Source organism: Uloborus diversus, chromosome 8 (genome assembly GCF_026930045.1).
Source record: "Uloborus diversus isolate 005 chromosome 8, Udiv.v.3.1, whole genome shotgun sequence".
NCBI lineage: Eukaryota > Metazoa > Arthropoda > Arachnida > Araneae > Uloboridae > Uloborus > Uloborus diversus.
This window is the reverse complement of record NC_072738.1, coordinates 21,082,477-21,154,565: the sequence shown is the minus strand read 5'-3', so window position 1 is coordinate 21,154,565 and position 72,089 is coordinate 21,082,477.

Sequence of the window (72,089 nt, the reverse complement as noted above, 5' to 3'; positions counted from 1 at the left end):
TTCAGTTCAGTAAAATATCATTTAAGATTAATCTCTAGAAAGATAACTTAATTCATAAATTCAACAAAACTGTTTCGGAAAATGATTACTGTAATGAATGTCATTTCTACACCTAATTCGTTTTTTAACTTGTCTTAATTAAATATTTTTCATTTACAGAATAAAATAACCAAACATTAATCAGGCAAAAGCAGCTAAAGATTGGGTACCAATTTTTCCGCAACGAGGTTTTTTTTTTATAAAAATTAATTTTGGAACCAAAATGTCGGATACGTCAGTTCCCCTTATATAGTGGACTTAGATTGGAGGATATTAGAGGATGATTACAGTACGGAACTATGACTTGGCGGTTTTGGATGTGTGACGGTCTCTAGAAATGATCTTTAGTGTATCACGTTTAGTTTTTAATTATTCACGGGGTTCAAAGTGACCAAGCCATAAAATATCACTTTTAATACGCAGAACAGAAGAGATTTTTTTTTTTTTTGGTAAGCATCAGTTACTTACACTACATAAAATACACCACCAGCTCAGTCATTCCATCAGAGGACTGCAGTTTTGTGCATTTTAGCACTCATCAGCCCGGAATAGGATGTAACTGAGCTGGAGGCGAAAAACCTCTTAATGGAGCCAAGAGAGTCAAACAAACTGGTAGCTCATGTAGAATTAGCACACCGGACGAGTGACCGCAGCAATGGTGCGGTTCAACTTAAAGATTGAAGGCAAAGCTATGCAGTAAGTAACCGCCCTAAGCAAGGGCTAAGATAAAAATACATTAAATACACCGCCAGCTCAGTCATTCTATCATTACTTACGTTACGTACACAATACTAAAAATAATACTTTTTTACTTCCTTTCACAGTCGCGAAAACATTTTCCCTCAAATTGTGACCCAAATTTCCATTTTACACATCCGCGAATAAATGTTGTTGTTGTTATTGTTTTTTTTTTTTTTTTTTTTTTTTTTTTTTTTTTTTTTTTTTTGTTATCCCCACGTGCATATGCACCTTAGAACGAACTGACAGTCGAAATGATCATTTTGACGATCTCCGAGTTTATTATCACGAGTTTTCTCGTGACATCTGCAGGTGCGCATGTAAATACGTACGTATGTGTGTGCGTATGTTATGTACGTACGTATGCACGCATCTAGTATAACGCAAAATCGATATGCCGTAGAAGCTAGAAACTTCGTATGTAAAATATGATTGAAGTCTAGTTGTGCATATCTTTTTTTGGTAGCATTCGAATGTTCCAAAAGGGGGTCTTTTACACCTTTGTGGAGGAAAATCAGTGATTCTTCAATGCAGGATGTTATAATTTGGCGGACCTTTGGCATTAGATCGCCAAGCTTTTGGTCAGCGTCTGATTTCCCTTTATTCCAATTTATATGTGACAAAAAAAACTTGGAAAATTTCACTGATATCCAAAATATCATCTCCAGATACTTTGCTCTAACTTCGACAAATATCTATCTATGCAGAATTAAAACTTTATTCACAACATGGCAAAAGGTTTTTGAGTAATTTTTTTTTAAATGTTTCAAAAAAAAAAAAAAAAAAACATTATTTCCAATCCCTGAAATACCCTAAAATCATTTATTTTTGCGAGCTGTATTTTTTTTTTTTTTTTTTTTTTTTTTTTTTACTTCTATCTATCCAGGATTGAAAATTTGTCCACAACACGGCAAAAGGCTGATTATAGGTTGACAAAAGTTGATTATAAATTTTTAAAAATAATGTATGAAAAACATTACTTTCAGTCCCTCTAATACCGTAAAATCATTTATTTCCGCGAGCTGTAATTTTCGTGGAAATAAAAATATCTGCGATTTTACGAGATGAAAATTTAGCAATTTTATATGATCAGAACAGAAAGTCGAAAGAAAAAAATTGAACGACCAGTTGCTGCAACTTGAGCACGTAACTTTCGGTGTTAAAACTAGTGACAATTAATAAGGTACAAATTTAACGCTTGTTCTATTTTTTTTTTTTTTTTTGTAATCTTTTGTTTAACAAAATATAATGAAATAATAAATAACGGCCTTCACGCAAATCTAACCTTTTTTTATTATTATTATTATTACATCAGGATGCACCTAATTGAATTTCAGATTTTTTTACCTTCAGAAACAAGTAAGCCAAGCCTTTGTAATCGTGTTACAAAAGCTTGAATTTTGCAACACATTAACACATTATAATTTTCGTCTATTTTCAAAGATTAATGGCAGCCTTCTAAGAATTATTTCCGAGCAGATTTTCTTCTTAGATTTGTTATTCATAGAGCACGCTCATCGCCGCGACTTTCTACAAAAGAATTTAACTTCAAGCCTCTTTTTTTTTTTTTTTTTAATTCTTTTCCAAAATTACTTCACTCTTGGCAAGAAAGTGAGAAAGAGAAAAAGGATAATAAATGATACCGCATCAATTTCCCTTTTCCCTCCATTAGAGCCATTAGAAGCTTCTAACCATGTCTTACAAAAAATTTGCAATTTATTTCTTTTGCGCAGTTTTATAGGCGTGGTGTAACAAAAGTTCAGGTGCATGAGGTTTGAAACTGCAATTCAAGTATATTGCTCTTTTAATGGCATGGTTTTATGCAGAAAACGTTCACCCCAAGATATTTATTCAGTATTTCTAAAACGCTGCACTAGATATTTGAAATCATCCTGATAAAATCAACAAAAGGTGCGAAGGGTTTTTTTCTCTCGTTTTGTTATTATTGATTAGTGTGCGATAGAAAATATACCTTAAAGTAGACGATAATTTTCTTTTAGACTTTTTTAAATTATCTTAAACATGATAAAAATAGTTGTATCATTGAATAACTTTTATACAGGTGTTTCAATATCCCAAACTCTTTTTATTGTCAGTATTTCTTATGGCTTTAGAAGCAAACTTGAAAACATATATTAATTGCATTGTAGAAACAGTTAAACTTAACATGTCTCATTGACGTAACGTTTTGCGTTTTGTTTTACACCCCAACTTTTAATCTTATGACATTATGAAGAAAATTTTAAGTTGATTTCAAGGAAGTGAAAATTTTGATTCGGTAGTGAATTCATTTTTTCTAGAAATGGAATAATAACAAACAAAAGTATTACAGTCGATCTTGGCTTATAACGAGCGTAAAGGGCCCGCGATGATTCTCACTATAACCGAGTGCTCATAAAAAACGAGTTTGTGATAAATATAAAAAACATTCACTACACTGTAAAAAAATTCCGAAACGTTACTGGGTATTTCCGTGTTACGTTTCGGGATTTTAATGGTTTTTATCCACTTCCTGGAAAAATCAAGTATCCTTATCAAAAAGTTTCCTGAAATGCTACAAGTCGCACGAATGCAGACTTTTCACTGTTGTGAAAAATATTTTTACCTCCCAATGCAAAATAAAGGTTACTTCAAAAATTTATAAAAAATACAAAAATTGCTCTATCTTTAAAGTTTTTTCATTTATCATATTTAAAATTAAATTTCCTACAAAAAATATTTGTGTGGTGCGATTAGTTCGGGGTCTGTGAGGTAAAAAATACTAAAAAGTGCAAAAAAACACATAAAACATTGAATAACTTTTTTTCTAATTAAAATATCAAAAATCGAAGCCCGAGGTGCTCATTTTCGGCAAAAACTGCACCCGTGTACCAAATTTCATCTTTCTAGGCCTTATCGTTTTCCCAGAATGCGCGTCACAAACACACACACACACACACACACACATACACAAACATCTTGTTTTATTATATGTATAGATTCTTAAGTTTACTGTAATTTTCCAGACACACGACTGGCTTTTAACGGAAAGATTTCTGAATTTCTCATGAGGGCTTCCAGCATAACTTCAGGAAGGTTACTGAATTTCAGCGGAAAATATTCCTGGATTTTGCAAGATATGTTACTTTCAGAAATTGGGCACATCAGCTGCCCATTATTTTCCAAAAACATTTTTGAATCGTTTTTACAGTGTAGTTGCCTTTTTTCTTCTTCTTTCTAATCTTAAAATATTTTTACAATTAAAACTTTCTCAATCAAAAGAAAAACTTAATTTTTCTAATACAAGATACATAAGAAATGGAGGATTAGCCATTTTCCTTTCTATTTCAGACAAACTTAAGTTTCAAAACTTTGTGGATTCAATCCCGGAGATAAGTATTAACGTACGAATAAAAACTCCCTGGCTTTTGAATCCAAGAATTACTGTAAAAGGTGTTCCCGCCGAAATGTCTGAGGAGGATTTCAAGAACATTGTTTCCTCCAACATAAATGCTGCACAAAATTTTTCCATTATTGCTCTTCTTAAACATTTTTCAAAAACCAGAAGAAATTATACACTGTAAAAACGATTCAGAAACGTTCCTGGAAAATAATAGGCAGCTGATGTGCCCACTTTCTGCCAGTAACATATCTCGCAAAAACCAGGAAAGTTTTCCGCTAAAACTCAGTAACCTTCCTGAAAAATCCAGAAATCTTCCCGTTTAAAGCCTTCGTGTCACTGGAAGTTAAAAGTCATCTCTGGTAGGGATAATATTACAGCTTGGCACCTTCTTGATTTATCAAGACAGTGCCAAAAGCAGTACTGAAAGCATGGCCAAAGCTAAGCTAGAATTGCAAGTAAGTATCAAGCATCTCAATTGCTTGCAAGTCTGGCAAAGCTACGAAGTCCATACTGGCAAAGCTACGAAGTCCATACTTATTCGCTCCCTTTGGGAGTTTAAACAGCATGGACGAGCCGTAAACGAACTGAAGCCGATACACCTTATAAATACTCTCAATTAATCTTTAAACTGGGAGCGAAAATATTTTTTACAACTGAGAGAAGTCTGCATTTGTGCAACTTGTAGCAATTCAGGAAACTTTTTGTGAATGATACTTGATATTTCCAGGAAGGGGATAAAAACCATTGAAATCCCGAAAAGTGACACGGAAATAGTTAGTAATGTTTCTGAATTTTTTTACAGTGTATATTAAGCTATGAACATTCTTTCTTTTAAAAAATGATAACTTTGGACAAACTTAATAATGGTTTTGAAAATTACAAAATTAAAGAGACCTTTAAGTTAGGGGGATGCTCCTTTTGCCAAAAATTCGGGCATACTGAAAAAATTTGTACTTCAGAAATTCCAGCTTGTGGTTTCTGTGGGTATAATCACGAAACGTATTCTTGTAATAACTCTTCCCCAAATTGTATTAACTGCATTAGATCTGGTTTATGTACTTCTCCTGACTCGGCTTTTGCAAGCTATTGTCCTTCTTTTTGCAACAATCTCAATTTGTTTAAAAATTCTATTTCCTATGATGAACAATACAATTAAAGTTATTCAGATTAAACGAAACCGTTCTCGCGCTGCTCTTTTAAACCTTCAGAAATACTTTACGGATTTCCCTTTTGATATTACGCTAGGTCAGGATCCCTATTTTTCTAAAAATTCTCTTCAGTTCAAACATAATTGGAATCTCTTCTCAAATTCTAATAATAAAACTGTCATTTTAATTCCCAACCTAAATTTAGTTAATACTGTTGTCAAGTCAACAAATCATTTCATTGCTGTCTCAATTAATTCATTTATTGGGGATATCATTTTTATCTTTGTCTATATTTGTCCTTCTGATGATGAGAACCTTGCTCTTTTTCATCTGGATAAATTTCTCTATGATCACAAAAATTAAAAAAAAAATTTTTGGAGATGATTTTAATGGTTGTTGGCCATTGTTTTAGATCAACCTCTACTGAAACTATCCAAGTTCTTGCAGGCGTGCCTTCCTGTTTTTGTACCTTCACTATCAAAATATTTTCTTTCAATTCTCCAAAAATTCTAAGCAAATTCTGCTCGACACTGTTTAGGATGATCCAAATAACTTTAAAATAAAAACTTTTTTTTTTCACAGTTACAAAATCTCTTTCTCCGCCTTTATTTTGATCATTCCTTAAAATTAAACTTGAATGACGATCATTATTATATTTATACGGATGGTTCAAGGACAGATGATGGTACTGCCTGCTCCTTCATTGTTTGTTATAAAAATGACGTTTTTTTTTTCTAATTAATTTACTCTCAAGTCAGAAAATTCTATTTTTCAAGCCGAACTCACCGCTGTAAAGCAAGTTTCTATTAGGATTTGTAAGTTCTGCTCTTCTATCACTTCTCCTTTTTTCTCTCATATTATTTCTGACAGCCTTTCATCCATTCTTGCCTTAATGAATTATTCCCCTTCTTCCCCTCTTGTTTTTAGTACTCAAGTTAACCTCCTTAAAATAGAAAATTTCACCACGGTTTCTTGGATCAAAGGTCATAGTAATAATCTGGGTAATGATTCAGTCGACTTTTTATCCAAACAGGCCACTTCCTTTCCTACTAACTTTCATGTTCCAATTCCAATTAAAGTTCTTAAAACTATCATCAACAATAACTCTCTTGCTGATTGGCAAATATATTGGAATAATTCAGAAAACGCAAGATGGACTTTTGAAATCCTCCCGAATGTTTTTTTCAGCAGGGTGTTAAACACCAATTTCAATCAATTTCTTACCAATCACGGATTAACTCATTCTTACTTTTTTTAAAAGAACACTCCTCAACTCTCCAGATTGCATCTGTGGAGAAATTGGAGACCACAAACATTTTCTTTTCTATTGTAGGTTTACTCAAGCTTTCCATCTTAACTTTTAGATTTTCCCCCACTATTACCGGCTCAAACTGGAAAACCTACTCTTTTACTGATAAAAATCCTTCTCAATTTTATTTACAAGCACAAATCTTTATTTTTCCCCCTCACTAAAATAAAGAAAAATAAATATTTAGGGTCTGAGAATTTAAAAAATTTTGTGAACAGGGATCGTTATTTTTGTTTTTCTCTTAAACTCTTACTTTAATGAAATTCAAAAAAAAAAAAAAAAAACCTGAGTTATGTTTTTCACTAATTTACTAAAGCCAATAATCTACTGATTATGACCATATTACCAATTGTGACATTCTACTGATCATAAATTTGTTACTGCACCAGTATATTTTTAATTATTCTTATTTTTAATCAAGACTGTTTTTGAAAAATATGTTGTTTCTAAAATGTTAAATATCTTTTAATCATTTTGTAATTAATTCTCCTTATCATTCATGTTTTTGAATGTAACATCATTTTCTCTTCAAAATTGTGCTTTAAAAAAATCATTTATATGTTTTTCTTTAAATTGCAATCGACCGTAATTATGTACACGAAACGTTGATTTTGATGTTGTTAGTGGACTTTGTTAAAAAGTCAGCTGTATTTCCGGATTTCTTAGTTGGATGGCGTTCCGTTTGTCAGTTGTAAAACATCAGTTGTATTATTTGTAATAGGTTGCTTGTTATTATTTTGTGATGTATAGGATAAGCAAGAACGCACCTCTTACTACTCGCCGCTTTCTGGCTGGATCTACCTATTGCAAATGACACAAATGATGTCTCCACCTTAAGGTCATCTGCCATCGCTCCGTGGTCAAGATTTAACTGCATTTTGTGCAAGCTCTGTATATGTTTAATTAACCAATCGTTATGCTTCAAATTGCACTGTAGAGCACCTCAAAACCCAATGCCAACCAACCATTTTCAAAAATGTAAAAAGCAATTTCTTCCACTAACAACTTCAATTCTCTTTGAACGCTTCCGAAGAAAAATGCCATTTTTAGTGCAACACTATTCAGTTACAAAATAACAGTTTGTGTTTTAACAAAGCAATTTATTCCAAAGGGTTCATCCGCTGCAAACTGCTTGCGAGGAAGTTTATCTTCCTCTTACATTCCACAGAGCATAATGCCTCCATTCTGCCATTGCCACCAATTTGCCAAACGTCCTGCTCAATTGGATCTAATGTTGCCACACTCTGTCGTTGATCTGTGTAAATACCCACTGAAAGAATTATCGCATTGTCTCCTCTAAACTGGCTTACATACGCAAATAACTGACAAGAAAGAACAGGGCGACGGGAGGGATGGTATGGAATGTGCAAGTGTCGACAGACGAACGTCCACCGTTTTATTTAGGGGGTGCTATTCGGGATAAAAGTAGGAAAAGAATGTCACCAATAAGAGAGTGCTGATTCGATGACAACAGTAAAGAGACTTACCAAGTTTGTTTGGTTTTTTTTTTTTTTTTTTTTTGCATTTTAACGAACGCTTCTGAACCGTTTGGAGCCTTTTTCATTAATTGCGTAAGGATGATTTTGGAAATTTTTTAACCCCCCTCCACCAAGGGTATTTAAGATTTTTCAAACCCCATTTCCGTAAGATTCCATTTCGTTTTTAAAATAATAAAATGTTGTCAGAAAAGGATCAGTTACACTAAAACTCCCAGTTTGACGTAAATCAAAAATTGTTATTGTTCAAATATATTACATGATGCAATACTATTTAAAAATAAACATGCCATACATTTCATTTATAATTCAGATTCTATCATCGCATTTTTAAATTCTCCTAAAGAAAATAATATATTTATGTTAACCACATTTTGCTACAAGTAAACCTGTTTTCTTTCTATTTCTTAACGCTTAATAATAAATCAACGCCTTATAATCTCACACACATATTGTGCATAATGGATTACTGGGAGTATACGCTCAGAAAAACTGATGGGAACAACACTGGTGAAACGCAATATACTTTCCAAAAATTTGTTGAAGAAACAGGATAGTACACAGAAGGTTTTTCCTTGCATCAATTATTAAGTATGTTTGAAGTTATTAAAATATAAACATCTAGTAGTATGAAATAGTACATTTAAAATTATTTAATTTTAACACATTCATTACAAGGCGATTGTTAGGAATTAAGAACTTATTATATAAAAAAAAAACTCTTTTACCGTAACTATAAAAACAGATAATTCTATAATTTCGATCACCATTCATGAAGCATCCCACTGCAATTTTCTGTAATAGAAATTAATAACGCGTAAATAGATACTTGTTGTAAAAGTAAAATTCACATTTATTTCTTTTTTAAAGAAGCAGCGATTGTACTTGCTTTTTTCTTTTTGTGAAATCTTTTGAAAACTTCTTTACAAGGTGTTTTTTTTTTTTTTTTTTTTTTTTTTTTGTGGCCTCGATAGTCTTTTTTTTTTTTTTTGGTCATCTTTAATTTATTTTTTTCCTCGCCCATTCCTTTTATCAATTGACATCTTTTTCGTTTGCGCGTGCGTGTATGTGTGTGTTTCACTATTTACTCTGTATTTTTAATTTTCGTTGTTTCTGCTTTATTTCTGTAATGCGTATATTGTTTCCAAAGAGTTTTAACACAAAAACCAAGGTCGTGGGATCATGTGTTTGTCATTACATACTCAACTAAATTAAAAAGATTCGAGTAACTAAAAAAATATTTAAGTCTGAATCAGGTGATAGGTTAAACAAATCATGAAGACTCCTTACACCGTCTGAAGTCGAAGTGGCAAACTTCTTGATTGCTCAAGAAAATAAACAGAAAAAAGAAAAATAATCCAGATTGGGGCCTAAATAGACAGAACACTAAAGCCAATGCGTGTGACTTCGGAAACACCCTCTCACGAAGATAAGACGGACATCTTGTGTAGTGAGTGACCCTGAGAAAAGAAAAACTGTTCCTCAGTTCGGGTTTTGCCCAGCACGTGCAACACTCCCGAACGCGTGGATTTGGAGAGTTTCAATTAATAGCATCGATGGGAGCGTCGAACACCGAACTGAAACCGGATTATCGCCATCCGCTGCGAGAGGAGCGTTACTGCTCTTGAAACGGCGACGCAGCCGGTAGCAGTAGAAATACTGAGGGGGCTACGGGGGAAGAAACTGCATTTTATGATAAAACTCGTGGTACCCGCAGGGCTTTGCCCGTAATAGAAAATTAAAAAGTTTTTTGGTTCGCCTGTATATTTACAAATAATGTATGGTGAATTTTCTCGCCAATTGGCTTGTGCCCATTTTACGGTTCCACGTTATGATAATTTCGTAATTTGCTCGTTCATTTTATGATAATTTTGTTCTTAAAATTGGAATAGAGGAAGAATCACATCGAATTTTCCGAAAAATATCTTCGAGGTGCACACCCCCAGACTACAAACTAACTTTGTGCCAAATTTCATGAAAATTTGCCGAACGGTCTAGGCACTATGCGCGTCACAGAGATCCTGACAGACAGAGATCCGGAAAGAGAGAGATCCTGACAGACAGAGAGACTTTCAGTTTTATTATTAGTAAGATTATGAAACTTGGCATGTTTGTAGACATTGCATAAACAAAAATTTTAGGAAGGAGAGAAATTTCCTGCAAAACCTCCCTTGCGGCCATTTTGGGTCCAGAACCAAAAACGGCGATTCTTTTTAAATTTTCGATATCATAATTTTTTAAATCATTGTTTGTTTCATTCCATAGATGTTTATCATATTTTTTACCATTTAAAGCTCCATTTACTGTCTAATTTCAGAAACAACTTCACAAAAAAACACGTTCCAAAGCACGTTTTCAAGAAAGATCTTGAAGAGAAAAAGCCGAACATGGAAATTCAATTTTAGAAACATCGAAACAATTGTTCTCATTGGAGACGAATAAGCAGAAAACGAAAAATATCTGGAGCTACACTTCCTGCTCAGTGTATAATAGTACACTAATATGATTGAAGTCGTTAGGTTTCTAAAAGCCTGAGCAGAAAGCTAAACATCGAAACCAGCAGTTCTCAACTGCTAGTCAGTGGACCAGTACCAATTCCAGGGAAATCTTTGATCGGGCTTTAATAGGATAAAAGCAATGTCTTTACAATACTCGAAAACCACCCGTCAAGGCATGACGGGGAAAATTGCTTCTACATTTGAACGAATCAATTGCCTGCTCGATGATATTTTGATAGTTGAAATTTTAACACTAACTCCAGTGGATTAACCCTAAAATGCAGTAGATAGCGTTCATTGTTGACCTTTTTACGTCTTTTCATTCTCCTAAAATGAAAGCTTTGCAAGTAAAACACTTAGGATACCGGATCCAGTTCAGCCGTGTCAAAATAAAGCACTTCCATGCATGTCAAATATTACCAAAAAATATTAACCAATCATCATGCAGTGGTGCGAATTTTATTGTTGATGACGTCAGCGTTACTCGATCATTCGCTATCATATATATGTGGATACACACGAATAGTGTGAAAACGAAAATAATGGAAGTAGGTAGCGTTTCATAGAGTCTCTTAAGACAAAATTTTGACCCAAAAATGTTTGCCATCGTGTCCTCATTATTGAGATTTCTTATATAATTAAAAACTGAGCGTTATGTATCTATGTTATGTATCTCTGTTCGAGTTATTTCGTCCGAACGCCCGTGAACTGACCATCGAGCCAGGTATCGATAGATTCGTAATTTTCCTGTCCTTATGTTTAGCTATTTAACGTAAGCCTTCGATAATAATTAGCGTAAATATCAATTAAAAATTATTAACTATGATACTTAGATTTCGGTATAAGATCGATCTTTTCCGAAGGTTTTCCTTCATTCAAGTTATTATTCATTTCTTCATTTAACTTTCCGTAACAATGCTTTTATTAAAATTTCAGCTTGAAGAAAATCATTGAGATAAAAGATGTTGCTTTTTTTTTCTCAAATATGAACAAATAAAATTCTGGCTTTTGTTTTGAGGCTTTTCCTGTAATCGGAGGATTCAAAATGTTTCCTTTTTGGGTTTTTTCCGCAGTCTGCTTCAAAATTTTACTGATTTTATTTTTCTTTCTTGTTCAAGCCTGATTGTTGAACACATGTCACTTGACATAACTTTTATTTTCGAGGAAGACAAAGTCGGACGAAGCAGCTAGTAAGTTCATAACGTCTGCAGAACTTTTAAAAAAGGGCCAAATTTAAAGACTGATGCTTTTAAAAAGATGATTCTTTTTTTTCTCGAATATGAACAAATAAAATTCTGGCTTTTGTTTTGAGGCTTTTCCTGTAATCGAAGGATCAAAATGTTTCCTTTTTGGTTATTTTTCCGCAGTCTGTCTCAAAATTTTACTGATTTTATTTTTATTTCCTGTTCAAGCCTGATTGTTGAACACATGTCACTTGACATAACTTTTATTTTCGAGGAAGACAAAGTCGGAGGAAGCAGCTAGTAAGTTCATAAAGTCTGCAGAACTTTTAAGAAAAGGGCCAAATTTAAAGTCTTGGTGAAAAATTAACCTCGCAATTTCACCGTCTACGTCCATTTACAAATCGTGTGAAAGATATCCTCCATTACTCACTGACACTCGATAAATTTGGCGACTTATCTTATATTTTTGGCAAACTTTGAGACCTCATATTTCGATATTCGATAACGAGGATACGAAGGCAATGAATTTATGCGGCCAGAAACATGTTTTACAATGCTCTTCTGATTTGTACTTTTTTTAATATATAACCGTGTGGTTTTCTGCTAGATTGTAATTTGTCCAAGCCTGAAAGCAATCTTGAAAAAAAAAATCTGATTAAAAAGTTAAAAAAAGTAATAAAAATTTGTACAAAGTTTTTACCCTGATGCCATACGTATAGGATCAAGAATCCATTATTTTGTCTTTACTGGTTCGCCGCAATAGTATGTGAATACATTTGTTTCTTTCAAACCTTTTTTTTTTTTTTTTTTTTGCTTTCTTTCAACCATAGACTGAATTGGGGTTGTTTTCGAAGTTTTAAAATTATTTTTTTCCCGACGAAGCATGATTAAAAATAATAGGATTTAACCATTTTTTAAATAATTTGACAAATGTTAATATTTAAAAAAAATATTTTATTCGTAGAGTAGATTCAATTTCTTTTTTCTTTTACGTTTCTGCATATGACATCACAAGTAATGAAATGTCACTTACTGATGCCATTATCGCAGAGCGCAATATTTAATTCTCTTCTTTACTACTATGTACTGGCAACGATATGGTTGTTAGCAAGCGTAGAGTGCAATATATAACTCGCCTATGAATTATCATAACCAGGAAACGCGGTAGACCGCAAGCGCAAACATTTAGCGCGCCAGTGTAGCGTACACCAAAGTGCATCACTTGTGACGTCATAAAGACCACACATTCTTTAAAAAATCGGACATTTTAAAAAACTAAACATTTTGAAAATATAAAATATTTTCCCCGCTCCATGTTATTTTGTTTGCTCAATCTATCAACTTCAGTGACTAAAATAGTACTTTTGAGTGATGGAGATAACCCTATTTAGAAGTTATGTTTCCTAATATACCGGAAGTTTTCTCAAAGGTGTTTTCCTTTTATTTTTAAGTAAAATATTTGACTGATACTTACTAAACTTAAATATTAACTACGATTAAGTGATAGGGAAAATGTTGGCACAAACCAATTTTCTTTTTAACGTCTTGTAGATTTTTGTTTAAAAGAAATAAGAATAAACAAAACACCTGTCACAGAAATGTTGCCACCAATTTAACAGAAACGTTGAACCGCTTAATTTCTTTCCTAATTCTACAGAGCTTTGACCGAACAGTCGACACTAACAGAAAGTGACATTTTAAGCGTCCTTGTAGCAGAGAACGTGGGTAGTTTCGAGCGACATGTTCTCATAAAACAAGAAAGATTTCTCCGTTTGTTTATACTTTTCCCAAGTTAAATAATCAGTCATTTCAACCAGGGTCAAACATTTAAAATCTTGCTTCATTTGGTTACAGTTCCGTAACTTTTTTTCCTCTTTTCTTTACTCTCCTCCGTCGATTGCTGTTTATTCAGGTTTTTTTTTCCTTCCTGTCATCCAGAATCTGGCATTTCACCTTGTGTTGGCACCGACTTGGCGTTTTTTCTGGCGCCAATGTTCTGTAATCGTTCTGAGGGCTGATGCGGAAGTTACAGTTGAAGAGCAGGATGAAGAAAATGCACACACACACAATAAAGGCGAGGGGTTTTTTTTTCTTTTCTTTTTAACTGTAATAAAAAGGCCCTCCCCCCATTTCGCAGACATGAAATCCCCCCCCCCTCTGTTTTTCAGCTTCAATCATACCTTTTGATACATTAAAGGGGAGGGGGGACTTGAAATGTCGGCGAAACTGGGGATAAACCAGGGGGGGGCGATACGCCCTCCCGCCTATGCGTCCTCAAACCTAAACCCCTTTTTTATTTAAAAAAAGTTTTTTTAATTTATTTATATTTTTAAGTATTTTGGTGCAATTTCCTTTTTTTTTTTCATCCTCACAAAACTGCGACTTTCCTTCGCTTTTTTTTTTTTCCTTCTTTCTTCTCCTTTTGTTTCCTTTCTTTTTTCCTTCTTTCTTCTCTTTTTCTTTTCTTTCTTTTCTCTTTCTTTTCTTTCTTTCTTTCTTTTTTTTTTGCGCCCTTTGGAGGCTAAGGTTGACGCCCTCTTGCAGGACCCTGGGATTTACCAATAAAAACTATTGATGTTTGCTAATTTGACACAAGGAAACGGAAAAGCTCTCAGTTACTGTAGAATTCCGCAGCTTCCTAGTGTAAAAATCTGAGCTGTGGAGCAGGTGGCCCATAAAGGGGGGGGGGCCTATTTGGGAGGGAGAACATTCTAAATTAACCGAATGGAACTCAAAATGTTGCCGAATGATGCCAATTTTGCAAAATGGAACTATAAATTCCGCCGATTGATGATACTTTTTGCCAAATATAACTCCAAATTTTGCCGAAAATGATGATAATTTTGCCGAATAGAACACTAAATTACGCCGAATGATGATAATTTTGCCGAATAAAACTCCAAATTACACCGAATGACTATAATTTTGCCTAATAGAACTACAAATTTTGCCGAATGATGATAATTTTGCCTAATAGGCCTCCAAATTTTGCCGAAAGATGATAATTTGCTTAATAGAATTCCAAATTTTGCCCCTTCGTCTAAGAAAATTTGCTGAACTAGGGCATTTTTGGATGGTCACAGTGACCTTCGGTAACCTCCCGACGGGGCGCACCTGCTGCGGAGTCGGAGAGAGTATGACCGAATCTGACTGCGACTTGTGAAATTTTAAGCCTCCACATCCGACTCTGACTGCGCAGCCCTGGAAAAAACACAAGATGTCCATAACGTCATGCTATTATAACGAAAATTCATTTGAATGATGAACAGGAAAGAGACTACTTCAGTTTAAACACAATGGAGTTGTTTCCTTCAGTCAAAAGTACTACTTTTAGTCACTGAAATTGGTAGAATACGCAAAAAAAAAAAAAAAAAAAAAAAAAAAAAAAAAAAAAAAAAGAAAATAATAATGATAAAATGGAGCGAGAAAAAACTTCATTTTCTCAACGCTAAATTTTTAACAAATTTTTTAAAATGTTCGATTCTAAAAATAAGGCGTGGTCTTCATGACGTCACAGATTATATGTTGTATACTTTGGCGTATCTGTCTATTGCGTTTCCACGTTATGACAATTAAGAAGCGAATTAAATATTGCGCTCTATGCTTGCTATCGACCGTATCGTTGGAAATACATGTGAGTCAAGATGCGAATTAAATATTGAGCTCTGTGAATGGCAACAGTGAATGACATTTCATCATTTGTGATGTCATCGGCAGAAGCGTAAACAATAAAAGCGTACCGATTAAAATATTTTTTTTTTTTAATGTTAAACTTAGTCAAATTATTTAAAAAATTATCAGATCCTATGTTTTTTAAGCTTGCTGTTTCAGAGAAAAAATACTTTTGAAATTTTGTTAACGACCCATTCCTTTTATATTGTTCTTTACCTTATAAAGCTTGTTTCTCATCATTAATTCACTTCTAATAAATTTTTCGATAAGCACACGGTCTACACTCTAGTGACAGAGTGTCCATGGACCCTTGGGGCTGGGGGTCCGCGGCTAGCTCCTTAAAAATATTAAAATAAGTAACTGAAATCGTAGGGTGAGTGGCCATATTTTAGTTCAAAAAGAAAAAAACACTCAGGAGGACTAAAGAAGCACTTTTTTTTTTAAATTAAGATATCATTCTTATTCACATAGAGGTTCAGTGAGTCCCCCCCCCCCTCCCTTGGTTCCAATTTTTATTGCTAATCCTAATATGGTAGTTTATAGACTTAAAAGGACTGCTATATAAGGACGGACGTTATGGTCTGAACACATCATCAAACGAATTTATATGTTTCTGCATTGCTATTTAAAACCTTAATACATCATGTTTATACACTCAAATGAAAATGATCCAATTAGGCTAATTATTATTTCGTTCACAATCCCTAATTAGTTCGTTTTTCTGGTAAAATTGAAATAGAAATAATTTGATAATTTTTAATTCCCATTTATTTATTTTTGAATTATTTTTTACTACTCCAGGCCAAAATATGATGTAAAGTTCCAAAAACTATTCAATTCTAAAAATATGTAGAACATAAACAAATAAGGCGTTTAGAGCTAAAGTGGATTAAGTCGTTGTGGACTTGATCCACGTTAGCTGTGAATGCCTAGTTAGAAGATTAAAGAACAACTGGCGTAAGCAACTAGCGTAAAGCAGTGGCGTATCTAGCATGGGTGACACCCGGGGCGGTAATTTGTGGTGTCATCCCCTTCCCCCTACAAAAAAAGGTTTTATTGTTCAATGTAAACATAAAAACATTAAATTCATACAATTTTTAGAAACAACTACATTTGTATTGTAAGGAATTTTAAGTGGGCTGATGTAAAAAATACAATATATATATATATATATATATATATATATATACTAGCTGACCCAGCCACGCGTTGCTGTGGCGAAGTAGTTGGATTAAAATATTCTTTTGCTCAATATTTTGATAGAATCTAATTGATATTTTTAGTAACGCTTAAAATCTGTACCTCAGTGCCAAAGTGAAGTAAGTCCAAAAATTGCGATTTTCTGTTAATTAGTGCATTGTATGTAGAAGTCTCTTCCGCATCGAGCCATGTGAACGTATTTCTTTAACCATTTTTAATTTTTTATCAGGGTTAAAAGAGCGCTTGTAACATCCTTTGAAGAGCCAGAAAATTTTTTTCCCCTTTCCTGTAAAATTATCATAATGTGACTTACGTCCTTCTGGCTCTGAGGTACAGAAATATTATAGCCAATTTTAAAACATATGAGATTGATAATGGGAGTGTTAGGCTGAATTAAGTACTTATTGATTTTTGTAAGTACTAACTAAATTTTCAATGGCAAAAGCACTATACCTACGCTTAGTAAATTTTGCAAGTATGACTTCAATCAAAAATAAAAGCAAAAATACTTGAAAGTGATAGTAAATATCGAAACTGATAGTAAAATATCGGAACGTATAAATTAAGCATAAACTAACATATGCTTTTAAAATGTACACTACATTTTATTCATCTCAGATTTCTCTATAGTTTCTAATCAATAACTTCTTTACAAAATACATTAACTAAATAAGAAACATATAAAAATTAAATTTTATAAATGCGGTAGTTAACATTGACTTCGATCTATTCTTTCTATTATTTGAAAACTGAAAATTATCTACTCACTAAGTTGTGCGCAATATTCTTGTTCAACCTGTCTTTTGCTAACCGAATAGGTATGATAACTTTCCCACTCGTGAGTAGGCGATAGATCGTTTCCCATGAGAGAAACATGTATGTTTCAAGTCCAAACCGAAAGTAGACATTGTTTGTTCTTGAGGTCAATTTATGGTCTGTTCAAAAGCTAAACAAATCGGAAATTGAAGCCTTCCAAATGTGTTTGAAAATTATGACGCTATTAATGGATTACATGGCAACACAAAAATTTCTCCTTTGAACCTTTCCGTCAAAATTGTTGAAATTTTGAACGAAACGTGTACCGTTGCATAATCTAGGTGGGTTTAAACTGTGAAGAAGAATAATTGGTTAACCAATTTTCAACCGGAAATCGTATAGTGGCATTCCTGGTACATCTAAGAAATTTAGAAATTCAGTTGGAATGTTTACGGCTTTGTTTTCATCGACAACTGTATAGTCTCGTTCAGCGTCAACGGTCAGCACAATCTAATTTTGATTTTTTTTTCAGCTGTCAGTAATGACTCATTATTTACAATCATTGTAGCTAAGACAGCGTCATTGCACTGTTTTTTTTCGTTGTAAACCAGTGTTAACTAAGTCGATGACCAATCCATTAGGTGATATTACACCATAATGAATAAACAACAAATTTGAAATTGAAATGCATTAATCTTCAATCAGCACTAAAGCGTCATTATACATCTTTGGTGTAAAATCTAGATTTGGATGTCGGTGTGTTTAATTAACTCTATGGAGTACATCTTCAAGCATAAAATTTATATTATTTCCCCACTGAAATGATGAGTAAGTTAGATATTACGTCGTCAAAATTATCTTAAACAGTTGACGAATACTGTTTCTCATTATGCAAAACCCGCATTAGAAAATGCAACTCTCAATGATTGTGTGCTACCAATAATTACAATTCGCGCAATGCATCGTGATATGTATTATACACTCGACAATTAACGGTCCGCTAATATTCCCGTCTGTCCGGGAAAGTTTAACCGAAAACAAATGCAAAAACAACATTCACTTTGTTCTGTATGCACAGTTTTGTTTTGGATGGAGTTTTGGTCCTAACGTATTGGCTTTAATTTTTATATAAGGCCGAGATTGGTGAATGTTGTGTTCTTTGTTTGCGTCGCTTCCATGATTTTTTGATTTTATTCAACACTGTAACAAAAAATAAGAATTGTCCTGAAAAATAATGGGCAGCGAATACGCCCAATTTTTGCCAGTAACGTATCTTGCAAAAATATAGGAACGTATCTCACTAAAAGTGAGAAACCTTCCTAAAATATCCTGAAGTCTTTCTAAAGAATTCCGAAACCTCTTCGATTCGAGACAATCATTTCTCTGAAATCTTTAGAGAGAATCGAAGGAAGATTAAAAGTAATAGCTTGTCACATTTTTTGACTCACCAAGAAAGTACCAAATGCGTTATTCCTACCATAGCCACTGCTAAGATGAACTTGCAAGCATGCGCAAAGTATTCCTTTTGCTTGTTACTCTTGGAAAGTTACGGAATCCAGAGACTCACTTTCACCCATTGGGAGTTACGTCAATCTGAATGGACCACGACGACGGTAGTGAAGTCAGTTCTATAAAATTTATTAACCTTCCTGAAATTATCCTGGAATCTTTTTCAATGAATTCAGTATTATCCTAGGCTTCAAGCCAGTGGTGTCACTGGACAGTCAGGAAAAACTTACGTAAGTTGAACACAAAGCTTCACACTACGCTACTTTTCCTAAAGCTCCAACAATAATGCCGCAAGCATGGCGAAAGGTAAGACCGACTTGCAAGCAAGTGCCGTAAGTCTAACTCGCCTAGATTCCTACAAAACTGCATTATCCAAAGGGTATTTCACTCTCTCTGGGAGCTTTCAGGCAGTTCGAACGGAACGTAATTGACCTAAGCCGATATACTTAATAAATACGCTCAGTTAATCTTTAAACTGGGAGCTAAAATATTTTTCGCAACAGTGAGAAGTGAGCATTCATGACGTTTGTAGCAATTCAGGAACCTTTTGGAAGCAGATAGTTGATTTCCAAATAAAATTGTTAATGACCTGTGAAATCCCAACATATTTCACGGAAATAATCAGTGACATTTCGGATTTGTTTACAATGCATGTAAAATAGCGTGGAACATTGGTAAATAATTTGATCTCTGAGAATCGGGTCAAACACATATGTTTTAGACAATGTAAAAAAAAATCAGGGTTGTTTTTGATGGTTCAAGTGCTCTTCGTAGAAAATATGTTCGGTAAAATGTACTCGTTGACCGTTTTCAAGATGTACTGCAAGATGCTGTACAGAAGGGTCTCTTTCGCATATGGAGAAACTAAATTATGCCAGATAGCTTCGTTGCTGTTCATTTATCCACCCAACGCATTATTCCGTCCATATCTCGTACCTCCAATGCGACCTAATAAGGATAAGAAATAACGTATTTAGCGGATTGTAAGGAGGTGGAAAATTTGACATTTATATGAGCCTCATACGTTTTTTAAAAACAGTGGTGAGTATGGAACTACCCGCTGCTTGTCAATTTCAACTTGATTTGTAGAATTTGACATTTACATTGAAAAGTGTGGCCTCAGTACTCCTCCTTTCTACGGCGATATTGCTGATAACCATCAATACCCGTAACATAGTGTCATTTGTAAATTTTAATTAACTTAAGAATAAAACTTTTGAGGATGAATAAACAAACAGCGCCATCTATTAAGAATTTATCAAACCAAACAACCAATACACACTATTAATGTATCAAAAACATTTTATTTGCAATTAAAAATTATAAAAACCATCCTATCTTTTAAGTTGGACCAAAATACAGATACGTATGAAATTTGATAAAAATCGGTTCAGTAGTTTCGGAGTTTACCCCGAACAAACATCGTGACACGAGATTTTTATATATATATATATATATATATATATATATATATATATATATATATATATATATATATATATATATATATATATATATATATATATATATATATATATATATATATATATATATATATATATATATATATGCACGTTTTTTATATATTGCCCTGGACGCAAATGTGCAGAACGTCGAGAGTCGGGAGGTCAAAAAAGTAAAGGGGTGAATAAATTGATGGCTTCTTATTTATTTTAAACACATCAGAAGCACAGGGAAAGATAATGGGGTTTCAGATTTTTGCTATAAGAGGGAGTCACTACTAGGTCTAACTCTGAGTATTGGAAATATGAATCTAATCCAGAGTATAGTATCTGCTCCATGATCTGGGGTGGGCGAATGGAGAAGAGGCTCCAAGGGGTTTCCCCCGGCAAAATTTTCAAATGTGTTGTCTTAAAAACGCATTTTAGCTTCATATTTCACAAAAACTTGCAATACCACTTTGGGTGTCAAACCCCCAGACCGGTGGTATGGCACCGGGGGCGGACCGCTCGCCGTAGCGGCGCCACTGCGTAAACTTATATGAAAGGAATAAGAACTATAGTGGACCCTTGTTTTACGCGGAGGTTACGTTCCACGGAAATGCCACTTAAATCGAAACCGAGTAAATTGAGACCTAATAGTAGTGTTAAAATAGGGCTTAGGTTCCGTAGATTAAAAAAAAAAATACTTCATTCTAGTGATGACTAATTGTATAATAAGTTCAATGTGTACTTATATCGATTTTTATGCTCAACATGCATAAAGAAACATAAATTAATTTTTTGTTCTGTTCATAAAGAGGAGCTGGCTATGATAGTCTTTTGGCAGTTATTAAGAATTTTTCTCTGTGATTCTTTGCAGAGCATAATGCATCTATGACCACTTGCATCATTTCCATGATAGAATCTTCCTTCAGTAACAAATCAAAAAAATCATTTCTGTTGTCTAGGTATGGCTCAAAATTTTTAATGTGAACATTTTGGTTTTGTGTCACCGACGTCGGTATCTTCGTTTTTTTTTTTTTTTTTTTGGTCTCCTTTTGTCACTCCTAAAATAGTGAGTTCTAAACTGAGTGAGTTTGAAAACTTAACTTCTGGAAAGAGCTCGGGAACCAATCGTATAAAATGTCTCCAGTGGCCACAGCTCTATTATTAGCACGCCAAAATGCAGTTTATTACGTGTAATCTGCAATCTTTTGGAGTTTGGATTTTGAAAGAGAGGAAAATTTTATACGTTTGCATAGCTGCATCTGCATAACACCGAAACTCATCCGCGTAAAATGAGGGTCTACTGGGCTTCAAATGGGGATTTGAGGGGGGAGGGGTCACAAAGTTCGTATCGTCCTGGTTTTGAGAGACTCTAGTCTAGTCTAGTCGTAAGAGCCACACAAATGCCGGGCCCGACGAATTTAAGAAAGTTACATGTTTTATGCAGGATTTATTAACTTACGGAAGAATTTTAAATGTATAAGCCAATATGAGATTTAAAAAAAAAGTGGTAGCTTCTGAAATTTCCTATTAAATCTGATATGTTAAAAGCGAACTAAACGAGCTTATTATAATTAGAAGGAAAATCAAACTTGTTAGTTTGTCTGCACAAAATAACTCTGGAGGAAGGTTGATTTACGTGTGACAGAAGAACTTCCAGGATAGGGATGTGTCGTTCATGAACGAGCGGGTCTAAAAGAACGAATCCTTAAAATGTACGGGTCGGAACGATCGCCTATAAAATGAAGGACCGTTCTTTTGAACGATGAACAGGTTGGAACATTGTATTGATGCCCTTGTGATAAAATCGGTTTTTTTTTTTTTTTTTTTTTTTTTTTTTTTTTTTTTTTTTTTTTTTTTTTTTTACTGATACAGCGCTACATTACAGCAGTTTCATTTAGTGCCGTTTGATAAATTAATATTTAAGTGTTATTACAAAACATTTCGTGCAAAATTATTTATGGGTGGAAGGGGTGGGGAGAATTAAGAAAAGTTACTTGATTGGTTAAGCACAGGGCATGTGGAAGGGTCGTGGATTCGATACTGACATGTCGAAGATGTTTCCGTGTATGGGGGACTGATCTGTCACGGTCACAAGGTTCTCCAAGCTACCATCTCTAAACAATAGCTTGGGGTTGTTAGATTTTAATCTGTTGTTTTCATTGGATTAATATCAATGAGTGCAATTAGCTGCCAATACTTCAGATTTAGCATTTTACCTCATTTGAAGTTCGTGCAACCTTGGAATTTAAAAAAAGTTCTAGCTAGGTTTTTGCCGGATGCAGAAAGTACTACTGTATAATTTAACTGTTCTTGGACTTTTGGAAAAGAATAGAATTCGTGACGAGGGGGAACGAACTTCCTATGATTTGGACAGGAAACCGTTCTTTTGGCAGAAGTCGAGTGAAACTATTCTTTTAAAAAAATGATTGATTACCTGATGTCCTTTTGAGATATTTGCCGCAATGCAAAGAGGGACACACTGTTAATATATAAGCATACAAAATCTGAAAGGAGGAATGAAATAATCAGGAACAAATCGGTGCGACCTGGGACCCTTCACCCCTTCAGTTCCTGGTCGCTCCACGATCCACGCAACCCATAAGGGTGTCCTTGGAAATGTGGGCGTCTCTCTGCATCTAAGACTGTGAAAGTTCCATATAATCTTAAAAGTATATAAGTAATCTAAGGAAAAGGAAAAAAAATCTGTCTCTCCGCAAATTAGTGTGTAGAGGAGGAAATCTTTAGAGGAAAACAAATAAAATATGGCGGCGTTTTTCACAATTGTAGCATTACAGAAATACTTCTTGGAAAAATAAAATGAGAAAGATACAGAAAAAAAATCTGAGAATAGAAAAGAAAAACTGTTACCTCGAAGAAGCTGCTAAAGGCCCGAGGCTTTTGTGCAATTAATGGTTGACCAGAGGAATTGCATTTTCCTTCTTAGTTCCGCAAATTTTTTCATGTGTTATTCATTTATATTCTGTACTACATGGAATAAAATATGTCGTATGTAAGGAAGACGAAACACTTAGATTGTACTCCTCACCAAACAAAACTGTCCAATCAGTACGAAGGAGAGGGACCATGTATGTAAGAGAGCGTCTTGAGGTGGGGGTTTTAACTTTAAAACTTCAATCGCGTTTTTCTCCCTGATGCAATTTTTGCCAATTTTTTGCATCCAAACTCTTATAAATTAAGAACTGATAAAGATAAAGTAATGAAATTTGGAGCATATCTTTTCCAAACAGTTTAATTTGATTTTTATTCGGCGAATTAGAGAAAAAAAAACATTACCGCAAAAAATATGTTTAAAAAAAGTATCTTCAAATTTTTCTTCAAGTTTTTTTCCTTTTTTTCTTTTATTTCTTTTTTTTAAATTGAATTAATATTTTTTAAATCACGGGATAAAAAGTAAACCTTATATGTCTGTGCATAATTTTTTGGAAAAGAAAATTGAAATTTGACCAAGAATATTTTTTCAAAAAAATTGATTAAATTTTTTAAAAATTAATTTTTTTTTAATATTTAAGTTCCGTTTTTGCTTGTTAAATAGATGGTGAATCAGTGCAAAAAATTTCAAAACTCTAAATTGTTTAATTTTTTTTTTTTTCAAAATGTGTCCCGAACCTCCTTAAACGAGTTAAAAACACTATTGCAGTTGTCCCCAAACTTTTTAGCCTACTTTCCCAGTAAAAGTCAGAAAAAGAAGAAAAAAGCATGAAAGAAGGCTTAATGCATCTTAAAAATATCGTGAAAAACAAAAAAAAGTCAAAAATAAATAAAATAATTAAATGAATATTGAAAAATTAAAAATTGGAAAGTAGGGTATTGAGATGGGGAAAAATGTCTGTCGGTCTGTCTGTCTGTCTGTCGGTCTGTCTGTCTGTCTGTCTGTCGGTCTGTCTGTCGGTCTGTCTGTCTGTCCCCCCCTAATAACTTTTGAATGAATAGTCCGATTCGAACAAACTTTTTTTTGTTCGAAAGATCTCGGCGAGGACACCTCATTCCCATATTTCACTTTTTGATTTGAACTATTTTTTGTTCAATTTTGAACAGTTCAAAAAAACTTAACATTAGCGCCTACGGGGAACTTCAAAGCAATTCCGAACTGTGAGGCGAATTTGCTTCAAACAAACTTTGTAGGAAAAAGCTTTTGATAAAAAACTTGTATATAAGATATCTTTTTGATTTGAACAATTTTCCGTTCAATTTTGAACAGTTCAAATCCCTTAACATTAGCGCCTACGGGGAAACTGAAAGTCAATGTAGATTCCGTACTTGAAGGCGGATTTACTTCAAACAAACTTTGTTGGAAATAGCTCTTGACGACCAACTCCCGACTCCGACTCCGAGAATTTAGGGGGACCTGACACTGACTCTGACTCCTGTTCCCGACAATTAATCGGACTCCGACTCCCCGACTTCGACTCTGACTTCGTAGCTTTGGCAAACATTTATACACGGAGGACAAATGACTGACTCCGATTCTTGGATATTTGACTCCGACTCTTTTATCCCAAAATGAGATTGACTCCGACTCCGACTCCGCTGCTGTGGTTTTAACTGTGAAATAATTATTGTTGATATGATTTGTTTTTATTTTCACGCTAAAGTTTTAATTTAGGTATTTAGTTTTCGGTGAATAAACTCGTAAAATATGCGCAGACGATTTTTTTTTTTTTTGACAATGAAAATTATTTCTTTAAGTTGACATTTTATTGTTTTTTTTTTATTTTGGTTAGTGCATTAATTCGTTTAAAAAATTATTTTCGGCAACAGGGGAAAAAGAAACGATTTTTTTTATATGATGTATTTATTTTAATGAACTTATTATTATTTTTTCGTTTTGAAAGCTGTTAAAAAAATTTTTTTAATGGAAAGAAGTGTATTAGCTGCTTTGTTTAAAAGGTGCTGCTATTTTATTTGTTCGTTTTTTTGAAGAAAAGTAAGGAATATTTTATTCCTAGAAATCAGCTTAAAATATTAAAAAAATATATGTTTGAAAAAATTTGCGATTTTAGCTATTTTTGAGAATATTGATCAGGTACTAGAAAGTAGTATGGGTATACGGGAAAGTAGGCTCGTCTAGTTCTAGACGGAACTTCTTGTTTGATTCGCAGTACCCACTGAAGAACTAGAATTTTCTCACGGTACGCTAACCTATCTCTGTGATATTATTCATATCGATTTCGCGGACATTCCGTGGTCCCCTCGCCTCTCTCTGAGGCACCCCAGAGGACCACAGCACCTACTATGGGAACCCCTACACTATTGCTTTGCTCTTCCGGTCTTTGTTTACTAAGGACACAAAATTCTTTTAGAGACCTCATTGTGAACAATAAATCATTATACAACAACGAAGCCATCTTTGATTTTATAATATTTTAGCATATGAGGCAGTGAGAAGCAAAGGGATGTAAGTGAACTTTTTCAAGTTTTGAGTAAAACTAGTTTAAACATCCGGTCCTAGGTAGGTTTTCATTACAAAGTTTTTTTTTTACATCATGCTATACAGCACCAACTACCAGGGCTATTAGTTCTATCTCTTCACTTTTCGCTCCAGGGGTTTCCCTTTCTACCTTTATTTCAGGTTTACCCAGTTGGATGGTACCCTAAAGACAGCTCTGATTTTTTTGATCTAGAGCAGCTGCCGAGCAATCTTTGGTCCAGCACCCCCAGATGTATCGATTCGATTGGAAGACTTTGTGACCACGAGCATATTTAACATCCCCCATTTACCATTAATGAAGATGGTGGAAATTCGACCGGCTAGGATCGGAACCCAAAACCCTCCGGTCACAAGTCTCGGCCAAAATGGCCTACGATCTCTTGCCTCAAAACACAAGACAGGTTCATCAATCATTTGCACAGGTTGGCTCCAAATTTTTACAATGTAAAAACGATTCAGAAACGTTCCTGGAAAATAATAGGCAGCTGATATGCCCAATTTCTTCCAGTAACATATCTTGGAAAAACCAGGAACGTTTTCCGCTAAAAGTCAGTAACCTTTCTGGAGAAGTGCGAAATCTCCCCTGTTAAAGCCACTCATGTCTCTAGAACCTTCTAGAAAAAATAAGTAGGTTTTGAGTTATTGCTGACTTAACTTCCTGGAGTACCAAAAAGACTCCATAATAATCAGAGCGACCACGGCTATGCAAGAAAGAACCAAGCATATCTCTTGCCAACAATTCCTACCTTGCAAAGCTGTAGCTATCCATTGACTTTTTCGCTCTTTATTGGGAGTTTAATCAATCTGGACAGGCCGAAAGCAACCTTTGGCCACTTAATAAACACGTTCATTCAATTCTTAAACTGGTTGCTAAAAATATTTTCTACAACAGTGAAAAGCAACTTGTAGTGATTCAGGAAACTTTTTTGTGAAGATACTTGTTTTTACGGGGAAATAGATGAAAACGTGTGAAATGTCGAGACGTTCCACGGAAATAACCAGTAACGTTTCGGAATTTTTTTACAGTGTAATTTTGACACTTACATCTCTTTGCTTCTTATTGCCTCATATAAAATTTTGTTTGCATTTTCTTTGCACACTTACAAGTTTCCATATACTTAATGAACTATAACTTCTTAGCTTATTTTAAACTCACATTTAGACAATTATTTTACAGCGTCTTGTCTTCTGGATACCTTGTAGACTGCTCTCAGAGTCATTAAATTTGCAAAAAACCAAAATAACATCAAAAACCTCTTTTCCTTCTAAACATTTAAACCTTATAATGGCGATGCAATCTAAAATCATGTGCCAGACGATTTATAGAACTACCATCTGACTCGTACTTTATTTCTTATTATAAAAGAACATTATTGCGGAGAATGTTTTCGGATAATTCCTTCCCAAAGATAAGAACTTCGAAAGACATAAAGCCCATCCTTGCTGCTATATCGGTTTATAACTAGCATTTTTATCGGTTTATTTCCTACGTTTAGTGAATTAAAGGGCAGCTTAAATTTATATTCCTTCTCTCTCAGAACATGACTTGAGAATGCAGGGTAATGTTGATTGCCAGATAAGGATGATGTATTAGCCGGACTCTGGGGGCAGAAGTCTGGAATGGGAAAGGATTTCGGCGGTAGCAACGACTTTTTTCGAAGACAGAACATATTGGCTTGTGGTTTTTGCAGAACAGGACTTGTTTGTTGATTGGAACAGGATGCTGAGCTGACAGGGTGTTGCTTAGTACAAGCATGAAATTAAATGACAGAACAATTGCTCTAATCAGGTTACACGCATCAACTTATTGATTGTTGCACTTATTTTTGAGCCCACTGTCACACAATATTTATTAACCTCAACCCATATTTATGCGGTTCTTATTACCAAATTTGTAACCATCACATTTTAGCAGGCCTTAAAATCAGTGTCCTAAAAAGAGAAAAAACTTTTGCTTTGGATAATTCTTAGACTAAGCAAAGGACAGCTTTAAATGTCCTCCTCTTTGAATGCAAGGATGTAACCAAAGTTTTTTTTTTTTTTTTTTGGCAGGAATGTGTGCTGTAATCAGGTTACACGCATCAATTTATTAATTGTTGCACTTATTTTTGTGCTCACTGTCACACAATATTTGTTAACCTCAATCCATACTTATGCGGTTCTTATTACCAAATTGGTAACCATCACATTTCAGTAGGCCTTAAAATCAGTGTCCTAAAAAAGAAAAACCTTTTGCTTTGAATAACTCTTAGACTACGCAAAGGACAGCTTTAAAAGTCCTCCTCTTTGAATGCAAGGATATAACCAAAGTTTTTATTTTTTTGGCAGGAATGTTTACTGTAATTAGGTTACACGCATCAAACTTATTGATTGTTGCACTTATTTTTGTGCACACTGTTACACAATATGTATTAACCTCAACCCATATTTATCTGGTTCTTTTAAAAAAATTTGTTATTATCACGTTTCAGCAGGACTTAAAATCAATGTCCTAAAAAGGGAAAAACTTTTGCTTTGAATAACTCTTAGACTACGCAAAGGACAGCTTCAAAAGTCCTCCTCTTTGAATGCAAGGATGTAACCAAAGTTTTTTATTTTTTGGCAAAAAATGTTTGCTGCAATCAAGTTACACGCATCAAACCTATTGATTATTGCACTTATTTTTGCGCTTACTGCCACAATTACGCAATATGTTTTTAACCTCAACCCATATTTATGTGGTTCTGGTTGCCTTAATCAGGTTACACAGATCAAACTTACTGATTATTGCACTTATTTTTGCGCTCACTGCCACAATCACGATTTTTTTTTTTTTTTTACCTCAACCCATATTTATCTGGTTCTGGTTGCCTTAATCGGGTTACACGCATCAAACGTATTGATTGTTGCACTTATTTTTGCGCTCACTTCCACAATCACTCAATATTTTTTAACCTCAGCCCATATTTATCTGGTTCTTAAAACTAAATTGTACCATTCACGCTTTAGCAGGATTTCAAATCAGTGGCGTAAAAAGGAAAAACGCTTTTGCTTTGAATAGCTCTTAAACTACGCAAAAGACAACTAGGAAAAAACTATCATTTTTGAATGCAAGGAAATAATCAAAGTTTTTCTTTTTCTTTTCTTTCTTTTTTTTTGTGTGTGTGTGTGTGTGTGTGTGTGTGTGTGAGAATGTATGCATTAACAACATATATATCAGGAATGAATTGATGTCGCTAGTACCAGAAGGAATTTAAACACTGTTCCAGTATGCTTTTTTGGGGAAATATTGGGGTAAAAAAATGAGCAATTTTTTGAAAATTCCATGATCCGCAAGAATTTTGATTTTAAACTTGTATTGCATCCCCCAAACAATTGATGACCTAGTGGACGAAAGTCCATTGCTGAACGAGTTAATTTAAAAGCTTGGCAGTGGCTAAAACTATGAAAAGTACACAAATATTAAATAGAATGGAAGAGGTGTGGCAAGGGTGTTCCAAAGTGTTTCCCCAGTTTTTTAAGGTGTTCCGAAAACTGTTACGGGAACAGTAGCTTAAAATTTACGAAGTTACTTTGATGATTTTCATATAAATAAAAACTATTACTATTATTAAAAGTGCTTTTCAAATGAAAAACAGAAAATTATAATTTCTTAAAATGATTAAAAGTGACAACACTTGAGGATTGTAATTGTATAAAAATCACTACGCATTTATTTTTGAGGGTTTACTGACAGCATGCGTTTTAATTTACAGTTGGACATTATTCAACGTGTTATAAGAATTGATGAGAATGCCAGAAAACTCTTTACTGATTCATTTTTTCTTTAGGATTTTATTCTCATCGCGCAAAAAACAACACATTTTCTGTAATTCTCTGTTCTTGGCTCAGCTTCACAAAAGTGATCCACGTGGTAAAAAACAAACACAACTCTCAAAATTCCCACCTCCGTTTCTGCTGTAGAACCAAAGAAGTTTAAAAACATTTCAGCTGGTAAACTTCGTTTTCAACCTCCAAAACAAAAGCACCAGTGATTGACGTTCAACATCAGTCGGCACCAAATTGAAAGAACAATTTAAAGTTAATCTGTCCAAATAATGACTTCATTTCTTATGATATTAAGCGGACAAACCTGAAGCAAAAAGAAAAAATGTCTCAGGCGCGGTTCTTACTCGGCATTCGTCCCGACCGCTCAAAATCATTACATAAAGTCATAAATCATATTCTTGAGACATGCTTTATTTCATTGCTGACATTTGGTGTGTCTCTTCATTGTCTGGTAACTTTTTTTCCTTCTATCGTTGCCTTCCGTTTACTTTGTAGTTAGTTGGATATCATTGAAGCGTTACTGATTTCAACTGTAGATATTGTAGAGTCTGACAGGGAGAGGCCCTTGTTTAGGGTGACATATGAGAGCAGGCTGCTGCAGTGTTAAAAAGCTTCTGAGTTTCACGGTTCGTGGAAACGATATCATGTAATTATGTTCCCGGCAATTGTCCACAGTAGCTCCAAAATAACGCTTTGGATGGGAAAATTCGTTTTCAGTTAAGACTATCTTCAGTACATTTCGGGAACATTTTCCAGTTATTAAAATACAAACTAAAAGAATTCGCTTCATAAGTTCCAACTTTCCAAAGTCAGGTGTGCCCACCTTGGGGGAGGAGGGGCGTATCATGGCGTAGACTGCGCCATAGAAACTTTTAGGGGAGGTGTTTTGAGGGAGGCTCGTGCTTTGGGGGGAGTCTTCGTGATATTAAGGGCGGCTCTCCAGCGAAAGTATTGCACGCTCGCTCGTTAAAAGTAAAATAACTGCTCCGGTGGAATTTTGGACCAAGAGCGCCATGTAGAGCAAGTATATATTAACTATTTATGACAAGTAGAAGAAAACTGGTACTTAAATGAAATGGCAATACAGTGAAACCTGTTTAAGTTGACCACTTGCGGTGCACTACTTTAGAGGTCAACTTAAACAGGTAGTCAACTTACAAAGGTTGATTTGTATTATAAGGGTTAATTCCGAGCCGGAAAAAAACGGTCAACTTAGGTGGTCAACTTACAACTGTGGTCAACTTCACAGGTTTTACTGTAGTAAGTTAAAGTAAATGGCACCTTAGTGATCACCATACCTATCAAACTTCTTTGGCGTATTCAGGATTAAATGCCACGGCAACTAATACCAAGTGAGTCACTTCTTCACAATTTTGGCATGATTCTCACGCTACCAACCCCTGGACTTTCGAACCCACGGATTCTAGGACCACATACTCAGCTTGTACAGTCATAGAAAAAAAAAACGAAACACTTTTAATTATTCTGCCATTATACATGATAAAAAGGAAAAAAAGATGTCATCTGACATGGTTTAAAGTCTTCTTTAAAACTACGTAGGTAAAACTTTGATAAGGGACCATATACAAAGTAAAATTAGCACTAAGTCTTGATTTTCAAATGGGAACCCCTATTTTTTGCTACATAATTATGTTTAGGCTGCAAAATGCAGCCCGGGTACGAAATTTCATTGCATTCCGTACATTAGAACAGAAGTTATTAACGAAAAATGATTTAGGGACCGTCACCATATTTAAAACGCTACTTTCAAGGTCACGGCTTATCAAGTAGCGGAATGTAAACTAAGAAAAGATCGAGGTTATCCAGCTCAATTCATTATTTTTTTAAGTTCACCTTTTTTTTTCCGTAACTCGATACTTCTTGGCCGATAATGTTGCGCCGAGGCGATTTAGGGTCGAAATCTCTTTTTTTTTTTTTTTGAAAAAAAGTAAAATATTTACTGATTTTCGTCTGTCTGGATTAACCTTAGAAAGACGGATGGGAACTGGCGGGTCCGTCGTATAGATCGTTGTGTAATAAATAACATAATGACTAATTGAAAGTAATGGAATTTTTTGACTTTTCATAATATGAATCTATTTGATTGCTTATTTAATCATTCAGCCATTAGCCTCATGGAAATGTAAATATTGAATCTTATACCTAGAAAAATTATGTAAATATGTTTGATAAATGTATTGCACCTATGCTACTGGTTTATTTTGAAATGAATAGAAGGTCTTTTGATGTAAAATGGAATTTGCGTTTTTAATTTCGTAGAACATCGGAAGAAGTTTTGTACATCGCATACAAAAATATAAAAAATATACCGCACAACGAGGGAAAATGCAGCATTAAATAGATTTGTGACTGGAGTGAAGCAAAGCCCATTTATTCCGTGAAAATTTGCTTTCAATACATAAAATGAGCCAAGTGTCCATCTTAAAAATAAAACAGAAACAGGAGAACATAAATACCCGTCAATGCGCAAACCTTTCATACTCGAATTTTACTTGGGAACGTTTGACTATTTCAATTAACACAGTAAATAAACACAGTAGTTGTTCTAGCGGCTTTATTTTAATCAAAAAACGACAAAATTTTTTTTAAATCCAAATTTGATGCGAAAGATCACAATGCGTGGTATTGTTAAAACAGCATAACACAATCGGCGGTTTTGGTTAAACATGTAATGTCTCTTAAAAGCAATTTAGGTAAGTAATTTTCCAATGCTGTTTGTAGCAACGAGATTCGGGATGGATCCAACCCGTAAATAAAATTCGAAAGTTACTTTAGCTTAAATCAAGGTGAACCGAAGTCAGACTTCTTTTCTCGGATTTTGTAACTTTGCACTTACAAACAAGGCTTAGCGTTCTTGGATTTTGTTTTGCGCACCATCTACTTGCATGCGAACATTTTCCATAGCATCAAGCAATAGGCTGCCGCATCTATCGTAATACTACGCGCAACGTATTTGCAACCGGGTTAGTCTATCCAGAGGCCGCAATTTTGTCTCGGCTGTGGACTTGTGAGCTAATCGTGCTCGAGGCAGAAGTCATGTCAATGAAACTGAGAGTGCGAATAAACTGGTAGGTAAAGTAAATTAATCTGCTGCATTATTTATGGCCTCTAGATGGTGAGATAAATTTTCTTTATCCACCAGTTTGTTGGAACTCTTAGCCTCAATGACATGACATCTGCTTCCTGGCCCAATTAATCCCAGTTCAAGTCTGTCATGCCCAATAACAGGTAGAAGCAGCTAGCCTTCGGATGGGATAACCGAAACTGTAGTATATGGCAATAGGGAAGTATTCGATTTTCTAATTTTATTTTTATATTATAGAGTAACATGCATGAACATCATCTGCGAAAAAAATTTTACGGTACGACTAATACTTTTTTTTAAAATAATTTTTTACAGTTCACGCGCGAGTGACGTCATTTGCTTGTAAGTCGTTTGACTGACGTCACTGCCTCGCTGAGAGGCGACGGGGTTGGCTGAGCCCCTAGGACAAAGAAGTTCTTGGCGATCTTTGGGGGAAGGCGCGGGAAAACAAGAGCCTTCTAACAGCAGCGCGAAGGCTAGTGAAAATCCTTTGCTGTCTGTAGGGTTTAATGCATTCTGCGATTGTTTTTAATTTGATTTTCTTTGTCATGGCTAGTAGAATCAATTACAAGTATTGCTTCGTTCCTGGATGCGTATCTACATCTAAAAAAACTCCTCACAAGCGACTTGTTATTGTTCCGTCCCAGCAGGATCTTCGAAAGAAGTGTTTTCAAGTGTGTTTATTAATTAAAATTTGAAAATGAAAATTTGCACTTCATTTTAATTAAAAACTATGTCAAGTGAGAAATGCAGTTTGAAATATATGTTCACAACTGTTCATAAATAAATATTTAATAAGCATATGAGATATTTTTAAAAAAATGCAAGTAAACAAAGGAATTTAAACCCTGCACAATAAACTTAAATAGAAAGTAATAGATGCATTACTATTTCCATTTTAATAACAATGCAAAAACTATTAATACTTTCTTTTTAACATTCAAACTATCTTCAAATTTTAACTATTACAAATTGATAATTTAAAAATACATTTTCAGTTTATCACCAGAAGCGTTTCTATATATACAAGACCTTTCTCACATGCAAAAAGGTACTTATTTTAAGAAATGAACACCATTTTCAAATTTATTATTTTTATCAAAAGAGCAAAAAAATATATTTTTCCTTTTTTTGCTAAGTTGCACAAAAACTCAAGGATAATTAACATGTATTAATGGATTTAAAACAATTTTCCACACAAAAAAAAAAAAAGCAGATCAACTTTTATTGCCAACAAAGCGAAAAATTTTCATGCAAAAACTGCTCTAAAACTTAGTACTGGAATCACTTGCAGTAGGGTTGTTACAAAATGCGCGCCTCATTAAAAGCCGCCAAGTAAGAACTGGAATAGCGCTCTTACATTGTAATTTATATATTCAGATAAAAAAACCATCGACACACAAATGGAAATGATCAATCTTGATAAGGGAAACTAATGCGAATAATATGAACTGCAAACATAGACGGATATGTACGTACAATTTTAAAGAATAACAATCGTGAAACTTTGTTGTTTCACTCCCCGTACTTCTAGGGCATTAAATCTCTCGTCCTTTCGAAAAAAGTCAAACACCATGAATGACTTTACTTGAGGAAGGTTATTGGATCGACCTTTCGTGAATCCTTGCTCCATGATGGAAAAAATGCTGGTTAAAGGCTTTAAAAAGGCTGAAAAAGACAGTGCTATTCACCTCCTGGTAGGCGCAACACGGCATGGAAATGGAGCTCTGATCGGAACAGGGAAATGACGTCAGCTGCTGACGTTTTAGGCCACACCTCTTTTTTGCGCATCGCTCTTTAAAAAATTCATAAAAAATCAATCGTTGGTTTTAAAAATCCGGCCATGGTGAATTTTTGTGTTTTGTAAGCCTGTCAACATGTGCAATAGTTAGAATTGGAATATTTGATAGGTTGATACTTCCCTATTAGTGAACGGGTGACACTCGGCTCCACGACGCTGCTCCGTGTAGCCCGTTCTTTGTCAAAGTGAAATATCCGAGAGCCCATTATTCAGAAATTCTTTTCTGAAAAGCATGCATATAATAAAATAGGTATCCAGTAGTTGATAACTATTTTTTTTTATTATAACTTTCTTTCTTTTTCCATATTTTTTAAAAAAGCAGAAAATATTTTGAAAATTTATCTTTGGCTTGCGAGAAAGATTTTAATGTGAAATGCACAGACAATGACAGAAAAAGTAAATAGAAAAATAGTATTTAAATTACAATTAAAAAAAGACAAAAACTGTCCCTTATCTTGCTCCCAAATTAATGTTTTGTTAAATCTTTGACGAAGTCAAAAAATAAATAAATAAATAAATAAATAAATAAATAAAATAAAATAAAAAAGTTCACAATTAGTCACAACAACTACTTTGTGTGCAGAATTTGGGCTCAAAGCATGCGGCTCACCACCGCCACTCTGGCGACTGACATGTCCTCTCCTAGATCTTAACACATTGAAAAGAATTCAAACACTTTATAAAATAATAATAATGATAATAATAATCCGTTGAAATCAGCAAACTGAACTAAGAGCAAATATTATTTACTGACCCATATGGAAAGTGTTAAAGGAGAAATTTCACGTTGTCGGCTATTTTTCGAATTCTTTTCCCCGATTTAGACATTGCAATAATTTTTCCTTTTAGCAAATTATCATTGAGACGAGGCATTCTACACTACCTATTGCAACATGACAAGCAAGACAGTGAGGTTTTATTGTAGGTTTCTGTAAAAAAGTTGTGTATGTTAATTTTTTTTCCATAATTATTTTTTTACAAAAGGCATTGGTCAACGCAGAAAAAAAAGTATTTTACGTGTAGCCTTTAATTAAAAATGTTCTGTAAAATATTCTTTTATTAGGCAATGAAATAGTGTTTCACATTATTTAACGTTTAAAAGATATACACAAAAAACTGACGATTGCAATATTATGTTGTTCTTCTGCAGAGACAGCGAATAAATTTATACAATAAAAAAAATTCATAGCCGTAAATCTAATGTAGAAAAACCACATTATAATTTGCTTGCTTATTTTGTTGAACAATTTTGTTCTTTTTTTGCGCAGAAAATTACTTTCATATTTTCTGTTTTGAAAAGGTATACGGTCCCCTAAAATGAAAAAAAATGAATTTTTAAGCATAGTGCGGAAACTACTGAATATTTTGAGCTCAAATTTTGGATTCCCACATAAAAACTCATCTAGATTGTTTTTCTATTAAAATTTAATATGGTTTCAGATCAATTTTTTTTTTTTTTTTTAAATATTATCGTAATTCATAAAAAATTCTAAATTTACATTTCAGTTGTTGTAAATTATGTTTTTAGTATTGGGCCGATTCATATTTTAATATAAAAAAACAATCTTTGCCGTTCCTAGTCTAGTTCATGTGATATGTGTAAAAATATCAAAATACGTTTTAACATTACGAGAGGGATTTTTCAAAACTCAATTCTGAAGTAACGGCTAGATCAAATTAAACAAAATTTTGTATACAAAGTTAAAAATGGATGCTGATTACAAATATGTGATAAAAAAGGGGGGCTCCTATTGAAAAGTTTGAAGTTGATGCTCGTTTTAATCTGAAGACGACCCCTTAACAACAATTTATCAACATAATTATGTAGAACACATTATTCCTGAAAAAATAACACCTTACACGTGTCTCTAGCGCCAATAGTCTTCGAATACGAACGTGTGTTTCGTTTTTTTTTTCTATGACTGTACTCGGTGGGCAATTGGCGGCGTAGGGTTCCGAACCCGGTAGCTTAATTAACTGAAAACGTAATCACTTTGTTACTTCTGAAAAAAATGTAATAAATTCATTTATTTTTAACGAATATGTGTATTTTAAATAAATATATGTATATAAAATGAATGAATGAATTTTCAAAAGCAATAATAATGCAAATGTGAATTATTTTGTTAGTTTCATAGTTTATTCCCGTTCACTGAAATTATTGCTCACAAAATACAGGTGTTTCTTGATAAATGGTTTTTTTCCAGGAGTGTCCCCCAAGAGCAAGGATACCCCCTCCCCCTCAAATGCCGCAAATGCCCCCCCCCCCCCAAGAACGAAAGCCCCCCCCCCTTCAAAAAAAGATAAATATACCCCTTAAAAAACAACCCCCTAAAAGTTTCAATGGCATAGTCTGCGCCGTAAAGACCCTCCAGCTGGGCACCCTGTTTTTCAGATTTTTTTCCCTTAAAAGCTCATAATCTTACTAGTGTTGCTTAATTTTGCTATGCGATAACCGACACGGTTACCTTTCAATTACATTACCTACTTACGGCAAAAGGAACTCAAAAAAAAGGACATACCCCTCACTTTTTAAGGATCATTCATTTATTTTAATTTTCAATTTAGTAACGATAACTAGAAACTATTAAAAAAACAGAAGTATCAAAACTGTCAGATCATAATCATTTGTTTTACTTTGTATACCTGTTTACGAAACGTTTTTTAAGCTTCAGTTTGTGTATTCATTGTTTAGATATTATTAAATCAATTGTTTAACTAAAACAAACCATCTTTGCTTAACGAAATCATTACCAAGTGTTTGTGACATCTCAAAATATTTTGGGGTCAATAATCCAAGTCTGATTCATGTCTAAGTGTTTCTTTGGGGAAAGTTATTGTGTACGTAATTCATCAAAATCTTAAGAAAAACGTGAGTTAAGCTGTTAAATTTGCATCAATTCCCACTCATATGCACTACAAAAAAAAACCTTATCAAAATTTTGTAATTGTTTTCTCTTTTTTTTTTCTTTTGTTTTGCAATTAAACCCTATGGCTTTTATTTGTCGTTTTTTTTTTTTTTTTGCCCCCCACCCCCTCCTCCTTTTCAGTCCCAATCGCGGTCTGTGAGTCCATCCAATAGAAATTTCAGTTAAAGGTGGTCGACTTTACAGTGGTGGTAAAAAAAAATTGCATCACCCGCGCCGCAAAGGAGAGGAATGTCATCCCGACTGCATTCAACACACAGTCAAGCATCCCGTATCCCAGATGATTTGGGGATGTATTTCTGATCAAGGAGTTGGTGGACTTCACTTTGTGCAAGGAACAGTAAACGCTCAGGTGTATATTGGCATTTTGGAGGAGAATTTGCTTCCTACTATCCGGGATCACTTTACTTCAGTTCCAAACGTCATTTTCCAGGATGATTCTGCTCCGTGCTATAGGGCAAAACTGGTAAGTAACAATTTAAAAACCTTTATCCTACCATTAGACTTAAGTTGACATGAGTTTACGTAATTTGTTTTCTCTAAACTCACACGCAGGTTTAGAAATGGAAAAATGAGCAGCCGAAGATTCTTTTGCTCACAAGAATCGTATCACAGAACGTACTTTAACAGCTGCCAGGATCAGAGTAAAACTGTTCCGCAGTATCGATCCTCCATATATATAATAGCGAATGACCGAGTAACGCTGACGTCATCAACAACGAAACTCGCGCCATGGCATGATATTTTGATAATTTTTGCTGATGCTAGACATGCAGGGAAATTGCTTTATTTTGACAGGGCTGAACTGGATCCGGTAACTTAACCGTTTTACTGATAAGACTGTCCTTTTAGGAGAGTAAAGAAGCGTAATAGTGATCAACAAAAAACGCTTTCTACTGGAGTTAAGGGTTAACCCCAAAGAGTTAAGGTTAAAAGTATCAAAATATCTTCAAACAGTCAATGGCTTCGTTCAAATGTAGAAGCAGTTTTAACCCGTCACGCCTTGACGGGCGATTTTCTAGTATTTAAATATAAGCAAACGGCTCTTACTTTATGAACATGCCTCCTACATTAGAGCCGCTATATAGATAGGCCGACGCATCAGCTTAAGTTTAGCCATTTTGGATCGGATTTTTCATTGTTGCACTGCTAGGGTTACCACAGCAAAGTTTCGGATTTAGCCAAATTTACCGAAAATAATATTTTATTTGATAAACAATTCACGTGCCGCTAATAATTGCTCACAGTGAACAATCACAAAACGCGATAACTCGCCAGAAAAGACAACCACTCAAACACGCGCTCCGATCCAAAATGGCTAATCTTAAGCTGATGCGTCGGCTCGTATTTATAGGGGCCTTATCCTACGTGTAATATAATAAAACACATGAAAGAACTTTTTTCCCAGTTGAATTCATACCCCGAATCGGTAAATTCTTGCTGCGCTAGTTATCATAACTAACCGGAGCCATGTGTAATCTATTTTCAGATAATCTTTCTTTTATATTTTCCATTTATTCTTTGCATCATTCCAAAGGTAACTATAAACGCTCCTTTTTAAACGGGTCAGTCTTGTTTTCAGACAGCCTGTCCCGTTGTCTCCGCGTATTGTGTCGGGAGGTAGAAATGTCCCATCTTCTAAATGTTAGTAACACTATATGAAAAATAATAACAGTAACCAATCGACTAAAGTTAGCTAATCACACGATTTGTAGATTAACGTGCACAAAATGCTTACCATATTTGAGAAATATTCGCCAATTTGGCTATTTTTCTAAATCACCCTTGGCATATTGAAAGAATAAAATTGTAGCAGTTATGTCATAGAAAAAAAGTGTGGGTGGAACGGTGGAAATACGGGTAAAGGGTAATGTGTTATAAATATTCCAATGTGGTTATACAGTTGAAGCTTTTAAAATTACAGAAAGGCGGTGCAGTTCACACATGTCAGCTATTTCTGGTAAATTTTAAGAAACGTTTTTGGCTATTTTCAAAATTTTTCATCTGACAACATTGGTTTGAAGGAACACTAAATGTCAAAGTTCTAAGATTAGGTTTAATTACTGATAGCGATTGACTAAGTGTATTATTAACTTTGTCTCTTGAAATTTGAATTGTCATTCTTCTTTTTACTTTAGTTTTGTGTTTTCCCTAAAATGTTGTTTTTATTTATTTATTTATTTATAATGTAAAGTATACAATTGCCGAAAATTCTAAAGAGTCCCGTTTTGAGGAAAATGATGATGGTCACCTTAATCATTCAAGCCTCACCAATTTTCTAACAAATAACTTTCATTTTCAAATTTACTTTCTATTCTTAAATAAAAAGGATTCAGGACAGACAATTCTGAAATCCGAACGGCAGAAACTACTTTTGTGCTGCCATCTATTGGCTAAATAGAGAGCATAACGGAAAATCAAGTGATGAAAGTTTCGTCAACGTGATTCCAATAGCCAAAAGGCTATCAACTATGTTCGAACATTGAAATCATCCCCGATGTTTTTATGGTAACATTCATCACATAGCACAATAAGAGTGATAACGATTCCCGGAGACAGAACGGTCCCAGTTTAAAAACTTTGAAAAACATTAATAGATTTAAATTCTAAATTAAATGATCTTTCTTCCTCCTCCAAAAACTCGTATAAGGTTAATTAGTACAACTGATGAGTTGTGGTGCATAAAAATAAAAACAAAAATGCTACAGCAGTAAAATTTCATAATTTATGAGAAAATTTGTCGAATTTTTAGAATACACTATCAATTTAATCTTCGAAAATCATCTACTAAACAAAACACTATGAATGTTTTGCGCACAGTGTAGTAATAAAATTATAGCATTTAATTTTCTCTTTCTAATCGTGTTCTTTTTTTCTGTGCTTCTTTTGAGCTCCTCGCAATACTGCAAGCGCCTCCATCTGCCTCTCACCTAACCAGTAGATCCACAATCATCAATTAAATTTGTCAAGATTTTCACTTTTGGAACTACAATTTCGAAAAATTGTTGGGTAAGAGTCTGTGAACCATATCTCTACTTATTGCGAAAGATTGGCCTACAATCATAATTTCAAGACTTCTATTTTGAAAATTTTCCAGCCTTCGAACCTACCGTACCCCTAACATCACCAAAAATCTTCTAAAAAGGCGTTTCAAGAGCAACAATTTGAAAAAGGTTTCCGGGGTAGAACTAGTAGACCCCGACCCCCTAATCTCTTTACAAATGCTACACTTTTTAATTGGTTCATACATTTAAATCTCTGTTTCATTCAAATGCCTTTCACCTTTGATGCTGAAAAATAGTTAAGCGTTCATATTTCTGTTTTGTTTTTCATTTATTAATTTGCCCTTTGATGAATTTGAATTCATATAAACTTTATTTTTTGATGTATTGATGTTCACGATATTTACGTGATGTTATGGCATCTTTCTTGTGCTTTAGAGTAGCTCTTACTACATCCCCCCCCCCCCGCCCTCTCAGTTCTGCGGATTGCTCATAATGTACCTTAAGTTGAGGGGGGGTGACATCCAGCATCTAGGATCCATTTGAATTTTGACGTCTTGAACTCAAATTCTGTCTTTCAAAACAAAGAATTGTGATAGAACTCTATTCGTTGGGTTTCCTGTTTCTACAAATGGAATGGAAATGGCAAAGAAATTTGGACCCGTCATATTATTAATGATGATTTTCCAAAAAATGTAATTCGAGTTATATCCATAAAAAATGAAATCATGATTTGGATACAGTAATAAACATCATGATTTTATGGCCGATTTCCACCAGTACACTTATCACAAAGATTATTTACAGCGTATAACGTCATGAATTTTTAATTCTTATCAATCTCCCCCCCCCCTACCACAAACACTCATACCTGCACACGGACACAAACACACACGCCTACATACATACACACACACACACACTCGTGATTGCGAAAAACATAATTTGAATTCCAGTTGTCAAAATTCATGTTAATTTTTATTTTTTTTTTTCCTTTTTTTGCTCATTCTATCCATTTAAATGACTAAAAGAAGTACTTCCGACTGAAGGAACCACCCCATTATAGCTTCAACCTCCGTTTGCAGTCAATGAGCACCATGTTCTTCAACCGCAAACTCACGAATAGGCTTTAAAACACATCATTGACGAATTCGATATATTCGGTTATATATAACACTTGTAAGTTAAAAATAACTGGTAGTACTTAAAAAATAAATGGAATTCAACAATGACAATAAAATTCACCTGTTTTTCGTAGTAAATGTGCTGGAGTTTGCAACTCAATTGTTGCGATTTAAATGACCCGATACCAAAAACATTAAACTTTATCCATTCGAGTAAAAATAACTCGTTTTCCAGTATTCATGTATAAGGCGAGCGTTCTGCAGTTATTCACTTCGCTTTGAGATGTAGTATGTAATACAAGTTGAGTCAATTAATTTTAGTTGCGGCTAGAACATGAAAAATATTAAAGACTATTAAGTTCTAGCCGGTCTGTTTAAACTTATTCTCTATTACATACATTATCAGGCAGTTATTTCTCCCAGTATAAATGAAGAGAAATATTTTTTGCCCTTATGTAATAAATGACGTAAATCCAACTCTCAAATGATGAACCAGGAGAATTACAATACAGTAATCGTACTTGAACGAAATAAAGACAAAAAATGTCTAAAAGCACAATGTCCTTCCATCAAAAAAATTATAATTTGGTACAGATGTGATATACCCCCCCCCCCCCATTTGGCGACATCCGATTTTTTGCACAAAATTAAAATATTTTTCTCGCCAATGAGGCGATAAATTTTTAAGCATGGCATCCCTGGTGAAACTAACCTGTGGTTGGCAACGCGAAGGCAAACTTGTTCGAACTTGTTTACTTGGGTTCTTTACTTGGTTTTACGCAGGAGAGATACGTGTTGTTTTGTGCAATATACCTTACAGGAATGCTTATTTTGTGTTAGTTTAGATTCAGTAGTTGTGTTTTGAAGTAAAAACATTAGAAAATGCCAGTTTCTTCAAACTTGAAGGTTAATTAAAAGTTAACTCCAACGTGGTGTGTATCTGTAACGCGCCATTGTCAGATGATGTTTTGTTTTGGACTGAGTGTGAGGATTTATACCATAAAAAGGTAAGTTCTTTATTTTAGAATTCACATAAAAATTCTCACTTCGGAAATTCTTTGTTTTTTACAAATCCTTGAGGGGTTCTTGTAGCTTTTAACTTTATTTTTACTGTATGTTAATTAGTTTTACAAAAATAGTTCGGTTATTTTGTTCTAAAAGTTAATTCTTATCGATGCCACGAATTATTTAGACATTAACGTGCCTCCTTTAGGTACTGAATTTTATGTTAACAATTGAAAGTTCTTTCGGTTGTACTCTTAAAAATGCTGAATTTTATTAATAAATCTGCACAATAATGGTGCATATTTCACACTTAAAACTGTGTCATTATTGTACACTGAACGGAAGGAGCCACCCTTGGGTGTACATACACATGAATATTAAGGTGGAACGAAAAAAACGAAGTTTTTATTTTCGAATCGTAATAGTGCGGAAAAGTTGCGATTGGTGAAGACTTACAAAACAAAACAAAGATTTTTAAAATCGGATAATATCTTCCGATCCCGCAACGAGCCTGAATATTTGAAAAAATGGAAAATTTCGTGTTTTCTTAGTGATTTTTCAAAAATTTTGTTTTATGTTTCTTTTTAAAGCTCTAAGATGGAAAAGTTACGATTGGTGAAACCTTCAGAAATAAAAAAAAAATTTGAAATCGAATAATACCTTCAGATCCAGAACCAATCCTAAAAAATCGAAAAAGTTGAGAATTTCAGGATTTTTCCGAATTTTTAACATTTTTGGATCAATGTACTTTTTCAGGCTACAGAACGGAGAAGTTACGTTTAGTGAAGACTTCAAAGTGAAAACAAAATATCTTTTTGAAATAAAACAATATCTTCCGATCGCGCAACGAACCTACACGTTTGAAAAAATGTAAACTTTAAGCCCTTTTTTCAGCTTTTTTTTTTCTTTTAGTTTAACGATCCTCATAAGTTCGGTATAAAATACTAATAGAAGAACGTTTGTTTATGAAACAAATGTGATATTTTAGTACTAGGGCCTGCCTGTAAATTGTCCACATGGCCCTTTAATCCCGCGATACTCATATTTGTTTATGCCGCTTAGTACAGTGTATGCATCTAATACGCCCCATTAGCGAAATAAAGAACCGCAAAAATTTCACAGACGGTGCCATTCATGTTTACAGAACAATTCAAACCTGTCGATATTTACCTGAGAATCTAAAACAAGTTGTTTACTAGGGTGGAACGAAAAAAACAAAGTTTTTATTTTTGAATTGTAATAGTGCAGAAAAGTTACGATTGGTGAAGACTTACAAAACAAAACAAAAATTTTTAAATATCTTCCGATCCCGCAACGAGCCTAAAACTTTGAAAAAAAATGGAAAATTTCATGTGTTCTTAGAGATTTTTTAAAAATGTTGCTCCAACGTTTCTTTTTAATGCTCTAAGACGGAAAAGTTACGATGGTGAAGCCTTCAGAAATTTAAAAAAACATATTGAAATCAAATAACACCTTCTGATCCAGGAACAAGCATGAAAAGTAAAAAAATTGAGAATTTCATCTTTTCTTAGTGATTAAAAATAAAATTGTTCTTGTTGTTTTTTCCCCGGTGCTACAGGGAAAACCTTTAAAAAAACCCTATATTACACATAAACATTAATTTATTTCTTGACTTTTAAGGTATATTCGAAACAAGCAAAACTACCATTCTTTACAACAATGAAACATTTTCAAATAATAGAAAGTTATAAAATATTTACCAAATTTACAATCCAGTATACAAGTCTTATTGTTTTAAGTGTTAGTTGTTGAAGCTAATTTATAATCAGATTTTTTGGAAAATTCGGGCATAATTGATCTGGATTTCAATGTTGCTCTTATGTAGCCATCTTTTGATTTAAATCCACACACTTTGAGTGAAGCTTCCGTCATTAGCTTCACACATCTTTCGACAGCTTGCGTATGGCAGAGGAATCGTTTTATATCCCAGTCTGGTATTGTGCCTGTAACAATAAAATTTTCAATGTCTTTGTTAGGAACTTTTCGAAGAAAAGGTGGAGAAGATAGCTTTGTCGTGTTCCAATTAATAATCTCTGTGTAACCTTCTGCTTCGAAATTTAGAGATGGAATGACAAAGCTTCTAATGCTTTTGCCTTTAGAAACAGATTCTCTGGCTTTTAAGACGTTTTTAAATGCTAGTTCTCTTATGTGCCCCCTTTCATTAAACACCATTGCCATTAATAAGTTTTCGGGATGCGCAAAGAAAGAGTTTCTTTCAATGACAAAAAAAAACAACTTGTTTTAGATTGTCAGGTAAGTATCGACAGATTTGAATTGTTCAGAAACCATGAATGGCATCGTCTGTGAAATTTTTGCGGTTCTTAATTTCGCTAATGGGGCGTATTAGATGCATACACTGTACTAAGCGGCATAAACAAATATAAGTATCGTGGGATTAAAGGACCATGTGGACAATTTACAGGCAGGCTCTAGTACTGAAATATCACATTTGTTTTATAAACAAACGTTCTTCCATTAGTATTTCATACCGAACTTATGAGGATCGTTAAACTAAAAGAAAAAAAAAAAAGCTGAAAAAAGAGCTTAAAGTTTACATTTTTTCAAACATGTAGGTTCGTTGCGCGATCGGAAGATATTGTTTTATTTCAAAAAGATATTTTTTTTTCACTTTGAAGTCTTCACTAAACGTAACTTCTCCGTTCTGTAGCCTGAAAAAGTACATTGATCCAAAAATGTTGAAAATTCGGAAAAATCCTGAAATTCTCAAATTTTTCGATTTTTTAGGCTTGGTTCTGGATCAGAAGGTATTATTCGATTTCAAATTTTTTTTTAATTTCTGAAGATTTCACCAATCGTAACTTTTCATCTTAGAGCTTTAAAAAGAAACATAAAACAAAATTTTTGAAAAATCACTAAGAAAACACGAAATTTTCCATTTTTTCAAATATTCAGGCTCGTTGCGGGATCGGAAGATATTATCCGATTTTAAAAATCTTTGTTTTGTTTTGTAAGTCTTCACCAATCGCAACTTTTCCGCACTATTACGATTCGAAAATAAAAACTTTGTTTTTTTCGTTCCACCCTAATGAATATGCATAATATACATAAATATACATAATTGTGACCATACTCCGACTGTAATGTATATTAACAGTCGGAGGGATAACGGACCGAAGATTAATTTCGACTTGTAATTAATACAATAATTTATTTCATTGTATTTTAATATGTTTGCAAAAAACCCCGGCCCTGTACATTTTTGAAGCATATTTTCGTGATGTTTTTTGTTGTGCTTTTATGTTGTTTTTATATATATTGTGTTCTGAAGTACTTTGATCATGTCTTTTTATCTGATTTTTTCCTGTTGGCGCTAAAAAAGCATCGCTAAGAACGATGTATGACATATGTCGTCATACATCGTTTTCTTGGCGACGCTTTCTTGGCGCCAACAGGAAAAAGTCGCCAAGGGTGGGGTATATCACATCAGTTCCTATAATTTTTTCATTGACTTAGAACTATCACACCTATCAAGAAACAAAAAGAAAAAAAAAACATTTAAGAAAATTGAAAAGGCATTGCTTTATTCTTCAAACTTCATTCGCAGTGTGAAGATCTTTCGAGCTGCTCGCCAACCGGTCAGCCGTCAGATTGTTGCAATCTGCTTCTTTTATACCTCAGGGTACTCGTAGTATTTTTGCACTTTATATAACTTACCCTTTTAAATTTTAAAATGAACTGGTAGCAACCAATAAATCTGAGAAATTTGATGATAACATTGAACTTTACATTTTTATCGAGATGTAGCCATGATGAGTACTTTTGGTGCTTAAACTTAAGGTTGATTCAGTAAGTTACCACCCTATAGCTAGGGCTAAGGCAGAAGTACATGAAATACACCGCCAGCTCAGTCAATTCCAGCCTAGGACAGCAGTGTATTAGCTACCAGTTTGTTTGGCACTCTTTTAGCTTCTTTAAAATGTTTTCCACCTGCTGAGTGCCAATAAATAGTGATCTGTATCCGTTATTTTTTAACGGATCTTTTCTATTTGTAAATATTTGAATAAGAGGCCCTTAAATTCCGTTTCAATTGGATTGTATTCCCTATTTAAATTATAAGGTATCATTTCCGAGGCCGATTTGTACCCCCCGTCGCAAAAAGGAAGGGATAATAAGTTTTTAAAATGTGTATATGTGTGTCTATTTGTGGCATCGTAGCTCCTAAACAGATATACCGATTTTGATAGGTTTTTTTTTTCCGTTCAAAAGGTGACTTGTTCGAAAGTATGCTTGGATTAGCTCGTTTTTGTAGAACTTTAATTACCGGAGAGTCAGAGACATTAATTAAAAGCCGGCTCAACGTTTTTCACAATTATGGTAGTAAAAACTTACCCTTACGATTAAAATATTGGAGTTAATTAAAAGAACGAAGTTTTCTGCATTTTATAATTAGTATTTGGAGCTTCCAAGTTATATACTGTTGGAACTATAATCTTGTTGAGTAAATTCTAAATGCAATTCTAAGCCTTTATACGCGTGATTGGTAGCGATTTCATAGTCGGAAAACAATACGAAAAAGCTCAATGATTTAAAATTTCTATCTGCTGTCATCATATTTGTAAACAATGTGTGTTTTGACCCGCGAAATTCATCTTCATATGAGGTCGGCCCTCGTGGACATGTTTTTTTTTTTTTTTTTTTAAATTTATAATTTAATATTGGTTTTTGTTATGTATTTGGGGTTTGTTATATTCTTCATTTTGGATTTTCTCGACATCCTTCAAAAAAAGTGAAATTAACTTTTTTATTTACTGATTGTAAAGGTGTTCCCGGCTCTGTTATTTCGTCGGTCGAGGTAAGGTGGTTGGAATGGGTCAGCGCTGCATTTATGCTGAAATAATATGCGAAAAACTATTTCTAGTATGTCCAGAAGCAGCTTTACACTCTTACTCCTGTATCCTACATCTAACGAGCAAGCTAAAAATAACTTTTCACATTCTATCTAAGCATTAATGCATAGCTGACCCATTCCTTCCAACTCTCCCTCAATTTTAACGGAGATTTCTTTAAAGAGTAAATCAGAGTCTTGATTATATTTTCGACGTAGATGACATTTTTTGAAGAAACAGTGCCATTACCCTGCCGGGAATACCTCCCCTAGCAAATTTTACACTTGGGTAGTTGATTTGGGTTTTAAAAAAAATTGAGATCCGTATCCGTATCCGTATCTGCGGATCTTGGCATTAATGATCCAGATCCGTATCCGTATCCGCAGATCTACTTTTTTAACGATCCGGCGCATCACTACTAATAAGCACGTAACTGCTGACCTCGGCTGGAATTGACTGAGCTGGCGCACAGTGGGGGCGAAAGCGCTTGAATATGGTTTAAAACCACTCTCGCTTGCTTGGCTGGACAGGCATGTTATATTATAGAGATATTTCGATATGTTTGGACTCAGGGTCCAATGTTTGCAGGTTTACGCAGTTAATTCCTTTTCAGGGTCTATCTACAGACTATTTATGACTAATTAATAGTAATGTCTAAGAGGACATTTTTTGTAGAGTGTTTTGGAAAAAATAACCGTGAATTCCCAAGTAGGCTGTGGGACGAAGGAATAAAAGACGCTTAAAAACATGGTTTCGTTTGTCAACTTCGGGGACTACAAAAAGTTGTATTTTCCTGAATCCTTAGTGTCTACAGATGAAAAAAACCCAATGTTCACAAAAAAATAGTGTCTCATAATTTTTTTACAGACTATTAGAAATACATGAAAAGGAATGAAACTGACGAGTAAGGGGCGGATAAATTTTAAATATATAAAAAATATTATGCATGCACATTTAAAATATTATGCATGTACGTTAAAAACATTATGCTTGTACATCAAAAAAATAATTTTTTTCAAGAAGCAAACTTTTTATTCTGAAGTATCATCTTCAGAATCACTGAATTCATCTATCCTGTTTTTGCGTATAGAGTTATTTTCCTCTTGAGAGTTTATACAGCTACAGTAACTAGAGGAAAATCAATGCATGAACAATTTTACGTCTTGCATGTACAGTCAAAGAAAAAAAAAACGAAACACTTTTAATTATTCGGCCATTATACATGCTAGAAAGGAAAGAAAGGTGTCATCCGACTTGGTTTCAAGTCTTCTTTAAAACTACGTTGGTAAAATTTTGATAAAGGACCATATACAAAGCAAAACGAGCACCAACTCTTGATTTTCAAATGGGAACCCCTATTTTTTACTACATAATTATGTTTAGACCGCAAAATACAGCCAGGGTACGAAATTTCACAGCATTCCGTGCAGTAGAACAGGAGTTATTAACAAAAAACATTTTAGGGACCGTCTCCACATTGAAAACGCTTCTTTCAAGGTCACGGCTTATCAAGTAACGGAATGTAAACAAAGAAAAGATCGAGATTATCCAGCTCAATTTATGATCTTTTGCAATTCTCTCTTTTTCCGTAATTCGAAACTTTTTGGGCCGATAATGTTGCGCCAAAAAGCGATTTACGGTCGACAACTTTTTTTTGAAAAAAAAAAAGTTAAAATATTTACAGATTTTTGTCTATCAGGATTAACCTAAGAATGACGGACCGGGTTTGACTGGTCATTCGTATAGATTGTTGTTTAGTAAATCGAATAAGGACAAATTAAAATTAATGGAACTTTTTGCCTTTTCTAATATGAGCCTATTGGATTGCTTATATAATCATTCAGCAAATTAGCCTCAAAGAAATGTAAATATCAAACCTTATACCTAGAATCATGATGCGAATATGTTTGATAAATGTATTGCACCTATGTTACAGGTTTATTTTGGAATGAATAGAAAGTCTTTTGATGTCAAATGGAATTGCGCCTTTTTAATTTCGCAGAACATCGGCAGAAGTTTGGGCCATCGCACACAAAAATATAAAAAATGTACCGCACAACGTGGGAAGTTGCTGCATTAAATAGATTGGAGACACGAGCGAAGCAAGGTTTATTTATTCAGTGAAAATTTGCTCTACATACATAAAATGAACGAAGCATCAATCTGAAAAATAAAACAGAAACAGAAGAATATAAATACCCGTTAATGAGCAAACTGTTCATACTCGAACTTTATTTGGTAAAAATTTGATTATATAAATTAACACAGTGGACAAACACGGTAATTGTTTTAGCGGCTTTTTTGTAATAAAAAAAAGAGAATTTGTTTCAAATCCAAATTTGATGTGGAAGATCATAATGCGTGGTAATATTAAAAAAGCATAACACAATTGGCGGTTTAAGTTAAACATGTAATGACTCTCAAAAACAATTTAGGAAAGTAATTTCCCAATGCTACTTCTAGCAACAAGTTACGACATGGTCCAACCCGTGATTTAAAAAGGCAAAAGTTATTTTAGCTTAAACCAAGGTGAACCGAAATCAGACTTCTTGTCATTTCTCCGATTTCGTAACTTAGCAGATGCAAACAAAGCTTAGTATTATTTGATTTTGTATCGCGTACTATATACTTGCAAATGAACATTTTCTATAGCGTGAGGCTATAGGCTGACGCAGCTATAGCAATACTACATGAAGCATGCCCGGGACAGATCAGTTTAATCTATCCAGAGACTACAATTTCGTCCTTGCTACGGATTTCGTAGACTGGAATCGAAACTAATCGTGCGGGATGCAGAAGTCACCTCATTGAAGCTAAGAGTGCGAATAAACTGGTAGGTAAAGTAAATTTATTTGCTGTATGTTTACGGCATCTCACTGGTGAGATAAATTTTCTTCATCCACCAGTGTTTAGGCACTTTCGGCTTCAATGACATGACACCTGCTTCATTGTTCGGTTAATCCAGGTGTTCGGTGCAGGGCTGTTGTGCTTGTTATTAGGATCCTCTGCAGCCATCGAATGGGAGAACTAGACCACAGTGGAGACGCGGGCCACATTCAGCCCTCGCAGCTGGTCCATGTGGCCCGTTGTTTGCTTAAAGAATAGGACCAGAAAGTTGAATTAGAGTGCCAGTGTCATAAAGGTGGAGCCGAATATTCAGATATTGGATTCTGAAAAACATGCATTTAATAAGATAGGCATCTAGTAGTTGATAACAATAATTTTTTACAACTCTTTTTTTTTTTTTGGTCGATATTTTTCCACGTTATTAAAAAAAAAATTCAAATTTTATCTTTTTGTCTTGCGAGAATAGTTTTAATGTGAAATGCACGGAGAATGACCGAGAAAATAAATAGAAAAAAAAAGTATTTAAATTATAATTAAGAATAGACAAAAACTCAACTTAATCTAACACGCAAATTAATGTTTTGTTAAAAAAAGTTCACAATTAGCTACAACTACTACTTTCGTGCAGAATGAGGCTCAAAGCACGCGGTCCTCTACTGCTACTAAAATTTCCTCTCCTACCACATTGAAAATTATTCAAATACTTTACAAAAAAATAATAATAATAATTCCTAAAAACCAGTAAACTTATCTAAGAGCAAATATTACCTATTGACCCATCTGGATACTGTTAAAGGCGAAACTTCACACTGTCGGCTATTTTTAGAGTGCTTTTTCCCGATTTAGACAAGGCAATAATTTTTCCTTTTAGCAAATTATTACCGGGAAGAGCCATTAATTCTACACTGTCTATTGCAAGAAAAAAAAAACAGAAGTATTTTAAGTGTCTCTTTTAATTAAAAAATTTCTATAAAATATTCTTTTATTAAACAATGAAGTAGTGTTTCGCATTATTTACACATTGACGTTTGAATGCTATCCACAAAAAACTGACGGTTGCAATATTGTGTTGTTTTTCTGCTGAGACAACGAATGAATTTATGCATTTTAAAAATTCATAGACGTAACTCTAATGTAGAAAAACCACGTTATAATTGGTTTGCTTATTTTGTTGAACATTTTTTTTTTCTTTTTTTCACGAAGAAACCAACTTTCATAATTTCTGTTTTAAAAAAGTATACGGTCCCCTAAAGTAAGAAAAAATGAAGTTTTAAGCGTAGTGCAAAAACTACTGAATATTTTGAGCTCAAATTTTGGATTCCCGCACAAAAGCTCTTCTAGATTGTTTTTCTGTTAAAATTTAATATGGTTTCAGATCATATTTTTTTCAAAAAGTATTAAAATAATTCATAAAAAAACTAAAATTACATTTTAGATGTTGTAAAGGGCGTTTTTATTATTGGGTCGATTCATATTTTGATATAAAAAAACAATCTTTGCCGTGCCTAATCTAGTTTTTGTGTTATGAGTAAAAATATCAAAATACGTTTTAACATTACGAGAGGAATTTTTCAAAACTCGATTCTGAAGTAACGGCTGGGTCGAATTAAACAAAACTTTGCATACAAAGTTAAAAAAGGTTGCTGATCAGAAATATGTGATAAAAAAAGGGGGTTCTCATTGAAAAATTTGAAGTTGATGCTCGTTTTAATATGAAGATGACCCCTTAACAACAATTTTTTAACATAATTTTGTAGAACTTTTTATTCCTGAAACAATGACACCTCTCACGTGTCTGTAGTGTCAATAGTCTTTGAATACGATCGAGTGTTTCGTTTTTTTTTCTATGACTGTACTACATCTCTTCGAAGAACACCGAGTTTTCGGGCATGCACAGAAGACTATTATTTTTTGAACATTATCTGATGCAATGGGAATAGTGCTCCATTGCATTTCAATACTGTCCGCATTTATAGTTCATCCAATGTTCTGATGAACTGGGAGCATTGATTAAACCAGTGGTGCTCAACCTACAGCCCGCGGATCGAATCTGCCCCTTGAAGTTGACCCATGTGCCCCGTCGTTGTATTCAGTGTTAAAAAACGAAAAATATATTCTAAAATATTCCAAAACTACTAATTATCTTCTTTCGGTGTTATGAATTTTGAACTCAAGTAGTCATAAATTGATTTCTGAAATACAGATGCAATAAAGTAAGCATGTAGTAATAATGACAGCAATTTTGGTTTGTAATTGTCTTTCGTTTCCCTTGTTTTCCCATGCTATCTAGAAAAACTTAAATCATAAATTTGATATTTGTTCTGGCCCACAAGATTTCTATTAATGTGAGTTGTGGGTCGCAGGTAAAAAAAATGATAATTTGTGTACAAACGAGGGGATAGGGTAGGAGTCAGAGTCAGGAATTGGTTCTTTTTCACTTCAGTTCCGCAGCCTTTATAAAAACATTTGCGCTTTAAATTCATTTCATTTTGATTCAGTCATATTTATCTCTGACTTTCGCCTATGTTAAGTTTACGAGATATGGTATTTCTATGTTTATTCGCAACTTTCTTTTCTATTTCTTGTCACCAAAAAATGAGAATGTATTCAGAATCAATTCCATTTTTTCAATTTTTGGCGACACAAAATAATTTTTCGCGTTGTCGTTAATGTTAAAAAAATTTAACTGTCGAAAAAATGAACTTAAAATTTTTAATTTAAAAACAAATCTTTTGTAAAATGTTCTTCATCAAGAACTTTTTCGAACAAAGTTTTTCTTAAACAAATCCGTCTTTAAGTTCGCATTTTATATTTGCCTTAAATTTTTCCCGCAAGCGCTAAAATAAAATGCTTTGAACTGTTCAAAGTTGAACGAAAAATTATTCAAATCAAAAAAAATGAAATACCGGAATGAGGTGTCATCGGGGAGATCTTTCAAAAAAAAAGGAATAAAATTAATTTGAATTCTGAAATTTTGAATTCAAATTATGTTTTTCGCAATCACAACAGAACAGGACCCTACTCATTGGAGTTATTGCGTGCATGTATAGGCTTGTGTGTGTGCGTAGACCTGTGTGTATGCACTTAGGCTTGTGTGTGTGGGAGTGTGCATGTGCGTAACGATGCGCGTGTGTGTGTATGCAGGACATGGACGCCACCGACCAGGAGAAGCGGCTCAAGGGGGACAGTTCTCAGGTCCGGAGGCCGGTGGGCGGTGGTGCTGCAGAGTCTCCTGGTGCAAGCTGAAAAAGGAACCACAACGCAAGGACCGTCAAATGAGAACAATAAGCAATCGTGATTGCTCAAAAAAAAAGTTTGTTTGAATCGAACGGTTTGTTCAAAAGTTTTTTTTTTGGGGGGGGGGGTGAGCACATAGTCGATCGCCAGACATACATTTTCCGCATCTCAAACTCCTACTTTTGTATTTGATATTTATTTAATTATTTTATCTATTTTTTTAACCGTTTTTTTTTTGTACTAAGCAATATTTTTACGATACATTAACCTTAGCCCATTATTAAACCACCTTTAATTAAACCACCTTTCATGTCCTTACATATTTTATTTAACTTTGACGAGAAAGTAGGCTAAAAATAAACTCCAAATATCGTCTGTAATCAAAAAGCAATATTATTAAAAAAGGACCAGATAAAACATCGTGATATGAAAGTGAAATATATTTTCTAATTTTCAATTTATTGTCTACTAATGTTTAATTTTATAATATTTTTTAAACATGTATTGGCATCTGTTAGAGTTGTTTATGCTCTTAAGATTTTGTAGGTCAATTATTGCTATTCGGTGATTCATTAATATCTTTTTTGTGAAGTAAAGTGCCTTCTAATTTTTTGTGCTTAACAAATCTGTACGCTGACTCTATTGTAATAAACGAAATCTTGAGATTAAGATCATTCAGAGCTGCGGATTGATACAATTTTCGATTTCCTTTTAGTTACAAAATCACTAAACAAAAGTAAGTAATTTAAAACGTACTAATATATTTTGCAACGAAAAATTGTGTAAAACAGTAAAATTTCAATTGAGAAACTGTTTCTTAAAATTTTAGATTATAAATATTGTGTTTAATAGCGCCATCTAGAGACAAACTTTTTTGTGTAAGTGCTAACAGTCCACGGAACATAGTTCCTCTTTCAATTACTAATTAAAACTTAATGAGACAGTTCCAGCATGTGAACATTGTATTTTTCTATTGAGTTCATCATTTATAATAGATTTCAAGCAAGTTCACGTAGTCCCTAAGATTGGTAAACGAACTTGAACGATATTTGCGCTTGGCCCATAGACTAAAGTTTTCGGTACTGCTCAAAACCAATTTTCAGTTTGAGAATTCGATTACTCATTTTTTTCCTCTATTAATATCGTTGGACACGAGAGAAATTAAATAATACCCGCCTTTAATAAGAAACAAAAATTATAGACTGCTTAAAAGCAATTTTTGTAAATTCCCGCACTCATGGTTCTTCAACTTTCTAAAGGCTCCCTTCATCTTTGTAGTGGACGAAGGGCTCTAAAATTCCAGTTCTGAATGCCTAAGAGGTAGGCCTGTGCAAATTTATTAATCCTCAATTGGTTTAATATAGGAAAAAAACCATTTAAAAGCACTTTTTGGCGTTTTCGCCCCACTGTGTGGCGGTGTATTTCATGTGCAGTGCTCGACATTGAAAAGGCAACACCAAGAAGGAGTGATCAGAAAGTGATGAAATTAGGAAAAAAGACAGAGACGGCAAGGAATAATAAATGATCTTAATTTCAAAATGATAGGCAGAATACAGAGCGAGAACGGCTTTGGCTCAGTAAGGATGTAGGACCACCGCGGACAGCGATACACGAAGAAACACGTCTAGGCATAGAATCAATAAGAGTGCTGATGGTGCCCAGAGGGATGGCTCTCCATTCCCTTTCAACCATTTGCCACAGTTCGTCTTCTGAACGAGGCAGGGACAGAGTCTGCAAACGGCGTCCAATCACATCCCACACATGTTCGATTGGAGACAGGTCAGGAGAGTATGGTGGCCAGGGAAGCATCTGTGTGCCTTGGAGAGCATGTTGGCAGATGCAAGCACTGTGTGGTCGGGCGTTAGCCTGCTGAAAAATGGCATTAGGTAGCCCTTGAAGTTAAGGGATTGCCATCGGCCGCAGCACATTATCCGAGTATCGTTGGGCCTTCATAGTGCCCTGAATACGAACTAGAGAAGATATGAAATGGTACGCAATTGCGCCCCAAACCATTATGCCACGTTGTCGTGCGATGGGACATTCCACAGTGACTGCCGGATTAGATCTGTCTCCACGTCGACGCCACACACGTATGCGGCAACTATCACTGGATAAACAAAAGCGGGATTAATCTGAAAACACGACATTTTGCCATTCTGTCATCCACGTCGCTCTAGTCCGGCACCATACTAAACGTTGCTGTCTATGTTGTGGGGTCAATGGCAGTCTTCTTAGCGGACGAAGTGATTGCAGACCACGTGCGACCAAACGACGGGAAATGGTTCCGGTTGACACGGGAACATTTAGGGTATCTTGCACCTGCTGCAGAATCGAGGAACAAGTGACTTGTGGGTCTACTACAGCTTGTCGGTGGATGCGTCGATCCACGCGTTCTGACGTCACTCTGACTGCCCCTGCACCCTTCAATCTTGCCACATTTCGTTGTTCCAACCATCTTCGGCACAGCCGATCCACCGTGCTCGTATCCATGTGGGTATCAGCTGCGATTTGACGTACGGACCAACCTCCCCTTATCAGTCCGATCACCATACCCCTCGTAAAATCGTCTATCTTCTGGAAGTGCCTTCGTTGACGGCGGCTTGGCATTCTCTCGTGTTACACCAACACCTTCTAGACTTGGAACAAGCCTACCAACGGGTTGCCTTCAGCTATAATTGCGCAACATAGGTAGGCTGATGAAAAACTGCAGGGTAGCTATTTTTGAGAAAAAAGCCTAATCCGATAAAAAGTGCCAGCTTGGCGATATTTTACTGCTCAAGCATGCGCACTGCGCATGCTTTGCTCAGATTCAGCTAAAGCGATTCAACTATTTGGCGAAGGATATTTCCGTTAATGTTTACCAACACATGCTTGTCGCTGTCTTACAGAAAGACAAGTTGTGCTAAAAAAAATACAATTATTCGTCAAGTTTCAATTTGCTAGATAATACCGATAAAAGTGTCGAAAGCTTTTCAAGTGTGTTGTGCTCGATTGCCGAATAAATTATGAGGCAACGGGCCTCATTTGGTTTTCCAAAAAATTATGAGGTTCGCCAAAAGAAGATCGCTGCTATTCCAAGTAATTTTGAAATCACAAGAAGTTCAAGAGTAAGTAAACTTTTTCATAGTATTTTAGTAAACTGAATATATTTTAAACGTATGCAAAATTTAAGCTCAATGAATAAAAAAAGTACAAACAGATTTAAAACTTAAAACTGTCAGATAAAATTATGCCTGTAATTGTTTATCTTGCTGGTTATCGGTCCACATCAAAATTCGACCATACATTTTCATGTAAATGATATTTTATTGCATCATCAAGTTCGATGAGGATTAAAATATCTATCAGATGAAATACCTATAGAATTAATATATTTCTAAATGACTAGTGCAAATTAATCAATCACAGATTTTCTTATGCATCCCACACAAAAATGAATGAAAGAAAATTAAAAACTCTTACGAAATCAAATAAAAACCAATTTTTTTGCACAAACTTCCCTTTTTAGAAATTTTGTAGTCGAACCTCTAGATCAGCGTTTCTTAAATTGTGTTCCGCGGAGCCCCGGGGTTCTACGGAGCTCTCTCAGGGGTTCCGTGAGATTTTCATTTCATACCTTTCAAATTTGTCGCTTAAAAAATCGATAAAAATAACTCCTTTTTAAAAATACATTTACTGTCACTTTTGCATCTAATCTAAGCACTATTGCCCATCTGGGTTAGCCACTATGCTATGGGAACGATTTTATTTCACGCCAAAAATAATGCAAAATTTTAGCTATCAAAAATAGAATGAAATGATGCCTTTAAGGTTTTAACTTCGATATTATTTCAAGATCAACTCCAAAACGTCTATTTTTTTTTTATTAACACGCTTTTATTAGCTTCACCTGTATGTATGTATGTATATATGTATGTATGTATCTTGTAACGGAATCTTGCAGCTCAAATTTCGCCCACTTCCAGCGATCGCATTCTTTTGAAATTTAGCACGCAGGCAATTTGGCACGCAGAATTTTGGCACCTCAGACCCGATGACAATGCAATATTCTATAATTAAATTAATTAACTCTTTTAATTGTTAGTTTCCTCCAATTTTAATCAATATTTTGGCATAAATCCAACAATGTAAAAAAGGAAAAAATTTTAAAAATACATTAAAAAAACGCTCGCAAAAATTATTTGAAAATATCTACAAAAACCTTTAATTTTTCTGCATCAGACAAAATTTGTTCCAATGTTCCAAGGTAATAGAACATGAAATATAATTGTTTTTAACTAATTTCATGCCAAAGATTAGGTGAGCCTTCAATTGGAAATTCATTGCTGATCAGACCATTGTTGAACAAAACTTTTATTCAAATGCATCTCAAATTTTCAAAGTAATGTAGATATGATTTCCGCACATATACTTAAATATTTTTTCGTAAAACAAGTTAAACTAAAAAGAAGAAAATAAAATAATAGTTTAAAAAACTAAAAAAACACTCTTTCGTAACAAAATGAACTAAAAAGTGAAAAATAATCTTTGGATGATAGTAGTTGTCCAATCACTTAATTTTAATGTAATACAAAAAATCGTGGGGGGCTTCTTATCAGTTGTCTTGAATTTCTTCCATTTGTTGTCCATGCAAAAATGTAAATAGACAGCACCCCACGGTTTTTTGTATTACATTAAAATTAAGTGATTGGTCAACTACTATCATCCAAAGATTATTTTTCACTTTTTAGCTCATTTTGTTACGAAAGCATGTTTTTTTAGTTTTTTAAACTATTATTTTATTTTTCACCTAATGTCTCCAAAGATAGCATAAAATTGCGTTGATGAATTGCGTTATTGGAAGAAAAATTTCAGCATTTAACGAGTGAGGACCAATTTTAAGAGGAGTACTGGTCACGAGGGTCTAAATGGTTTAGTTCTGCCTAAGACCCCTATATATACAGCAATTCTAGTTCTGTCTCAGACAGAATGTCTGATGGAACACACATTGACATGAAAAACTATGATTTGTAAATAAATAAAAATAATTTAAAAAATAAGAGATATTTAAAAAATTTTAACTTTAAAGATTAAAAACTTTTTCTGCGTACATTTAATTGAATTATTAACACTTTTGTAGGTAAAACACATCAGTATTTCTTTTCCTAATTAAGAAGATATTTTAATCATATAACTCATGCATAAATTCTTAGGATTTATCCCTTTAAAAAATTCTAAGTATTTCTCAGAATCACAAATACGAACGTACTGGACCCCAATTTAACGATCCTCTATTTAATATATATATATTAATATTCACAATTTAGCGAATTTTTATTTTTCTCCCTACTAAAATGGAAGCAAAAACCTCTATTTAACGAATAATAAACCCCAAATTAACGAAACATTTCAACAGCCAAAAAAACATATTTTTTTTGTCAGTTTGAGTTAGAAAATATAGTTTTCCAAATGACACATCCACATTTCCCGAAGCAGAAAAGCTCTTATTAGAGTCTGCAAATTTTGGCGAGTGATGAGGGGACAGCCAATGAATAGTGATTCTGACGCAGAAATCGATAATGAAACTCCCATTAAAACTTGCTTTTTCAAACTATTAAAACATATCGCATGCAGCAGGCTGTAAACCTATATATATAAAAATCTCGTGTCACGATGTTTGTTCGGGGTAAACTCCGAAACTACTCAACCGATTTTTCTCAAATTTCATATCTATGTGTCATTTGGTCCAACTTAAAAGATAGGATAGTTTTTATAATTTTTTATTGCAAATTTCATATTTATTATGCAATAATAGTGTGAATTAATTGTTTAGTTCTAAAAATTCTTAATAGATGGCGGTGTTATTTAATTAATCGATATAACTCTAACATCGTATGACTTACTGCTGAAAACACCATGATAAAAAAACTCAGAAATGTTGCTTAGAATTTCCATACAACGTTTCGGGATATTACAGGTTATTATTCACTTCCTGAGAAAATCAACTATATTTTTCAAAACGTTTCCTTGAATTGCTACAAATTGCAGATTTCACACCGTTGTGAAAAATATTTTTCTCCACCAGTATCAAGATTAACTAAACGCATTTAATAGGTGTATCGGTTTCGGAGCGATTACGGTTCGTCCAGATTGACGCAACACCCAATGACTGCGAAAAGATATCTGGATCACGAAGCTTTGCAAGAGTTGCAGAGGAGTTACATTCGAGCTACTTGCTTGATAGTCTATCTTCGCGTTGGCAATGCGTGCATTAATGCTTTGAGAAATTTCTTAGAAAAGCACGAAGGTTCCAGGCTATTATATTAAACCTGCGTTAGGCTTCTCTGAAGGTGCCAGAATCATAACTGCCTTTAACCAAGAAGACTACTGAATTCTTCAAAAATATTCCATGTTAATTTCAGGAAGTTTAATGAATTTAAGCGGAAAACAATTATTTTCTTTATTTTGTTCCCCAAGAGATTTTTAATATCATTAATTCTTGCAAAGATACGTTCGCAACAGAAAATTGTAGTGACAATTGCATCGTCAGGCATTGCTGCTACTTTTTTTAGATGGTAGACGAACAGCACATTCAGCTTTAAAGTTGCCTATTAGATATTCATAACAAACAAAACGCAATGTGTAACATTAAAGAAAAAAAAAAAAAAAAGAAAAAAAAAACGTGGTATGGCTGTAGTGTTGCAAGAGAGTGAAATTATAATTTGGGATAAGTGTACTATGGCTCATGAGTAAAAGCATTCATTCGAAGAACATCATAGGATTGTGCAAGATTTGAACGGCAACGATAAACTTTTAGGCGAAATTGTCTGAATACTGTCTGGGGACTTCCGGCAGACATTACCAGTTATTCCGATGAAATCAACGCATGTTTAAAACAATCGTTTTATAGCGTAATGTCGAGATAATGCGATTGACCATGAACATGCGAGTATAAACGCAAAATAATCTAATCGCACAAGTATTTTCTAAGCAATTGCTGGGTATTGGAAACGGTGAAATTGAACTGTATTAAAATATACAGTACAACAAATAGCCAGACAACTTCTACACTGCCGTTGAGACGAAAAGTGAACTAATTGAGAGTCTATTCCCAGATAAATTTAATTTTTTTAAAGTCATAATTGCCTCTGTAATCGCGCTGGTTTTGTAGCAGTTTTGTTTTCGGTAAACATTCCCGAACAGACAGGAATATTTGGGATCGTCAATTGTCGACTGTCAAATACATATCCCGATGCATGTCGCACATTGTATTTATTGGTCGCATAAAGTAATTGGGAGTTGACACTTTCTAATGCAGGTTGGACATAAGAAGAAACAGTATTCGTTAACTGTTTAAAACAATTTTGACGACATACTATCCAACACAATCATCATTTTTTAAGGAGAAACTATATAACTTTCACGTTTGAAGACGTATTTCATAAAGTTTAACAAACACACAAATGTCCAAATCCAGATTTTACACCAGAGATGAATATGAAGCTTTAGTTTTAACTGAAGGTTTTTGCGTTTCAATTTCAAATTTGCCACTTAGTTATTATGATATGCCATCACTTGATAGTTGGGGCACCGACTTAGTTAACACTGATTTGTAACGTATAACAACAGAGAAATGACGCTGTCTTAGCTACAATTATTGCGAATAATGAGCCATTATTGACGGCTGGAAAAAAAAAAGCTCCCCATTGTTACTGAACAAGCCTATACAGTTGTCGATGAAAACAAAGCAGTAAACATTCCAACTGAATTTTTAAATTCACTGGATACACCAGGAATGCGACTACACGATTTCCGGTTGAAAATTGGCTCAACAATTTATTCTTTTTCGCGATTTAAACCCACCTAAATTACGCAACGGTACACGTTTCTTCATCAAAAGTCAACAACTTTGACGGGAAAGTTTAAAGGAGAAATATTTGTGTTGCCACGTAATCCATTAATAGCGTCATAATTTTCAAACACATTTGAAAGGCTTCAATTTTTGATTTGTTTAGCTTTTGCAAAGACCATAAATAGATCTCAAGAACAAACAATGTCTTCTTTCGGTTTGGACTTGAAACATAAATATTTCTCTCATGGGCAACCATATATCGCCTACTCACAAGTGGAAAGTTATACTTTTCGTATTAGCAAAAGGCTGGTTAAGCAAGAACATTGTGCACAACTTAGTGCTTAGACAGTTTTTAGTTTTCAAATAATAGAAACAATAGTTCGAAGTCAATGTTATCTACTTCATTGAAAAAATTTAATTTTTATATGTTTTTAATTTAGTTAGTGTATTTTGTAAAGAAGTTATTGATTTCAAACTATAGAGAAAGCTGAGGTGAATAAAATGTAGTGTAGAATCTAAAAGTGTATGGTGGTTTACGCTTAGTTTCTACATTCGGTTATTTTACAATCAGTTTCGATATTTACTATCACTTTCAAGTTATTTTTGCTTTTTTTTTGGCCGAAGTCATACTTACAAAATTTACTAAGCGTAAGTATAATGCTTTTTCCAAGGAAAATTTAGTTAGTACTTACTGAATTCAATAAGTACTTTCTTCAGCCTGCACTGCAAAAGAAAAAAAAAAAAATCCGAAACGTTACTGAGTAAAAATTTTCGATACTTGCTTGCAGTTCTGGTTAAGCTTTGGCTATGTTTGCATTACTGCTTATAGAAGTTCCTAAATAAATCAGAAAGGTGCTAAGCTTTTTTTTTTATCCCTTCCTAAGTTTACACTAAAGTTCCAGAAACACGACTAGCTTCGAACGGGAAGATCTTAGAATTTTTCAAGAGGCTTCCGAGATAATTTCAGAAAGGTTATTTACTTTTATCGGAAAACTTTCCGGGTTTTGGCATGACATGTTACTGCCAGAAATTGGACACATCAGCTGCCCATAATTTTCCAGGAACATTTATGAATCGTTTTTACATTGAATCACGCCCATTATCAATCTCTTATGTTTTAAAATCGGCTATACTATTTTAAGCTGTATTAAAAAATTTGTTTGATTCTATCAAAATAATGAGTAAAAGTTTATTTTAATCTAACTTCTTTGCCACAGCAACGCGTGGCTGGGTCAGCTAGTCTATATATATAAAAATCTCGTGTCACGATGTTTGTTCGGGGTAAACTCCGAAACTACTCAACCGATTTGTATCAAACTTCATACGTAACTGTAATTTGGTCCAACTTAAAAGATAGGATGGTTTTTATAATTTTTAATTGCAAATAAAATGTTTATTACACATTAATAGTGTGTATTAATTGTTTAGTTCAATAAATTCTTAATAGATGGCACTGCAAGTAAATTCTTCTTCAAAATTCTTATTCTTAAGTTAATTAAAATTACAAATGATACTATGTTACGGATATCGATGGTTATCAGCAATATCGCCGTAGAAAGGAGGAGTACTGAGGCCACACTTTTCAATGTAAATGTCAAATTCTACAAATCAAGTTGAAATTGACAAGCAGCGGGTAGTTCCATACTCACCACTGTTTTTAAAAAACGTATGAGGCTAATATAAATGTCAAATTTTCCAGCTCTTTACAATCCGCAAAATACGTTGTCAAACACGTTATTTCTTATCCTTATTAGGTCGCATTGGAGGTACGAGATATGGACGGAATAATGCGTTGGGTGGATAAATGAGCAGCAACGAAGCTATCTGGCATAATTTAGTTTCTCTATATGCGAAAGAGACCCTTCTGTACAGCATCTTGCAGTACATCTTGAAAACGGTCAACGAGTATATTTTACCGAAGATATTTTCTACGAAGAGCACTTGAACCATCAAAAACAACCCTGATTTTTTTTTACATTGTCTAAAACATATGTGTTTGACCCGATTCTCAGAGATCAAATTATTTACCAATGTTCCACGCTATTTTACATGCATTGTAAACAAATCCGAAATGTCACTGATTATTTCCGTGAAATATGTTGGGATTTCACAGGTCATTAACAATTTTATTTGGAAATCAACTATCTGCTTCCAAAAGGTTCCTGAATTGCTACAAACGTCATGAATGCTCACTTCTCACTGTTGCGAAAAATATTTTAGCTCCCAGTTTAAAGATTAACTGAGCGTATTTATTAAGTACTAGTCGACCCGTGCGGAACTCCGCACTGTGCTTCGAATCGTTTCATAAAGTATTTCGCTCCTTAAGAATTTCAAAGGAAGAACATTATGAAGAAGAATCGAAAAAAAAGTAAGCGCAGAAGAGAAGGCATGTAATTTAAAGACATCAGTAACAAAACCTCGTTAAATACAACGTTGTGATAATTTGATTATCGCTCATCTTTTGGTCGTACATATTTTCAATTCAAACATAAATATCATTAAAAGTGTGGCTGAGCAGTGACTCGTGAAAACGCAATAATTGTGCATGTAAAAAAACAGGTTGTGGCAAATACAGTCCTGCCCATGTGAGCATCTGACGGGGAAAAAAAGAAATATTAAAGAGATATTTATTGGCACGGATTCGGATTGGCGCCATTCTGATTAAAAGCCCGACACCCCAACAAACCTAGCAATTGCGCCTTCCTTTTCGAAAGCTATTCATTGAAGGAATGCGTAGTAAAAAACAGCAAAAAAGCTTTTTGACAAAATAATAATAATAATAATAATAATAATAATAAGATCATGCTTCTATGTTTTGTCATTAACCAGCATGATACGATTTAAAATTATTCGAAAAGCATGGAATTTGATTAAAGAATGACGAAGATCTCACGTAGCGGTTGAAATGAACATTCTAGAGAAGTAATAAATTAGACTGAAAATAAGTGTTTTTATCTTTGAATATTGAACTATTTCACATAGAAGGTTGCTTTATGAGTTACGGCTTAAATGCCTGCACATGTTTCTCTTTTAATCGAACACTTAAAATTCAAAACCAAAACCAGTTGAACTGAGTCTGTTTTTTAAGTGTAATTTTTCGAACGTGGACAAAATGTATTTTTTTTCAGCAGAAAGCAGAGGAGTAGAAAATGATTTCTTGCTAATGAAGTGAATAATAATTTTAATGCTTTATATCGTACTCGCGCGAATAAAAAATTAAAGGTTTACTGGGTGAAACTCGTAGTTTTAATTTGGCGTAGTATTTTTTCATTTGTACAAAAGGTCGAACACTGCTATTAGAAACATCTACATTTCAGCATACAATGAAAACGTTTTTCTGCACAAAAAGGATTTCCTCTAGGTAAATCTAATACTTTTTTATGCTCACATTATGCTGAGTGGTCTGGATGTAGTCAAAACTTAAAAAAAAGGAAGAACACTCTTCGATTAACAGTCAACTTATCCGAATGATAACTGTAGCCTGCATAAAGGAGTCGAAACACCAAGTAGCATTTCCACTGCATTTATTTTATTACGTGTGTATGTTATGAGTACATGTAATGCGTAATACTAATATAAATTTGATATTCTTTCGGAGAGCCCAAACTTGCCCGAAGTTCAGATAGTTTATAGCCGAACGCTCTGCCGAAAAAAACTTATCAATTTAACCGAACAACTAAGTCCAGTGCTTTTAACCTTTATTAAAATATGAACACACACACACAGGCTTTTTTTTTTTTTTTTTTTTTTTGAGCAATCACGATTGCTTGTTGTTCTCATTTGACCGTCTTTGGTGTCCGTGCCTTTTTCAGCCCTCACCGTCACCTGCAGGTGCGACCCCGTCCCCCGGTAGCCGCTCCTGGTCGGTGGCGTCCTAAACACATGCACGCTCATACACATATGCACTCACACACATACACACAGCGCTTTTACACACATACACACACGCCAACGTGCATACACATAGGTCTACGCACACACAAAAGCCTACACATACACATATAATACCCACGTCTCCGTTCAAGAGAAGAGGTAAACTTGGAGGGACAGGAGCCGTGTCAGAAACAAGTGAGTAGGGTAATAACCAGGTCCTGCCGCAACTCGTGATTGCGAAAAACATAAATTGAATTCAAAATTTCAGAATTCAAATTAATTTTCTTTTTTTTTTTTTTTTTTTTTGCGGAAAGCGACGTAAAAAATGGAAAACTGCATTAGAACTTTGCTTTTAAAAAATGCATAAGAACTACAGGCAGCATCAAGGTTTTGAAACAGCAAGGGGCGTTTTCAAAAACTTGATTTTTCGACCGTAAGTCTATTTTTCTTCATTAGCCAGCCTGATAAGTTTTAAAATGAGAAGGGTATAATATATAAGATAAGATATTGAAGAAACATTTTTTTTATTCTTGAAAGTTTTTACAATTTCTTACCGCAGGCTGCTTGAACCGTTATGACTTAGATGGCAGCACGTGTTCATCATTTAACAGCACGGTTAAAATACAAAATAAATTGAACTATGCTCTTTTTTAAGCGTAGCTTTTCGAATGTAGTAAAAATGTGATAAGCTATTTGTTTTTTTGCAAAAAGAAGAAAAAATATATATTTTACCCTTCAAATTGAGATAGTAATTTTTTTTTATTTGTACAAAAAGTCAAAAACTCATTAGAAGTATATATATTTCAATATACGATTTATTATTTTTTTCTGAACAAAAAACAATTCTATTTTAGTCTGAAATCTTAAACCTGTTACTTATATTTTCGCTTACATTATGCTTTAATTTTCTTACCAGAGCCAAAGCTTAAAAAGAAAAAAAAAAACGTACAATTCCGAAGTAATTTAACACAAAGTCACTTCAAGTTTTCATATCAGCAAGAAGCGTTTCCTTCTCATTTATTCTATTCCTTCATAGTTGTTATTCACTCAATTAAGTGTTCATGTAATGCGCGATATTTATCTAACTTTTTGTTGCAGATTGTCCGGACGTGGGTCCGAACACGCATTCTCCTGGTTACGAAGAAAACGCTCTGCCGATCAAGCTATTCAGCTCTGGCGGTCATAGCGCAAATTAAAGTTATAAGTTTAACCGAAAACCTCATCCTGGTTCTTTAAAACAGGTTTTTCGGCTGAAAAAAAAACAATTTTTAGACCATGGGTCTATTTTTCGTCAGTAGCCAGCACCATAAGCTTTAAAATAAGGCGTAAATCAAAGAAATCGGTCAAGAATTGAGGAAAATCTGGCGTAGAAACCAAAAACGGGCTACAGAAATAATATATAAGGATGCTTACATTATGCTGAGTGGTCTGGATGTAGTCAAAACTTAAAAAAAAGGAAGAACACTCTTCGATTAACAGTCAACTTATCCGAATGATAACTGTAGCCTGCATAAAGGAGTCGAAACACCAAGTAGCATTCCCACTGCATTTATTTTATTACGTTTGTATGTTATGAGTACATGTAATGCGTAATACTAATATAAATTTGATATTCTTTCGGACAGCCCAAACTTGCCCGAAGTTCAGATAGTTTATAGCCGAACGCTCTGCCGAAAAAAACTTATCAATTTAACCGAACAACTAAGTCCAGTGCTTTTAAGCTTTATTAAAATATGAACACACACACAGGCTTTTTTTTTTTTTTTTTTTTGAGCAATCACGATTGCTTGTTGTTCTCATTTGACCGTCTTTGGTGTCCGTGCCTTTTTCAGCCCTCACCGTCACCTGCAGGTGCGACCCCGTCCCCCGGTAGCCGCTCCTAGTCGGTGGCGTCCTAAACACATAAACGCTCATACACATACGCACTCACACACATACACACAGCGCTTTTACACCCATACACACACGCCAACGTACATACACACAGGTCTACGCACACACAAAAGCCTGCACATACACATATAATTCCCACGTCTCCGTTCAAGAGGAGAGGTAAACTTGGAGGGACAGGAGCCGTGTCAGAAACAAGTGAGTAGGGTAATAACCAGGTCCTGCCGCAACTCGTGATTGCGAAAAACATAAATTGAATTCAAAATTTCAGAATTCAAATTAATTTTCTTTTTTTTTTTTTTTTTTTGCGGAAAGCGACGTAAAAAATGGAAAACTGCATTAGAACTTTGCTTTTAAAAAATGCATAAGAACTACAGGCAGCATCAAGGTTTTGAAACAGCAAGGGGCGTTTTCAAAAACTTGATTTTTCGACCGTAAGTCTATTTTTCTTCATTAGCCAGCCTGATAAGTTTTAAAATGAGAAGGGTATAATATATAAGATAAGATATTGAAGAAACATTTTTTTTATTCTTGAAAGTTTTTACAATTTCTAACCGCAGGCTGCTTGAACCGTTATGACTTAGATGGCAGCACGTGTTCATCATTTAACAGCACGGTTAAAATACAAAATAAATTGAACTATGCTCTTTTTTAAGCGTAGCTTTTCGAATGTAGTAAAAATGTGATAAGTTATTTGTTTTTTTGCAAAAAGAAGAAAATATATATATTTTACCCTTCAAATTGAGATAGTAATTTTTTTATTTGTACAAAGAGTCAAAAACTCATTAGAAGAATATATAGTTCAATATACGATTTATTATTTTTTTCTGAACAAAAAACAATTCTATTGTAGTCTGAAATCTTAAACCTGTTACTTATATTTTCGCTTACATTATGCTTTAATTTACTTACCAGAGCCTAAAAAGAAAAACGTACAATTCCGAAGTAATTTAGCACAAAGTCACTTCAAGTTTTCATATCTGCAAGGAGCGTTTCCTTCTTACTTATTCTATTCCTTCATAGTTGTTATTCACTTAATTAAGGGTTCATGTAATACGCGATTTTTTCTCTATTTTTTTGATGCAGATTGTCCGGACGCGGGCCCGAACACGCAATCTCCTGGTTACGAAGAGAACGCTCTGCCGATGAAGCTATTCAGCTCTGGCGGTCATAGCGCAAATTAAAGTTATAAGTTTAACCGAAAACCTCATCCTGGTTCTTTAAAACAGGTTTTTCGGCTGAAAAAAAAACAATTTTTAGACCATGGGTCTATTTTTCGTCAGTAGCCAGCACCATAAGCTTTAAAATAAGGCGTAAATCAAAGAAATCGATCAAGAATTGAGGAAAATCTAGCGTAGAAACCAAAAACGGGCTACAGAAATAATATATAAGGATGCTTACATTATGCTGAGTGGTCTGGATGTAGTCAAAACTTAAAAAAAAGGAAGAACACTCTTCGATTAACAGTCAACTTATCCGAATGATAACTGTAGCCTGCATAAAGGAGTCGAAACACCAAGTAGCATTCCCACTGCATTTATTTTATTACGTTTGTATGTTATGAGTACATGTAATGCGTAATACTAATATAAATTTGATATTCTTTCGGACAGCCCAAACTTGCCCGAAGTTGAGATAGTTTATAGCCGAACGCTCTGCCGAAAAAAACTTATCAATTTAACCGAACAACTAAGTCCAGTGCTTTTAAGCTTTATTAAAATATGAACACACACAGGCTTTTTTTTTTTTTTTGAGTAATCACGATTGCTTGTTGTTCTCATTTGACCGTCTTTGGTGTCCGTGCCTTTTTCAGTCCTCACCGTCACCTGCAGGTGCGACCCCGTCCCCCGGTAGCCGCTCCTAGTCGGTGGCGTCCTAAACACATAAACGCTCATACACATACGCACTCACACACATACACACAGCGCTTTTACACCCATACACACACGCCAACGTACATACACACAGGTCTACGCACACACAAAAGCCTACACATACACATATAATTCCCACGTCTCCGTTCAAGAGGAGAGGTAAACTTGGAGGGACAGGAGCCGTGTCAGAAACAAGTGAGTAGGGTAATAACCAGGTCCTGCCGCAACTCGTGATTGCGAAAAACATAAATTGAATTCAAAATTTCAAAATTCAAATTAATTTTCTTTCTTTTTTTTTTTTTTTTTTTTTTTTTTTTTTTGCGGAAAGCGACGTAAAAAATGGAAAACTGCATTAGAACTTTGCTTTTAAAAAATGCATAAGAACTACAGGCAGCATCAAGGTTTTGAAACAGCAAGGGGCGTTTTCAAAAACTTGATTTTTCGACCGTAAGTCTATTTTTCTTCATTAGCCAGCCTGATAAGTTTTAAAATGAGAAGGGTATAATATATAAGATAAGATATTGAAGAAACATTTTTTTTATTCTTGAAAGTTTTTACAATTTCTAACCGCAGGCTGCTTGAACCGTTATGTCTTAGATGGCAGCACGTGTTCATCATTTAACAGCACGGTTAAAATACAAAATAAATTGAACTATGCTCTTTTTTAAGCGTAGCTTTTCGAATGTAGTAAAAATGTGATAAGCTATTTGTTTTTTTGCAAAAAGAAGAAAAAATATATATTTTACCCTTCAAATTGAGATAGTAATTTTTTTTATTTGTACAAAAAGTCAAAAACTCATTAGAAGTATATATATTTCAATATACGATTTATTATTTTTTTCTGAACAAAAAACAATTCTATTTTAGTCTGAAATCTTAAACCTGTTACTTATATTTTCGCTTACATTATGCTTTAATTTTCTTACCAGAGCCAAAGCTTAAAAAGAAAAAAAAAACGTACAATTCCGAAGTAATTTAACACAAAGTCACTTCAAGTTTTCATATCAGCAAGAAGCGTTTCCTTCTCATTTATTCTATTCCTTCATAGTTGTTATTCACTCAATTAAGTGTTCATGTAATGCGCGATATTTATCTAACTTTTTGTTGCAGATTGTCCGGACGTGGGCCCGAACACGCATTCTCCTGGTTATGAAGAAAACGCTCTGCCGATCAAGCTATTCAGCTCTGGCGGTCATAGCGCAAATTAAAGTTATAAGTTTAACCGAAAACCTCATCCTGGTTCTTTAAAACAGGTTTTTCGGCTGAAAAAAAACAATTTTTAGACCATGGGTCTATTTTTCGTCAGTAGCCAGCACCATAAGCTTTAAAATAAGGCGTAAATCAAAGAAATCGGTCAAGAATTGAGGAAAATCTGGCGTAGAAACCAAAAACGGGCTACAGAAATAATATATAAGGATGCTTACATTATGCTGAGTGGTCTGGATGTAGTCAAAACTTAAAAAAAAGGAAGAACACTCTTCGATTAACATTTAACTTATCCGAATGATAACTGTAGCCTGCATAAAGGAGTCGAAACACCAAGTAGCATTCCCACTGCATTTATTTTATTACGTTTGTATGTTATGAGTACATGTAATGCGTAATACTAATATAAATTTGATATTCTTTCGGACAGCCCAAACTTGCCCGAAGTTCAGATAGTTTATAGCCGAACGCTCTGCCGAAAAAAACTTATCAATTTAACCGAACAACTAAGTCCAGTGCTTTTAAGCTTTATTAAAATATGAACACACACAGGCTTTTTTTTTTTTTTTTTTGAGTAATCACGATTGCTTGTTGTTCTCATTTGACCGTCTTTGGTGTCCGTGCCTTTTTCAGCCCTCACCGTCACCTGCAGGTGCGACCCCCGTCCCCCGGTAGCCGCTCCTAGTCGGTGGCGTCCTAAACACATAAACGCTCATACACATACGCACTCACACACATACACACAGCGCTTTTACACCCATACACACACGCCAACGTACATACACACAGGTCTACGCACACACAAAAGCCTACACATACACATATAATTCCCACGTCTCCGTTCAAGAGGAGAGGTAAACTTGGAGGGACAGGAGCCGTGTCAGAAACAAGTGAGTAGGGTAATAACCAGGTCCTGCCGCAACTCGTGATTGCGAAAAACATAAATTGAATTCAAAATTTCAAAATTCAAATTAATTTTCTTTTTTTTTTTTTTTTTTTTCTTTTTTTTTTTTTTTTTTTTTGCGGAAAGCGACGTAAAAAATGGAAAACTGCATTAGAACTTTGCTTTTAAAAAATGCATAAGAACTACAGGCAGCATCAAGGTTTTGAAACAGCAAGGGGCGTTTTCAAAAACTTGATTTTTCGACCGTAAGTCTATTTTTCTTCATTAGCCAGCCTGATAAGTTTTAAAATGAGAAGGGTATAATATATAAGATAAGATATTGAAGAAACATTTTTTTTATTCTTGAAAGTTTTTACAATTTCTAACCGCAGGCTGCTTGAACCGTTATGACTTAGATGGCAGCACGTGTTCATCATTTAACAGCACGGTTAAAATACAAAATAAATTGAACTATGCTCTTTTTTAAGCGTAGCTTTTCGAATGTAGTAAAAATGTGATAAGCTATTTGTTTTTTTGCAAAAAGAAGAAAAAATATATATTTTACCCTTCAAATTGAGATAGTAATTTTTTTTATTTGTACAAAAAGTCAAAAACTCATTAGAAGTATATATATTTCAATATACGATTTATTATTTTTTTCTGAACAAAAAACAATTCTATTTTAGTCTGAAATCTTAAACCTGTTACTTATATTTTCGCTTACATTATGCTTTAATTTTCTTACCAGAGCCAAAGCTTAAAAAGAAAAAAAAAAACGTACAATTCCGAAGTAATTTAACACAAAGTCACTTCAAGTTTTCATATCAGCAAGAAGCGTTTCCTTCTCATTTATTCTATTCCTTCATAGTTGTTATTCACTCAATTAAGTGTTCATGTAATGCGCGATATTTATCTAACTTTTTGTTGCAGATTGTCCGGACGTGGGCCCGAACACGCATTCTCCTGGTTATGAAGAA